The following is a 63,759-nucleotide window of genomic DNA, read 5'->3' as shown; positions in this document are numbered from 1 at the left end:
CCCGTCATGAGAGTGCAATCCTGTCACGTGCCTAGAGAGCAAAGAGCTATAAACACGTGTTGGCAGCACAAAATGACGACCCTGACATAAATAGACTCTTTCCAAAACCACGCACCTTAATCCTGTCATCATTAATGATACTAACATGAAAAGACATATTCACTTTAAGAAATGTCGGACAGAAAACTCAGATGCTTTTCCTTTCTCATCCACTTGCCTACTTTCAGTCTCCTTTAAAGGGAGCAGAACTAATCTGTTAAAGGCTAGTAAATCCCAAACTTCCTGCTTTTTTTTTTTTCAGCTAGTCAGCCAGCCAGCTAGCTCTTTCTAGAATCTCATTGCTTTTTTATTGAGTCAGCTCATTTTCACCAAGTTAGTCAGAATACATGGAAGTCATCCAGGGAACTTCAGAAAATCAGGAGTTAGATGGGAGCTGGTGACAGTTTTCAGAAATGGGGTCATCAAATAAAGCATTTGAATAAAGATGATTTCAGAAAAATTCTGGACTCAACATTTTAAAGGAGTCAGGAAAGACTTCATTGCTGAGATGACATTTAAGTTGGCACTCGAAGGCATCTGCTAGGTAGAAAATGGAGCAGGGCATTCCAAGCAGAGGGTACAGGCTGTGTGGTGCCAAGGAAACTGAACCAGCTCTGACTATCTGAAGGAGAATCAGAGATCCACATGGCCAGAGGCTGGAGTGCCTGTCAGGATTACTGTTCTAGAACGAGACTGGGGCCAAAAATATTGTCATATTTTTCACTTGTCAGTAAATAAAATACCATGCTTTTATTTGGTATTAATACCAAATAAATACCATACTTGCTAAGAAATATTTGAACTGTGGTGTTGGAGAGACTCTTGAGAGTCCTTGGACTGCAAGGAGATCCAACCAGTCCATTCTGAAGGAGATCAGCCCTGGATTTCTTTGGAAGGAATGATGCTAAAGCTGAAACTCCAGTACTTTGGCCACCTGATGCGAAGAGTTGACTCATTGGAAAAGACTCTGATGCTGGGAGGGAATTGGGGGCAAGAGGAGAAGGGGACGATAGAGGGTGAGATGGCTGGATGGCATCACTGACTCGATGGATGTGAGTCTGGGTGAATTCTGGGAGTTGGTGATGGACAGGGAGGCCTGGCTTGCTGCGATTCATGGGGTCGCAAAGAGTCGGACACGACTGAGCGACTGAACTGAACTGAACTGAACTGAATGCTCTAACAGTAGTTCCTATGACTTTTAAGAGTAAAGTTTCTCTCCAAGTAATCTGTTTCTAGAGAACTGTAGGTTTTCTAACTAAATACAGAGTTTCTAGGAATGGAATACTTCTATTTATTGACAATAATTTAGAGTCATCTATATCAGATCAGATCAGATCAGATCAGCCGCTCAGTCATGTCCGACTCTTTGTGACCCCATGAATCCCAGCACGCCAGGCCTCCCTGTCCATCACCAACTCCCAGAGTTCACTGAGACTCACGTCCATAGAGTCAGTGATGCCATCCAGCCATCTCATCCTCTGTCGTCCCCTTCTCCTCCTGCCCCCCAATCCCTCCCAGCATCAGAGTCTTTTCCAATGAGTCAACTCTTCACATCAGGTGGCCAAATACTAGAGTTTCAGCTTTAGCATCATTCTTCCAAAGAAATCCCAGGGCTGATCTCCTTCAGAATGGACTGGTTGGATCTCCTTGCAGTCCAAGGGGCTCTCAAGAGTCTGCTCCAACACCACAGTTCAAAAGAGTCAATTCTTCGGCGCTCAGCTTTCTTCACAGTCCAACTCTCACATCCATACATGACCACAGGAAAAACCATAGCCTTGACTAGATTGAACCTTTGTTGGCAAAAGTAATGTCTCTTGCTTTTGAATATGCTATCTAGATTTCATCAATCCACATAATTTTTTGAGGGAAAAGCATGACCTAGTAGACTGCAAATAAAGGAAGGCAAAACCACCAGTTAAAAAAGTAAACACTGCAGGAATGTGGGCACATGATGAAGTCATTTTAAATACAATGTGTCAGGAGGAAGGTTTTGCATGGGACATATTATTTAATCCTAACACACTTTGGAAAGTGGATAGTAATTATCACCATTTTGCAAATGAGAAAACTGAGGAACAAATAGTTTCTTATAAAATCATCTGTTTAAGCTTGAGCGTTATTTTTCAACATCTGAGACATTGTTTTTTCCCTATAAAACAGAGATTTGACATGTGCTGCCTACCTCACAGAGCTGTTGGGAGGATTAAAAGAAATAACAAACAGAACTTTTGACATCAATCTCAACCTTTCTCTGGTTTTAAGTTTTCTGATTCGGTCCTGATGTTTACATATTATTAAGAACTGGCTCTTTGTAAAAGAGATTCTATGAAGCCTGTTGGTGGAGAAAGTCTTTCCCTAATATATCTGAAAATATACTGATTCAAACTATTTGTTTTTAAGTAATTAAAAATATTGTCTTACATGCATTCTTCTCCTTTTCCTTCTTCTACTTCTCCTTTCTCCTCTCCTCCTTTCCCTCATCTTCCTCTCTCCTTCTTCTTCTTCCTCCTCTTCTTCCTCTTCCCCTTCTCTTTCTTCCTCTTCTTCTCCTTCTTCTCTCCTTCTCCTTCTTCATGTTTTATATAAAATCAAAGCACAAACTTTGACCATTACCCATCTATGGAGCATTTTTTTAAACACCTTCAGTTTTTCTCTTTGCATTTTAATGGTTTTAAGTGGAAAATGTATTTTTTCCCCCTGTCTTTTAAAATAACATCTCATGGACAGAGGAGTCTCGCAGGCTACAGTCCATGGGTTGCAAAGAGTTGAACATGACTGGGCCCAAACACACCAAGTCATGTTATGTGTCCGTCACAGTTAATTTATATGCATTAACTTACTTAATCTTCACAACAACTCTTTTCTTAAGGTTAATACTGTTATTATCTCCATTTTCCAACTGAGAAAATGGAAGCAAAGAGATAGTAAGTGACTTGCCTAAGATCACACAGTTAATAAGAGGCTGAGTCAGGTTATGAATCAAGGCATCTTGGCTCCAGACTGAACTCTTAAAAACACTGGTCACGATGTAACATTTCTGAAGATAATGGATCACCGTCCTAAATAAATCAGTTCATGATTATGTATATCAATTTTTATTGATATCCACAGAAACTATTGTTTAATTCAGAACTATGTCCCTATCTATTATGCTTTTTGACTTACCTTCTTTCAATATTTTTTCTCTTTGTCCTCTCTCTGTGAAAAAATTATTTTCAGTATATAAACCTACAAATTGCCGTCTTTCCTTTAGTTATTCTGCTCCCAATTTTCTAAGAGCCAGAGACCAGGTCACCCTTTAAGCTAGAACTGTCTTTAAAATATGAGTCATGAGGTCTTGAGAGAAGACCTAAGCCTTTAGTGATTGGACTTTGTGACACCTGTGATGGAGATCTTCACTTTTGGGCATGTTTTTCTGTCCTCAACTGGGATTCTGGATGGTTTAGATGGCTGGATAAGTGACTTCTCAATAAGCAAGGTGTCACAAAAGAGAAATTCAAGGCGTTTCTACTCTTCCACCTGTTCCAAAGTGTCTCCGTCATCATGGTGATTGGAAGGGTGGCCTAGTTCCTCAAGCTTCTGGGTAGCCATCCGATGCTTGGAAGTAGAGAGACGTGGCTACAACTTGTATAAAAATAGCCCTTCCAGATGGTCGAGGGGCAAAGTTACAACTCAGCAGCTTGATATAGCTGAGCACTTGAATTTAGGAGTAGGAGGCGAGCTATGCCGAGAAGTAGCCAGAGAGACTGGGCTTGAGTCCAATCATAAGTAGAACAGGAGATGCCAGGAGAGATCACTTAACGTGGCAGATTAGCTGTTAAGATTTCCTGTTTACTTCATCTTCATCCTCTCCTCACCTCCCTTGATTCAACCTTACCTCCTAGCCTCAAGGGAAACACACACACACACACACACACACACACACACACACTTAAACGAAATAAGGGGTACAAAGTAGTGGTATAAACCATGAATCTTAATGTGTGTTAGAATTCCACTAGCCAGCTCATTTTAGTCACAAGCAGAATAATGGTGAACACTGAAACCCACCCAGCATGTCTCTAGGACTCGGACCCCCCAGCTTCTGGGTCGGAGTTCATCTTCTCTCTCTTTGGTGGGAGGGTGTGTCCAGTGATATGGGCCATATTTCCCCCAGCCCTACCTTAAGTCATTCCAAACTCAAAACTGGAAGCCTCTAGTTAGAAAAAAAAACAAAAACATGGAAAAATGACCAAAGTCACGATACTGCTTCTACCTCTCAAAACAAATACTAAGGCTCTGATGAATGAGTCACTAGCTTGTTTCCCAAATGAGAATACTGACTCAGCAAATGTTTCAACAGGCTAAGATATGTGGTTTTCACATTTACTCCACCTTCTAATAACTCTGCATTTCCCCTGAATATTCTGGAAGAAAACTTAAGCCTCTGCCTGTAGTAAATCTATTACTTTAAATACCTCAATGTTTGAAGTCAAGTGTTAACTTTTAAAACACAGTAATTAGGAATGGATTAATGCTAACATGCAGCAGCAGTTGTAATAGACACTGCCATTTTTGAAAAACAAGAGAATTGAGAAGCATACTCTTCTCTTTTAATACCACTCACGATCAGCCCAAATCCAAGGCATTGCTGGGCTCTGCTGGCAGTCCAGCCTCATTGCAGGTAAGTAACATACAGGTGCAGAAGTTCCGCGGCCAGTCTTCCAAATTCATTTCTACAACAGTCCCAGGCTTCCCTGATAGCTCAGTTGGTAAAGAATCTACCTGCAATGCAGGAGACCCCGGTTCAATTCCTGGGTTGGGAAGATCTCCTGGAGAAGGCATAGGCTACCCATTCCAGTATTCTTGGGCTTCCTTTGTGGCTCAGCTGGTAAAGAATCCGCCTGCAATGTAAGAGACCTGGGTTCAGTCACTGGGTTGGGAAGATCCCCTGGAGATGGGAAAGGCTCCCCACTCCAGTATTCTGGCCTGGAGGATTCCATGGACTGCATAGAGTCGGACACGACTGAGTGAATTTCACTTTCACTTTTCATTCTTACATGGAAGGTTCACAGGCAGCAAGAAACAAATCCCCAACTAACTTTTTCCAACCCAGTAGGATTTGTGCTTCCCAAGTGAACATTACATATTGTTACCAAGTGGTAAGTTACTTTTCTTTTCTCCCTCATCTATGTGCAAATATATTTATATATATTAAAAAAATTTTTTGGCCACACTGCATGGCATGTGGGATCCTAGTTCCCTGACCAGGGATCAAACCCAAGCCCTCCTGCATTAGAAGCACAGAGTCTTAACCACTGGACAGTCAGGGAATTTCCATTAAGTCACTTTTCAAGAGAATGGTTCTTTGCCTTTTAGAGATTTATCCTCAACCTGCATGGAATATTGGCTTTGTGCCAGGTGTCTTGCAGTGTCTGGGAGCAGGCAAGGAGGCCTCTACCTTGATGGACACGCACAGTTACAGAGCCACATCCTCAAACAGCTCAGCTACATGGCTGGCTGATGGGGGACTGGTCACCCTGGAAGAAGGAATGGAGGCAAGGAGAGGGACATTTTTTGATTGTTCACCAAGAACTCAAGCCTGCGTTTGCTTTGTTGGAGCCAGGTGGAGTATTCCCTGTGTAAGGGTCAGAATTGATCAATGAGTAAGTGTGCTAATTCTACTCCAGGTATATCCCCCTGGCCTTGCAACATAGGTGGAGATCTTGTAACAGAGAAAAATAAACTTGGCTTCATATTGGATCTATTCCTTTAGCTCCAATCTTTGTGTTCTGTTGCCTGTGCTTTGTCATGCTGGCTCTGTACCTTTTATAAAAGAATGTGGCCTACAGTCTGAAATACACAGGAAAGCCCATTCTCAAGGCTCTGACCTTTAAAAGTGTACCAGTTTCTAATCATAGAGAGATTAAAAGGTTGCAGAACATAGAGAATAACATTTGTTTTGTTGGAGGTTTGCAGAACACCATGACCTGACCTATGCAGACAGCTGCAAGTAAAATGACTCTGACATTAAGAAGTTTGCAACAATCAGCCACGTTTCCTCCCTTTTTAGTATTCTGAAGGATGCCTGAATTCAACTCAGGTAAGATGGTTCTTTGGGACACTAGTCCACCATCTTCTTGGGTTGCTGGCTTTCCAAATGAAGTTCTATTCTTCGACCCGACACGTCATCTCTTGATTTATTGACCTGTCACGCAGTTAGCAGTACCAGTTTGGACTCGGGAACAGTCTTAGTAGAGCTGACCTGAAGCAGAGGTCTACCTGCTGAACATCGCCCAAACTAAGAAGGTAAGTCAAGGATGATTTTCAATATCTTTATTAAGAAATATCAAAAGTTGATTACATTTCCATACACAGTTTTACAAAGTTCAAGTGGAGGGGAATGTAGGGAGGCCATCAGTATGCCTGTTTGGACACCACAATCACTTACCAAAAAGGTGACCTTGTCACTTTTGGTCATCTTAACAGTGGTCCACGCAAGCTCTCTCCCACTTTCACTAGGCCACAGCACAATACATTACTTGGGTTTTACTAAGTTATAAATCCTTAAACATTTGTCCTTTTCTTCTGTCATTATCCTTCCCTGAAAAAGCCAAGCTGTTTGTAGAAAGCACAACTCTTGAGTCCCATTGACTGCTGTTTGCATCACATTTTCACAAAGCCTGCTTTGAGAGTTGGAAAACATTGCAAGTTACATGTTACCACAGCATACTTGGATGGAACCCACACACATTGTTATTTTTTATTTAACATTTAACAAAAAAGAGGGAAGCACTCAACTTGGAAACAAAACAGCACAGTCTTCAGTGGAGAAGTTAAGTGCAGGACAGGGCCTGAAGATTCCAGGAAGCTCCTCCAGGAGGTCACCAGGGTGACCAGGAACAATTGGAGGCAGGGATATCAATACAGAATACAGAAAGAGAGCCCCTTAGGGAGGGAACATCACAATCTTTTGTGTCAGGGATACTGAATCAAAGGGAATTACACTTTCAAAAATAATCGGGGCTAATGGGTCCTTGGCACCCGACAGGACACAGCAGTGGTGTGGTGTGCCTCGGTGAAGGCTTGTGCTGGGTTGTCTAAAACTGGATCTCTGAAGAGACTGTCCAGCAGCATCAGAAAGTGCTGTCTTCAGAGGAAGGACTCCTTATTCACCCACATGAGACTGCGGGTCTCGTTGGGCTTGCACTCATACTCAATGACAGAGAAGGGACTTCCCCACTGGCAGTGATCTCGCTTGTGGTAATTGTAGAACTTGACCTGCCACATCGTCTCGAAGGTCCCAATGTCAGTGAACTGAGGGAAGAGAAGCACACCCCATCAAAAACTCATTCTGCCACTAGCAGTAGACAGCTGATGTTCGTGGAAGAGGTGTTAATAGGGAAGAACAAATCTGACTCCATTTTAGAGCTGTTTCTTTTACTTTAACCTTCACATTCTATTGTTTTGCTTCGAGGTAAGAATGTTACCTGAAATACACAGGATAGCCCATTTTCAAGGTTCTGACTTTTAAGAGTACACTTTTCTACTCATATGGAGGTAAAATGTTGCAGAACAGAGAGTAACATTCATCTTGTTGGAGGTTTCCGGTAACGTTGTGACCTGACCGATGTGGACTGCTGCAAGAACAAAGGAAGCCTGCGCCAAGAGGTTTGCAACGACTAACTCTCCTCCCTACACTCTGCCCCCTTGCGTTTTAGTAACCAGTATAATTACTCCAGGCTCCTGTGATAAAAGCTTAGGCCTTTTACTCTAACGAAGGATCTTCCTCTGTTACAAGAGAGATTTTCCTGAAAAGCTATCTGTAAGTCATTTATTTCTCTATAAAATCATATTCCCATTGCACTTATTGCATTTGCTATGATATTGCCTTTAATAAAAATAACTCCCCAAATGTATATGTTTCCCAAATTTAAGTTCTGGAAATGACTCTTAGAATCTCAGAATTTCAGAGCTTGCCACAGAAGGGAGATTGGGAAGAGAAGAGAGGGAATGGTGTTTACTGATTGTTTTTGGTTTCTATTTCAAAAAACAGTTGTACAAAATAACGTGTGTACAACATGACTAAACATAACATACAACTGCCCTCCCATCATTAATTTCAACTCCAGGAAAACCTATTTTATTGAAAGCATTTCCTTGTTAAAGACGCTAACTTTCAAGTACTATTGTTTATAAGCCATGCCCATGCCTCAGGTTTTGATTATACATTATCCAAAGCCACAGTTGAGTACCTACTGTGTGCCTTGCACATAGAAAAATTTGTATAAGGGATGCTCCTTGTTCCCAAGAAATTTGCCTTCTTCTTCCAGAAGACAGGCCCTGAAAACACTGCACAGAATCCTCCAGAGTCATGAGCACACAATTCTCATGTAGCTGAGAAGAGGGTACAGAATACCCTAGAGGCCACTGGGCAGGGGCTCAAGTGGCCTGCAGGGTAGCCTGACCCTGCCACCATCTCCTGGAGCTATTTAGGGGACCTGGCATTAAATAGCATGATGCCTGTTGTTATTTTCTCCTCTGACCCTCCCTTGTCATGGGAGGAGACAGGCACTGACTTAGTAGGGTTCTTAGACTTGTCAGGAGCCAGAAGACGTGGAGGGGGGAGGGCAGGGAGCAATAGGAGCCTTCTGCTTGCGGCTGCCACAGGGGGAGGGTGATCAGGTGCTTCCCAGATAGCTTTCCAAGATGCTTTCAAAATTATATCCTGCACCATTGCCTCATCTTGTTAATCTGATCCCAAAACAAGGTTTGGCTTGCCTTTGGAAAATTTGCTTGACTTGTAACAGTGGATGATGTACCTCGAGTCCACAAATCTTCTCTCAGCTAAGAAAATGAAGTCTCTCTTTTTAGAAAGGAATGACTTAAAGACCTGTGCACAAATATGCAGCTTTATTCACAAAAGCCCTAGACTGGAATCAACCCAAATGTTCCATCATTTACCTGCTGATAGACACATTTTGGTATATCTATTAATATAAAAAGGCTTTTTACTTAACAATAAAATAGAACATACTGATTCAGGCAGCAATAAGGTTGGATTTCAAAGTCATGCTGAGCAAAAGAATCCAGACCCCAAAGAATATATGTACTATATGATTCCATATATGTTTGTACATACATATGTGTATCTATATAGTTTATAGTGATAGAATGCCAGGCTCCTCTGTCATGGAGTTTTCCAGGCCAGAATACTGGAGTGGGTTGCCAGTTCCTACTCCAGGGGATCTCCCTGACTCAGGGATTGAAACTGCATCTCTTGTGTGTCCTGCACTGCAGGTGGATTCTTTACCTGCTGAGCCATCAGGGAAGCCCCAGAATATAATCTATGCTGAGAGGAAATATCTGTGGTTACATAGGCTACCTGAGGTAGGAGGAGGGGATAGATGATTGATGAAAATGTGCCACAGGCAACTTTTTGCAGGTGACGGACACATTTTACATCTTGATTGGGGTGGTGGTTACAAGAGCACATGTATGTGTTTGTTAAAACTCATTGATCAGTATACTTAAAATGGGTATATTTATTAAATGTAAACTATACAACAAAGTTGATTAAAAATTAAAAATATTGATTTTTAATGAGCAACAAGGAGACAGGTATTCTTAACCCTGCCAGTGGGAACTGAATTACACAGCCTTTTGGAAGGGTAATTTGTATCAAGTAAAGCTGTGAACATAACTTGGGTATAGCAATTTCACTTATAATTTATCTTGACATCACAGGGTTCAGAATAGTGAAAAACTAAATACTAAATTTCCATCCTTAATTAATTATGGCATATCTATATAGTGGGATACTATGTAACAATTCTAAATGTAAATATTTAAATAAAAAATTTCTATTATTCTGTATTGTCACCTGAACTAAGCAGAGTACCAACAAGACTGTCTAGCATTAATTTCATTAAAATTATACATGTTACAGACTTTCCTGGTGGTCCAGTGGTTAAGAATCTGCCTGCCAGTGTAGGGACATGAGATCAGTCCCTGGTCCAGGAAGATCCCACATGCCGTGCAGCAACTAAGCCCACATGCCACAACTAATGAGCCTGTGCTCTAGAGACTATGAGAAGCGACTACTGAGCCAGGGGCTACAACTACTGAACCCCATGCCCTAGAACCTAGGCTCTGCAACAAGAGAAGTCACAGCAACGAGAAGCCCGTGCACCACAACTAGAGAGGAGCCCCCACTCTCCGCAACTAGAGAAAGCCTGCATGCAATGCAGACCCAGTGCAGCCAATAAATAAATTACATTTAAAAAATTATACATGTTACTGCTGATGGAATAAGTTTAATTTTCTTCTATGTACTTATTGGTACTTTAAAGATTTAATGATCAAATTTTACTTTTATAATCAGAAAAAATGTTAAGCCAAATTGTATTTACAAGTTTTACCAAATAGCTAATATCCTTAACATAAAATATGTGAAGAACTACTAAGAACATTTGGATAAAACTGAACAGTTCATTAAAACAATTGGCTAACTCTGAAAAATATTCAAATGTAGTATTATTAGTAATTAAAGAGATACAAACTTTCAGAGTTTTGTAACTTGCTCACCTATCAACTTAGCAAATATTTTCAAATACCAGAAGCAATTTAAGCCTAAAACCTTAGGAAAGTTATTATGAGAAATGGTGGTATATCTGTACCCTGAATATGTATAACCTCCACACAGAAATTTAGGTGTTTTTTTTTAATGTATTATTTATTTAGTTTTGCCTCTGCTGGGTCTTCGCTGTTGTGCAGGCTTTTCTCTAGTTGTGGCGAGTGGGGGCTATGCTTTGGTTGTGGTGCCCGAACTTCTTACTGCGGTGGCTCCTTGTTGGGCGCATGGGCTCTGAGGCATGTGCGCTTCAGTAGTTGCAGCACATGGGCTCAGTAGCTGTGGTCGGTGGACTCTAGAGAGCAGGCGCAGTAGCTGTGGCACACAGGCTTAGTTGCCCAGGGGCATGTCGAATCCTTCCTCATCAGGGATTGAAACTGTGTCTTCTGCATTGGCAGATGGGTTCTTTACCACTGAGCCCCCAGGGAAGCCCAGGAATTTAGTTTTAATGATGACAGAAGATGATTAAAACAATGTTAACAGAAAAGAGATGGCTGAAAATGAGCTCAAATACACTAGGATGTATAGAGAAAAGAAAAAGGAAAAATATTAACAATAGTTCCCAAAGTAAACTTTCTCTATCTTCCTACTTAGATTTTCTGCAATAAATGTTACTCTTATAAGCAGAAAGAATATTTTAAATGGTGAAATGGATCTATCACCCCTGAAAAATTAACATAAATATCCCTCAAACCCTAGGGATTTAATAAAACCTATTAAGGATACATATATCCTAATGAAAACATTACAACTTTGTTTATAATACCACCCTTAAGTGGTAATAATAAACTGATATCTCATTTTACAAATCACCGAGATAACTTACTATTACTTTTGACCAACGTAGGATACTGTACATTTTAAGTGCAACTGAATTAAGTTATAAAAATATTTTATAAACACCAACTAAACTTTCTCAGGAGCAGCTTGAAACAAGGTTAGGTAAGTGGGAGAAACAATACTGCAGCCTTTTTGGAACTAGATATAAATAAAAGTTAGTCACAAAAACAAATAAAGATGATTATGACCACAGGCAATAAACAAAAATGAAAGCCCTTAAGGCACTACACTTACATCTGAGTAACCTTACAACTAAGAAAGTCTCCATCCAAGAATTCTCAGTAACACAGTACACCAAAACAGAAATATGTTGACAGCAAGTCACAGCTAAAAATTCTACTCTGTGGAGAAGGAAATGGCAACCCACTCCAGTATTCTTGCCTGGAAAATCCCATGGACAAAGGAGCCTGGTGGGCTGCAGTCCATGGAGTCACAAAGAATCAGGACTGAGTGACTGAGTGCGCGTGCACACACACGCACGCACGCACACACACACACACACACACAACTTCTGGACATTAGCTGATCTGACCTGCAGGAGACTAAGAGCCTGAGGTTGAAACTTGTAAGGCAACCCCCAGGTGAACTCTGAACTTCACTAGCTAGCTCCTCTCTGTAGGCAGAGTGCGGTGAAATAGAGACTGTAAGAGAGAACTGTGCTGTTATTCCTGTCTGAGGTCGTACTCCAAATCCTCTTTCATAAGAAAGACCTGATTTTGATGAACTTCTTTAACGTGATCGTGTCGAGTTCATTGGTGTTAGCGTCCTCTTTGCTGTGATCAGCAGACTGATTTGAGAGTCGTATCATCACTGTGTAATGAGACTGGACACCACTGTTTGCCTTCTTTTCCTGTCATCATGTGTGTGCGGGTTGGGGGAGAGGGAATCCATTCCAGATTCATGAATAAATGATTTTTAAAATTTTGCCCTGAAAAAAAAAAATTCTACTCTGTTTCTCTTTTATTAATGTTGGATTCAAGGTCATGTTATAGTAAACTTAACTGCTGGTGACTAGGCATTATTTTCCTCTCTCCCACATCTTAATTGTTTTAACTTCTCATAAGCGCTCTTTGTAGTCTTCCTTCTGAAGCTCTATTTCCTGGCCATCTCTACCTAACTCAGGATTTCTTCTGTTCTGGCTAAGAACAGATGGGGTCTTCAAAGCTGACATTGTTTTTGAAGAACAGAAACAACTACACAGCTCTCTACCCGCTCCCAACCCATCTGTGCCTTCCAAGGAAAATCTACCCAGGCAAGCTCCCCAGTGATGCAATTAGACACAGTATAATTCTGTGCATTTAATAGCTCTCTTTTTTAAAATACACAATTACTATCATTTAATCTCATTCAGTCTTGTGACTGGTTTTAACATCTCCATTTTGTGGATGAAAGAACTAATTCAGAGAGGTTACGTGAGTTGCTCTAGTACTGTGCAGCCAGCTAGTGGTAGGAGCAAGTCAAGAAGCTAGGTTTCCTCATTTTCATCTAGAAACTGATAACCAGTGTACAAGCAAATGAGCTATAAGCTACTGAACAGTGTTTCTTTTTCCTCCCTGAATGAGAAGAACATCTATGAATCGTCATGTGTAGAATGTTTTAGGACGCCACTACAGACTGACTGTATCTCCCCAAAACTCATATGGTGAAGCCTAAATCCCCAGTGACGGTATTGGAAGTGGGATCCTCCAGAAGTAATTACAGCGGGAAGATGGAGCCCTCATGAATAGAATTAGTGCCCTTATAAAAGTAGACATGAGAGGGATGATCTGTTTCTCTGTTCCTTATCTGTTTCTCCCATGCTAAGAAAGAAGCTGTCTATGAATCAGAACAGTGTTCTCATTAGACACCAGGTCTGCTGGCACCTTGATCTTGGATTTCCGGCCTCCAGAACTGTGAGAAATAAATATCTGGTGTTTAAACCACCCAGTTTATCGTATTCTGAAACTGACACTCTACTATACATCTGGACATTTTGTTTACTTTAGTGTTCTTACAAGTTACAAGCCTTGGTACACTTTAATTTCACAACCAATGTGAAGGGGAACCCATCAGATTCTAAGGAGAGGAGAATCATTTGTTGTCCTCAGTACTAAGTGAGGAATCTTGACTTGTTAATAAACAGTAAATATTTTATTAATTTTTTTTTTCTGTTGTGCTGGGTCTTTGTTACTCTGTGCAGGCTTTCCCTAAGGAGAGCAGGGGCTACTCTCTAGTTGCGGTACATGGGCTTCTCACTGTGGTGGCTTTTCCTGTTGAAGAGAAAAGGCTCTCGGCACAAAGGCTCTGGGTTGCAGCACTTGGGCTCGGTAGTTGTTGTATGGGTTCAGTAGTTGTGGCTCATGGGCTCTAGAGTGTGGGTTTAGTAATTGTAGCACATGGGCTTAGTTGCCCCATGGCATATGGAATCTTCCCGATTTGTGGATTGAACTCATGTCTCCTAAATTGGAAGGCAGATATTTAATCACTGTACCACCAAGGAAGTCCTGAAGAATTTGTTTTAAACAATTTCTGTGGTGGTCTTACAACCATATGACCTAGAATCCCCAGAGTACTTCTCTCTATTCACCATTCTACTCAATTTCACCAGTGACTTGTGAAATTCATCAAGAATAAAGCGACTCAGAAATTCATTGACTTAGGAGCACAGAATGAACTTACTGTATTGATAGATGTTACTTCATTAGTAAACTAATTCAGTGTAAATAAGCATCTATAACTTTTACTGTGGTATGACCTACCAATTCCTACTGGATTCTGAACATCTCTATTCCTGTATCGTTTGAAGTTTTATTAGTAAATCCTTATTTTCCATTTCTCTTAGCTGAATAGATAGGGTTAAAAGTTCTAAGTCTTATAAGTATACCTAACTTCATAAGAAATTGCTAAACTTTCCCAAAGTGATTGTGCCATTTTACTTTCCCACCAGCAATATGAATTTCAGTTGTTCTATTGATACATTCTCTCCAAAAGCTGACATTGCCAGTTCTTTTAATTTTAACTGTATAGTAGTAAGAAGAAGAAAAGCAATAAAGAGCAGAAACGAATGAAACAGAAAAAGGAAAACAGTAAAGAAAAACTGATGAAACTAAAATCTTCTTTAAAAACTCTTTAAAATTGATAAAACTGAGCAGGAAAAAGAAGGCAAATTACCAATATTAGGAATGAAAGATGCTATCACTATTGATCCTATATTGGTAACAACATGGGATCCTTAGATTAGGAACAATGGTATACCAATAATGGGCTTCCCTGGTGGCTCAGTGGTAAAAACATCTGCCTGCCGATGCAGGAGACATGGGTTCAATCCCTGCATTGGGAAGATCCCTGGGAGAAGCAATGGTAACCCACTCCAGTATCCTTGTTTAGGAAATCTCCAGGACCGAGGAATCTGGCAGGGTGCAGTCCATTGGGTTGCAAAAGTGTTGGCCACAACCTAGAGACTAAACAACAACATATACCAATACATTTGGTGTACAAATGTACAAATTCTTTGAAAGACACAAACTATCACTAAATCTCTAACTACTAAAGAAATTGAATTTGTAATTAAAATTCTTCCCAGGAAGACAATTTCAGGCTCAGTGCCTTCATTGATAAATTCATACACTTAAGGGGAAAATACTGATTCTACGTAACAAAGGAAGGAATACGTCTCAATTCATTTTGTGAAGCCACTGTTACCCTGATACCAAAACCTGACCAGGATATTACGGGTAAAGGAAAGTTGCAGACAAAAATTCCTCATGGATTTATGCATAAAATTTACATATAATTTTATTTGCTTGAAATATTAGTAAATCAAGTCCACCAATACATAATAAAGGATATTACACTGGGAGGTTTATCTTCAGAACTTAAGGATGGTTCAATATTTGAAAATCCATGTAATTTGCCATATTAACAAAATAAAGGAGAAACACTATGTAATCATATCAATAAATGCAGAAAGAACATGTGGTAATTCAACTGCCTTATACCTTATTTATACTTATACCATCCTTATTTATACCTTTTACCATCCTTATACTTTATTATCATATATATAATAAAAACTCTCACCAAACTAGGAATAGAAGAAAAGTTCTTCAGTCTGATTAAGGGCCATCAATAAAAAAAAATAGCTAACATCACCTTCAACGTTAAGTGAACTGAGTCCTTTCCCTATAAGATGGAAATAAGGCAAGGAGAGCAGTTGCTTCTATTCCTGTTCAGCATTGTATTAGTGGCCCTAAGTCAGTATCTTAAGGCAAGAGGGGGAAAAAGGGAAACAAAACTTTCAATTCACAATAAAAATATGTGTGCAAAAACTATGAAGCAATTAACAAGCAAATTCAGCAAGTTTGCAGGACCCAAAATCAATTTAGAGTAAATCATATTTCATAAAGAAATACACTAGCACTGAATTAGTAGTATTATTTTTACTATTTGCAAATTTTGTGGGTGAACATTGGCCTTGTGTTATTTATATATATATATTTATCAATAGTGAAATTATCATTCTTTAATATTTATTGATGATTTGCATTCCTTTAGCCTCTTTACTTTTTGCTTATTTTTCAATTTCCCATGTCCTTCTCTTTCAATTTCCTATGTCCAGTAAGGTTCTCTTTCTTACTGGTTTCTAAGAATTCTTTATATATGAAGTAACAGATTGTGCCAAAATATTAGAAAGAGTTGACATGAGGAACACATTTTACGTTTGGGAACGTATGTGTAAGCGGCACAACACAGGTTCACAACAGGCTCATGTACTGCTTGCCTCATTCCTCCAAACTCCCCCCAGTCTCCTGTCTGAGAGGGCCAGACAAAAGGGGAATAATGTGATGACTATCATAACGCAGACAGAATCTCCCTTTGAGCTCTCTCCTTGAAGGGACTAAGTGGAGAATTAGTCCCATTAAAGTACAAGTCAGCAATACTCTTTGAAATGGGGGTGGAGAGCTTTTAGAGTTGGGTGTTGTTGTTTAGTCACTAAGCCGTGCCCAACTCTTTTGTGACTCCATGGACTGTAGCCCTCCACCAGGCTCCTCTGTCTGTGGGATTTCCCAGGCAATAATACTGGAGTGGGTTGCCATTTCCTTCTCTAGGGGATCTTCCCCACCCAGGGATGGAACCCACATCCCCTCTGTCTCCTGTACTGGCAGGCAGGTTCTTTACCACTGAGCTGTCAGCGAAGGACTTAGAGTTGGGTATCATTCATTAATTCCTTGTACCAGGGCCTCTGGAATTATGTGAATAAAGAGATCACTGCCACTAATCTAAGTCAGATGGCATTTGATAACATCCTGAGTTCAGCTTCAGGGCTGCAGCATTGTCTGCACAGGCAGTGGTAAATCGAGGCAACACTGCTTAACCATCCATGTTATAAATAAGCTTTTCACGTGTCACCAAGTATCATTTGCCTTTTGGTTTAAATTGCCTTTTAAGGAAAATTTAATTTAACTTTGCTTACAATGTTTAATAGGAAACCTACATTTATGTAATCAGAGTTTTCCATTTTTAATCTTTGGATTTCTTCCATTTTTACCTTTGAATTTCTTCCATTTCTTTTAGGTTTAGATAGATTCTTTTCATTTTGATTTTTTTTTACAAAGTTGATGCTTTAGAGATAATCTCATAATCCATCTGAAATATTTTTTGATCACGAAAGAAGGAAAGGCATCAGGAAAGAAGAACAGAGCCTCCCAAATAGCCAATTTATCCTAGCATCATTTATCCAACGTTTAAAAATCTGAGAAACTATTTTGAGGTAACCTTAGACTTATAAGAAGTTGTTTTGGTGTCCCTTTAATTCAGCTTTCCTTGGTAGCTTCACCTACTTGATTAATTGACTTTACCTGGACATCTCAAGACTTCATTATTACTTGTGTAATTGGTTGTGTCAGCAATGTGTAATACTTAAGCTTGACAAAAGTTTTGTCATAGGATAGTGTTAAAGCATATGCAAGGCTTTCATCACTAAAATGAAATTTTCACTTAACATTTCAGCTGCTTACTTAATCAAGAAAACTTCTAATTTCAGTTAATAATTCTAATTTCAACTGTAATTGAATCAGCCTATCACTGATAAAATACAGATGCATGGCTAATGCACAAACCAAAAGCTGTATGATCATTGTTGGAACAATCAATCACCTGCTTCTTCTAGAGTAGAAATTATATTTAAGGACCTAGGCTTTACTGCTTGGACCCATAAAATGTGAAATACCATTTTAAATCTTTTGGAAATGATGTACAATATAAACATAAATCAAGTTTGAATTAGAGGAAAGTTAAATCACATAAAATCTAAAATTATGGGAAAGCCAAAATAGACTGTTGACTATGAAAAAATAACCATCTTCATTTTAAAAGAAGAAATCATAATAAAAAATGAAAAATTTTAGTGTAATTGTATTCCTATACAATGGAAAATAAAACAGAGCAAAAGTAAGAGAAATAGGATAGGTATGACAGATTTTTTTCTTTATTAGGAGTCTGTGATTTAAAAAAATAATTTTCAACAGAAGCATTGACAAAACATGAAAGAACAATCTACAGAAGAAACAAAATTAAATTGACATGTAGAAATGTTCATTCTTGTGATAGTGAAAAGTAAACTGGAAAATCTATTACATTTGAAGTGATTCTTGGTGATGTCATAATTATAACAAAGTCAGTAGGCTTCTTCATTGCTAGCAACATTGTAAAATAGTATGTACAACTTAAAAAAAACCAAACACCAAAATGCCATATTGGAGAACAACCTTAAAGATTCAGTTCTTTTGACCAAATATTTTTACTCAGATTGAGGTAGATATATATGTATATACATATATAAAATTTTACACTATAGCACTTTTTATGATGGGACAATCAATATATCTAATATCTGGGTAAATCTAATCGTGATACATTGTGATAGAGTCTTATATTACCATTAAAATTTTAAAAATATGTAGAAAGTTGGACAATATATATTAAAAATGATTGCAACTATAGAATGTATTTATGTGGAAGTTAATCTGAAAATGAACCAAATAAAAATGTAGGGATTACCTGGTGCTTTAAAAGTTTGCTCACATTTCTGAATCTTGTCTTGATATTTCACAGTTTTTTAAAGAAACATGCAAATCCCCTGAGACGCTGGGATGCATTGCCACACTTCTCGGCATGCCTGTACCCAACCAGGAAGGAATCCTATATGGATTTGTTGGGTTTCAGTCCTAGTTGGTGTCATCCTAAATGACAGTATTTGAGAATCTGACTTCTTCAGCAAATAACTAGTATCATACCCTATGGGTAAGTTTATAATTTTTATACCCTGTTAGGGCTGACAGTGGTCTTAGTGATCAAAGAGTAGAATCCACCTATTTGTATTAAAGAAACAGGCCCACTGAGTTAAGCCTGGGATCCCACTGCCTGGAATCACAGTTAATTATGGGGCTTCCCTCATGGCTCAGATGACAGAGAATCATCTGTAATGCGGAAGACCTGGGTCAAGAATATCTCCTGGAGAAGGGAATGGCAACCCACTCCAGTATTCTTGCCTGGAGAATCCCATGGACAGAGGAACCTGGCAGACTACAGTCCATGGGGTTTCAAAGAGTCGGACACAACTGAGGGACTAACACACAGTTAATTATAGAAGAAGATGGCCTCCTAATACCTTCATAACTTCCAGTTTTAATTCTCACATTCTAGAGGTTTCCTCAGGCACCCACACCACTGATGTTTCCCTTGATAAAGTATGTAATTTTAATAATCCAGGAACTTGCTGCTTAACTGACTGTATTTACCTGGATAGTTCACGGTTTTGGTGTTGCCTGTGAGAATATGGTATGTCTACACTTTTTAAAATTTGAGTCATAATAATGGTAACTTAAAAATGTCACAGGATAATGATGAAACTAGCTGAAAGCTTCACCACTAGAATGAACATTTGAATTCAATACCAGAGCTGCTAACATACAGAAAACCTCTAATTTCCATTGTTTTCCTGAGAATCAGCCTACTACAAATAAAACACAAATGCATGGCCAATGCTCAAACCTAACGCTATGTGATCACTGCTGGAACATTCAACTATCAATCACCTGCTTCTTCTAGAGTGGAAATTATATGGAAGAATCTAGGCTTTACAGATGGAACTCAGGATTCTTGAGTTAGAGCGTAGAGATTCTTTTCCCCAAAACACACCCCAAAGGCACTGCATAACTTAAAAGCTCTCCAGCCTTTTAGCAGGTACCTGGACAGGCAATCCAGACTTACTGTGAATAATAAAATCTTTCTTTTTATGGATGTGTTTAAATTATACTCACATTAAAAAAAATACTGTGTTTCAGTCTCATTCAAAATAATGTAGATGTTCTTAGTTTACAAATCCAATTAAGTTTTTAACCAAGTTCTAAATTGTTTATTAATTGTTCTCCCTAGTGTTGTTTTTACACTTGCAGCAAAAGAAGTGTGACTCCACACCCTTTTAAAACCCCAGGAAGTTATAGCTCTGCCCATACTGGCTCCAGGGAGAAGGTGGGGAGGGGAGGTCTCCTCTCCTGTCCGGTGACCACCTGGAACGGGATACAGTCTCATCTACTGTGACTGCCTCTGTACCTAATCCAGGGCTCAGTACCAGTTCAGTGAAAGAATGAACAACTTAAAGTCAGCTCTATGGCCTTTTGAGCTCTCATTAGAATTCTGATAGATGGCCAATAGGCACATGAAAAGATGTTCAACATCACTATTAGAGAAATGCAAATCAAAACTGCAATGAGGTACCACCTCACACCAGTCAGAATGGCTATCATTAAAAGGTCTACAAATAACAAATTCTGGACAGGGGGCGGAGATCTCTACACCATTGGTGGGAATGTAAATTGGTGCAGACACTATGGAAAACAGTATGGAGTTTCCCCAAAAAAACTGAAAAGAGAGTTGCCATATGATTCAGCAATCCCACTCCTGGGCATATGCCCAGACAAAAATAAAAGTTTTAAAAGATACATGCATCACTATGTTCAAGCAGCACCATTTAGCCAAGACATGGAAACAACCTAAATGTCCTTTGACAGATGAATGGATAAATAAGATGTGGTGCACACATACAATGAATATTACTCAGCTATCAAAAAGAATGAAATAATGCCATTTGCAGCAACTTGGATAGACCTAGAGATTATCATACTAAGCAAAGTAAGTCAGAAAGAAAAAGACAAATACCATATGATAGCACTTACATGTGGAATCTAAAATACTATACAAATCAACATATCTATGAAAGAAAAACAGAGTCACAGAGATAGACAACACACTTGTGGTTGCCAAGGGGGAGAGAGGGTAGGGGAGGGAAGGAAAGGAAGTTTGGGATTAGCAGAGGCAAACTATTATATATAAGATAGAAAACCAACAAGGTCATACTGTATAGCACAGGGAACTATGTTCAATATTTTATGACAAACCATAATGGAAAAGACTATGAAAAACACTATATATATATATATATATATATAGTCTTCCAGGATTTTCTGGAAAATATAAACATATATGACCGAGTAACTTAGCTATACAGAAGAAATTAACACAACACTGTAAATATACTAAACTTCAATAAAATTAAAAAAAATTAACAAAAATAAAATTCTGATAAGCATTTGCAATTCTGCTTCCAGTTAATCATTCCTTTAACTCTAATTATTGATACATATGCTATTCTTGATACACTAGAATAGAAGCATACTTGTTTGATACAAAAGAAATCTATTTTGATCCACCAGCCCTTTACTGGATATGTGATCTTCAAATATTTTTTTAGAAGTCTAAAAATACCTTTTAAAATGTGTTTCTGTAGAAATGGATAGTTTTCTCAGAAAACCAACTAAAATGGACTCAATAAAATCTTCAAAGCCTCTCCAAAGGCAAACTTAATGGACTAAGTTTAAAGTTATGGATATTCTTTCCAAATATCTTTACTTTGGATCCTGACTTTCATGGGGAAATTCTGTCAGACTTTCAAATAACAGCTAAATCATACACCATGTAAACAGTTTCAGAGCACAAACTATGAAAATGTGCCCAATTCATTTTATAAAGCGATTAACTCTAACAACCCATCTGAAACTGTGAAGACCTTCTGTCCTTTGCCCATTTCCCTTTCTAATCTACACATTGCTACTAGACTGATTTTTAACAACTGGCAAATCTTATCACCGTTACCAGGAAATGGAAGTCCTACATTGAAATGTTTTTTTAAAATGATGATAATAGTGGAGTGGAACTGTTAGATGAAACTTACAAAGATGTAAGTTTGTAAGAAACTGACAAAACGCAAACAAAAGCTATTTGATGCCTTTAAAAAGCAACTGAAAGCAAGACAGAAATCAGTTCCTCTTGAAGGATCTCAATTCTAACAATTAAGAACTGTCCCTGTGGTTTTTTGCCTGAGGGTGCTCCCCAATCCCAGGCAGTTCTCGAAGAAGGAAACAGCAGTTTTACCTACTGGAAAAGGGAGAAGAGTGTCCTGGGCTGGAAGAGCAGCTGGAAATTTAGGGAGAAAATCCTGGAAGCAAGAGAGCTACAGAAGAGGTGAGACCCAAAATCTTGACTATGACTACGCCATAATTCTACAGGCTAATCGCACGTATAGGCTGCTGGGAGGGGGTTTTTCCTGCTTGAAAAAGCAGACAAACCAGTAAAGAGTCTATTTCCCCCCACCAAACAACATAAGTTTATTGTTTCATAGTTCAAGAGATTGGTGGTGGTTTAGTCGCTAAGTCGTTTCTGACTCTTCTGCGACCCCATGGACTATAGGACGTCAGGCTCCTCAGATGTCCCCAGATCAGGGTGTTAGCATGGTTGATTTCATCTAAGTGAAGCGTCTCTTTTTGAAAGAGAAAGTTATGCTGAATAAGATTTGGAAGTTTGCTGCCTTTTTTTTTTTTTTTTTTTTAATTGAATGCATTCCCAAACCTGAGAAGTTGAAGCCTTAATGGCTTGAAAGTACCAAAGCAAAGGGCTCAGGACTGGCAGAGAAACTGGAAATTTAGAGGAACCTGAGGGTGGATGATACCAAAATCTTAGTATAAACTGTCCAATTCCTTAGCTGACTGCTAAACTCCACTGGGACAAAGGGGACTAGGCTAGAGCAGCAACTGGAAGTTGAAAAAAAGTAAGCAGAGACTTCAGCTGCTATCCTACTGGAAAGACAGAATTTGCTGCTTCAGTCCAGGAATGTAACTCAAAAAGAGAATAATCCTCAGAAGAATAAAATAAACTAAAATCAATAATATACCATCTATAATGTTTAGTTTCTAATCAAATATTATCAAACAAGTAACAAAAGAGGAAAGCATGACCCATATTCAGGAAAAAAGTCATTCCTGCTCTAAATGGGATTAGATACCAGATTTACCAAATAAATATTTCAGACCAGCAATTATAAATATGCTCAAAGAGGTAAAGGGGTATATGGTCAAAATGGGCAAACAGATCAGGAACCTTGAGAAATGGAAACTATAGAAAATACAGATAAAAATTCTAGAGCTGAAAAATATAATGATAGAAAAAAAATCAGAAAACAAGCATGAGTAAATTGGGGCAGATGAAAAAAACAGTGAACTTGCGTATATATCAATACTGCTACTGCTAAGTCGCTTCAGTCGTGTCCAACTCTGTACGACCCCATAGACGGCAGCCCACCAGGCTCCCCCGTCCCTGGGATTCTCCAGGCAAGAACACTGGAGTGGGTTGCCATTTCCTTCTCCAGTGCATGAGAGTGAAAAGTGAAAGTGAAGGCGCTTAGTCGTCCGACTCTTCGGGACCCCATAGACGGCAGTCCACCAGGCTCCTCTGTCCATGGGATCTTCCACGCAAGAGTACTGAAGTGGGGTGCCATTACCTTCTCCATAGAAAGTATATAATTTGGAGATCCATAAAAGCAATTGGACAAGATCTTAAAGACCTATAGGATAATACCAAACTGTCCAATGTGTAATTGAAGCACTACAAGAAAAGGAGAGAGTAAAGTTGGAAAGAATTTGAGGCAAAATAAAAATTAAAAATAACTCAAATTTGGTAAGAACATTATAGACTCAAATTCTATCTCTGTGTGTATAACCTAAATTAAAATATTTTAATGCACGCAAAAGAAAGAGATAATTCAGATAGGATTGAAAATCAATGAAACAGAAAAATGGGTCAGTGAAGCATATGAAAACAAAACTGGGTTTTTGAAAAAGCCAATAAAATTGGTAAATCTCTAGCTAGACTGGTTGGGGATAAGGGAGGAATGGCAATTCGTAAACATAAAGAATGAGTGGACATTATTAGAGATCCTAACACATCAAAGGATGGTGGAGGATTATTACCAACACCTTTGTGCCAACAAATTTGACAATTTAGTTGAAATAAATCAATGATATCAATGACAAATTATACAAATTAACTCAAGAAATAAAACCTGAATAGCCCGTTATCAAAGAAGGAAGTTGAATTTGTAACTAAAAGCCTTTAAACAAAATGAAATGCGTGCCTTCATTGGTGAATTCTATCCAACATTAAATAAAAATAATATTTTAATAATAATAATATAAACTCTTCCAGAAAACAGAAGAGTGAACAACTTTCAAATAATTTTATTATTATTCTGATACCAAAACTAGACAATGACAATACAAAAAAAGAAAACCACAGACCAATATTTCTCAGGAACACAGATGTAAAATCCTCAATAAAATGTTAATGAATCAAATCCAGTCAAATATACACGGAACATACCATTGACCAATTGGTATTTATCCTAGTATTCAATAACTCAAAGTTGTTTCAACATTGAATAAACAATAAAATCTACTAGAGAATAAAGAAGACATTATATGATCATCCCAGTAGGTAAAGAAAGAATATTTGAAAACATTACACATTCATATTTTTTAAACCTCTCAGTAAAATTTCAATAAATTAGTGATAGAAGGGAACTTCATTAACCTGATAACAGGCATTTAATAAAAAACCCTACAGCTAACATTGTACTTAGTGTTGAAAAACTGAATGCTTTCTTTCTGAGATTAAGGAACAAAGATGTCCACTCTCATCAGTTCTGCTTAGCATCAAACTGGAGGTCCTAGGCATTGCCATCAAGACAGAAATAAAAGGAATATGAATTGAAAAAGAAGAAGAAAAACTTTTTCTTTGCAGAAGACATTATATCAAACATGGAAAAGCTTAAGTGTTCTATAAAAAAAAAATCCCAAACAACTATTAGGATTAACAAGTGAGATTAGCAAGGCCTCAGAATTCAAGATGAATATAGAAAAAAATCAATTTTATTTCTATAAATAGTAAATCACCATATATAATAGTATTTAAATATGAAATACTTAATGAAAAATTTAACAACATATATATAAAATCTGTACAGGAAACACTGTAATGCATTATATAGAGAAATTAAAGCTTTAAGACCTAAATAAACAGATGTATTTATGTATCCGAAGACTCAATATTTAAGTGTCAAATCTTCCCAAACTGCCCAATTTGCAAACCCAATTAATATTCCAGTTCTTGGAGAATTGGAGAATGAACTGACAAGTTCATGCTAAAATCTATATAATAATGCCAAGGGCCTAGAATAGTCAAAATGACTTTGAATAAACAAAGCTGAAAGATTTAGGCTATCCAATTTAAAGACTAAAATATAGATCATGAAATAAAATGTTTTAGCTCTTGTAGGTCTTTTGCATTTCGAAACTTAAAAGACTGATATAATTAACTATGTAAAGTAACTAGAATTCTTATACATTGCTGGTAAAAATATGAAATGGTACAACAATCAGGATATTTCTTATATGGTTAAATGTATACTTACCATGTGATTTGTTAAATCTCCTCTTAGGTGTTTACTCAAGAGAAATGAAAACATGTTCACTTTAAGACTCATACTCAAATATTCATAGCAATTTTATTTATAACTCCAAAGGCTGCAAACAACCCAGCTGTTCATTTATTGGTAAAGGGATAAATAAACTCTTATATATCCTTACCATGAAATACTACTCATAACAAAAGGAACCAACTATTTAAACAAAAACATTATACTACAACATAATGCTAAGTGAAAGAAATCAGCCACAATGCCATGATTCTATTTACATGAAATTCTAGAACCATTAGAACTGTTATTGAGACAAAAAGCTCAGAGTGGCTAAGACTGGGGGCACTGACTACAGATAGGCATGGAGGAAATTTTCAGGATGACCAGAAATGTTCTATATTTTTATTGGGGTGGTGATTATACACTAGTCAAAATCTATGTTACTGTACAGTTTAAATTGGTGTATTAATATATTTACGCTTCCCTTGTGGCTCAGCTGGTAAAGAATCTGCCTGCAATGTGGGAGACCTGGGTTTGATCCCTGGGTTGGGAAGATCCCCTGGACAAGGCAAAGGCTACCCACTCCAGTAATCTAGCCTGGTGAATATATTTACATAAAATTTTTATGTAAATTGTATACCAAAGTTGACTAACAAACTTTCAATGGATTCCCAGAGGCATGAAGGTAAATTCAATAAGCAGGCCCTATAACATCTAAGCTCTATTTACCTCTCCAGTTTAATCTTTTTTTAAAAAAAATTTTTATTGGAATATAGTTGATTTACAATCTTGGGTTGCTGCTGCTGCTGCTGCTGCTAAGTCGCTTCAGTCATGTCTGACTCTGTGCGACCCCAGAGACTGCAGCCCACCAAGCTCCCCCATCCCTGGGATTCTCCAGGCAAGAACACTGGAGTGGGTTGCCATTTCCTTCTCCAGTGCATGAAAGGGAAAAGTGAAAGTGAAGTCGCTAAGTCGTATCCAACTCCTAGCGACCCCATGGACTGCAGCCTACCAGGCTCCTCCGTCCAAGGGATTTGCCAGACAGGAGTACTGGAGTGGGTTGTCATCGCCTTCTCCGACAATGTTGTGTTAAATCCATCTTAATCTTAAGTCAGTCTGTACCTCACTGTCTGCTCAAGCTATGCTGGGCTACTCATTCCTTGAAACACATTTTGCTGTCCTCCAGCTGTTGATCGTTGTAGCTCCTTTTTCCTCAAGTGTTCCCTCTTCTGTCAGCTCTTAAGAAAGCCATCCCTTAAATCTTGGGCTAGACTAAGACCCCTGGTATATGTCCCAAGGGTACCACTACTTTTTTAGTACATTTTGTACAATAATAATTATTTACTTTATTATTGATAATCTTGTATAAAGTATGTTTTCCTCCTCTAGATTAGAAGCCCTATGAAGCCAGGGAAATCTATTCTGTTCACCACTCTTCCCCCAATGCCTGATATATAGAGGAAGTCTTTACATATTTGCTGATAAATCAGCCAAACAAAAAAAATATAAAATTAAAAACTAAAACCCTTAAATATTAGCATTTTCAATGTAACAACATATTAAAAATGATAAGTGACATTAAGTAGGGTTTCTTTGAAGAAATGAGAAGTTTAGTATTCTATATTATTTCCATAGATGGGTAAAGGAATGAAATGAAATTCAACACATCTCCCAATTATCTCTTAATGAACCAGAAAAAGGATGTTTTAACAAGACAAATATTTGAAACCAACAGTATATCTAATAGTGAAATGTTGGAGATAAGGATTACCACTATTAGTAGAAAACATTATTCTAGAAACATTAGCCAGTGCAATAAGGGCAGGAAAAAAAACCCAGAAAATGACACTATGATATGAATTAATAGATTGTGACTATCTACCTGAAAAATCCAAGATAAATGAATGAAGAATTTTAGTAAGCAAGTTCAGTAAGGTGGCCAATTATAAAATACACAAACATGTACTGTAAAAACAGTGCAGCAGTGGCATTAAGTATAGGCAGATCAATGGAACAGATAACAAAAATGTAGCGAGAGAATTCATTTTTTGCCACAAAGAAATTACTATAAAACTGATCACTGGAGAAGCATGGATTATTTAATTAACTGTACTGAGACACTGGGCTTCCCAGGTGGCTCAGTGGTAAAGAATCTGCCTGCCAATGCAGGAGATGTGGGTTCGATCCTTGGGTTGGGAAGTATTCTTGTCTGGGAAATCCCATAGACAGAGGAACCTGGCAGGCTAGAGTCCATGGGGTCACAAAAAATTGGACATGACTTAGAGACTAGAACAACAACTGGGACATTATGAACAAATATATGAAACTATGAGCTGATATAACATTTCATAATATTTGATTTTATATCCTTTCTTAAGGGAAAATAGTGATTATTTTCCTTTACATGGTTTCCATTTGCTTTGGCATCATACCCCAACACTCCCAAGTAGACCTTACCGGCATGGTGATCTGGATGGGCTGCCGTTCTCCACTCTTGGTTGGGGCCACACCTTCTGTGTCATATGTTCCTGTATATACGATTCTGTCCCCATCGGGCTCTTTAGACTTCAGTTCCAGTGGGACAACCACACCACCAATGGAAATGTTCCTGCAACGGACTTGAGTTGATCATATATGGTAGATATTAGCTTAGGCACCCTGTCCTGGTCTGGACCATAACCCTGGGCAGAAACCATACAGGGTTGGCTAACAGAGACACTGTGGTGTGATAGAAAGTTCTGAAACTTTAGGGAGCTTGTCTTTCCCAACTAACCAGTCATGTGAACCTAGATCAATGCTTAATCTCTCTGGATTGACATGAGTATTCTCATCCAGAATACTTGTACAAGGCTAAGTCAGATTCTGTCAATGGTCTTCCTCTTTAGTTTCTCATCCATGGAACTTTTAAAAATCTAGCTATACCCAGCCTATTTCAAACACTTGGCTTGGGGTGTGGTTTGGGCATTTGTAAATTTATTTTAACATTGCAGAGGTGATTCTAATGCACAGGTAGAATTCAGAACCACTGAACAAGTTCTCTAATAATTTTTTTTTTCTGTTGCAACAATAGAACATTAGGGGTCCATGATTTGGGGGGTACACTTCCTCAAGCCAGGCATATACCAAAAATTCTCACTGCATCATTCCTCATGTTAGGGTAATGGTTCTTGAAGTCTCATCCCTGGACCAGCAATGTCAGTATCACCTGCCAACCTATCAGAAAGCAAATTCTTAAGCTCCACTCTAGTGCTAGAGTTTACTACATCTACTTAAGGTGAGGTTCAGTCATCTGTGTTTTTTTTTTTTTTTTTAGTCATCTGTGTTTTAAAGAGCCCTCTAGGTGATTCTCATGTACACTCAGGTTTGAGAACCTCTAGTTAGGGCATTGAAGCGCTTTGAAAAAATTAAAGTATAACAGGAAAAAAAAAAGTTTTATCATTAACACAAATTTGTTTTTAGATTAACTTGAAAAATAGAGAACTATCCTGAGGGAACTAGACCAGGTAACTTGGTAGAAGAGTTTGCCAGGAAAAAAGGGAAAGGAAAAGTCTAGATCATATCTAGATGCATAGAACACTGGGAAATGTGAGGATAATGGATGCTTGGAGCTGCTGGGGATGCTGACAAGTAAATAGACCAAGAGCATCAGAATCAACCCAGGTTTGATTCTAGGTCTTTCAACTGGAGCCTGGCACCTAGAAGGTGGATACAACTTTGTTGAATTAAAGTCTATTGGCCGATACAACTTTGTTGAATTAAGGTGTATTGGGGGAGACTTAACCTATCAGCCCTTTCTCTGCACCCCACCTTTTGAGCTCAGCAAATGGTAGTAGATACAATACGGGGTGGTTTCTTTCCTCTTTCCACCATGCTTAGGCAGAAGCTGAGAGGTAAAGGACTCCACCTCTTATGGTAAAGGATACTTCCCCGTTCCTGCACTCTTCTACACTGACTTTCTAGCCCGAGGTTTACTGGATACATCAACCTCTGATAGCAGAGACGAGATAGTTTCTGCCACACACACACACACACACACACACACACACACACACCACCATCCTTTTGTTGTAAGGATGCTGCTAATCCCATCATCAGGCTGAAACAGACAATTCAGGAGAAAAAGAAACACACCAGGCAAAGAAAACTAGGCCTAAGTGGGGAAGGCTGCCCTCAGGCTTGCTCTTCCAGCCCCGGGATTCCAGGCTCATAATGGCTGATGGATGAGTGGCGAGCATCCTTAAGAAGCCCCAGTAATCAGCCACCCCCAATTTTATACCTCATAACTCAGCCTCTTTCCCTCCTTCAGTCTCGCAGAACTCGGCGGAGATGAACCGGAATTGCGGTAGGTGAAGCCCAGGGCGAGCTTCTCCCCTCCGCCCCACCCCGGCCGCCTGAGGGTCCACATCAATGGCTGGACAGAAGGGATGAGAAATTTACAAGAAAAAACCCCCAATCCCCTGGCTTCCAGTTGCAGTTTTAAACACCTCACCCTTAAGGCGTGGAGGGAAGCGAGAATAGCGAAGGAGATGACCTAGGGAGCAGACAGCTGACCTCATACCTCCCCCCAACAAAACCTCCTGGGCCCTCCGGGCGAGGTGAGAGGCAAGAGGTGCCCGGGAGAGGCTCTGGCTGTCCCGGGGACCTCGTTCCACCCAGCGTATCCCGAGACGGGCCGGTTAGCCGCGGCGCGCGCCCGCACTCACTCGACCTGCAGCGTGGTGGGCTTAATCTTCACCTCCACCTTGTAGGAGGAACCCGTGAGCAGCTTGATGGTGCGGTTCTGGCCGAAGCGCTGCCCGTCCACCTTGTAGAAAACCGGGCCGTCGTTCGGCTGGATGCGCAGGGCGATGGAGAGGCGCACGAGGCCCGGCAGGTCTCCCATGGCTGGGGCGGGCGGGCGGGCGCGGCGGCTCCAGGGGGGCGGAGGACTGAGCCAGCGGCGACCGGGAGGCTGGAGCGCGGTGGGCGGAGAGGAAGCGCGGGGAGGGAGAGGGAGGTGGCGGAGCGGAGGCTGCCGCTAGGAGCCCGAGCCGTCGCGGCCGTCAGCCCCGGCTTCCCAGGAGCAGCTCCGCAGGCTGTAGTCCCCAGCCCCTCTCGGCGAAGAAGCGGGCCCCAGGGACAGCTCCGAGGTCCGATGCTCCCACATCCCCCACTCCTCGAGCCGCGCGCTCCGCGGACCCATGGGGCTCACTCCGGCCCGCAGGCCGCGGGCAGATCTGCGCAACTGGAGGAGAGAGAGTTAATCCTGTTTACGCATTACAATCCCCTTCAGCGGGGGAAGCGGACATTTAGGCTCCTCCTAGGGCAGCGCGGGGCGGGCGGAGGGGAGGATGGGGAGGGACAGGGTAGATCCTGGGTTTAAGAGGCAGCCGCAAGACTCCGGGATCTGGATATCCCCTCGCACAGCGAAGAGCTGTGGACACCGTTGCTCGCGGATCTGGCCCCAGCCAGGCAGGAGGAAGCTGAGGGGCCAAAGCGGGGCAGGAAACCGTTAGCTAGTGATTTTAATCTCAGGAGACATGTTTTTCCAAAGCTTAGGGGACAAGGCTGAGGATACTCGCAATTCCATGTAATGTGGATTGCAAACCATCCTGGATTAGTAATGCGCGCAAAAAAAAAAAAAAAAAAGAAAAGAAAAAGAAAAAAAAAATAACCAATACATATTCAAGGAGCTACATCTTCTCTTGGGTGTGTATTTCCATTATGCATATCCTTGTCTCAAGAATGAAAGCGTATAATGAATCACATACATTTTCACTGATCTTGTAGGATGAGCTATTATAACCCTGTCAAAGGAATTGGCATGGGTCTAAGGCATGGTGACAGTGGCCAAGAGGAGGGATCAGTAAAAAAATTGTTGGCAGGGCATCTGGTGCGACACCCGCAGAGTTCAGATTTGCATATTAAGCATGCATAAGTCGGTTGACAGCTCGAGATTTTGGAGGCAAGGGGAGACCAAGGGTGTTATGGTCCACTGGGAATGGCTTCAGATAGCCAGGAATGATCACCTGCTTCAGCACCGCTTCGTGGATAGTACCAGGGCCGCAGAGCACACCTGGGTAATGGAGAAGCAGGTTAGTGAGGACGAAGGGGCGGGATGAGTCCGTTCGGTGGTTTTTGCTCACTCACGGTAGTAATATTTTCTTTAGAAATAGCTCCATCTCGAAGGTGATTTGTTTCCTACATTCTACAAATATAAATCAGCTTTTTTGTTTTGTTTTGTTTTTTAAAAGGAACAAAACCTGGTCATCTAAAAAAAAATAAATCAGCTTTAATTCTCATTTCAGGATGGTCTGCAATATTCCCCACACTACTCTTTAAAGGGTATTAAATTCTGTAGAGCTGCAGAATTGGGTATGGCCATTTGTTTCCCTGACATTGGATAGATTTGCCCACCACACCACAGTTACTAACATTACTGTTAGTTTCCTTCTAAAAATACTGATATATATCCATATATATATATTAATTTGTTTTAAAAAGTGAAAATGAAAGTGTTAGTCCCTCTCTGACTGTGACCCCATGCCCAGAGGAGCCTGGAAGGCAAGAATACTGGAGTGAGTAGCCATTCCCTTCTCTAGGGGATCTTCCCCTCCCAGCGATTGAACCAGGATCTGCTGCATTGCAGGCAGATTCTTTACCGTCTGAGGAACCGGGGAACCCATATGCTTCTTATATGTAGTGTATTTTGGTTCCCTAAGAAGATTTTGGCACAGGATCTTTGCCTCTTCAGATTTCCCAATAGCGTCTACCATAGTGTCTTCGGCAAAAGGACTCTTCAAGTTTTTGCTAATTTAACCAACTTGTTCAGACTTCACTAGAAGGGAGTGAGTAATGCTGGAGGAAATGGCTTGAAAATGTTCCTGGCAGCAGAAGCAGGTGGTGCAGTGATTAAGCCCAGAATCACTACAATCAGACTTCATAAAATCCATGCTCGACCACTTGGCTAGTTGTGTAACCTTGTGTAAGTTTCACTGCCTCTTGGAAATGGTTTTCTCATCTGTAAAATAAGGGAGGGGGAAGTAGATGCTATCTCTTTGATATGGGTGTTGTGAGGATCAAATGAGATAATGCACATTCCAGTGCTGAATCTAATATTAACAACTATTATTAGGTGGAAATGCAAATAGGCACTATTTGGGCTTCCTGGGTAGCTCAAACAGTAAAGAATCTGTCTGCAGTGCTGGAGATCCTGGTTCAATCCCTGGTTCGGGAAGATCCCCTGAAGAAGGGTATGGCAAACCACTCCAGTATTCTTGCTTGGAGAATTCCATGGACAGATGAGCCTGGTGGGCTACAGTCCTTGGGGTCGCAAAGAGTCAGACACGACTGAGGAACTAACACACACACAAGGATGCTCACCATCTCTAGTAGAAGAGTCAGAAAAATGCAGATTGAATCAGTAATATCAAACTATTTGGCCTATCAGTAGGAAAAATTTTAAAAGGCTTTTAAATTCAGTGTTGGTAAAGATGTGGGGAAATCAGGCCTCCTAGTAGTAATCTGATGAATTTATTCCAACTTTATTAAACCATATATATGTATATATAGAGTTAGAAATCCTACTTTAAAAAACCTATCCTTCAGAAGAAATAAAGGCATCATTGTATATAATTGGATATATGTAGTTGTTGTTGTTGTTGTGTTATGGGTGTTTATTGCAGTTCTGATTGTGAAAATCAAAACCAAGCATAAATTGAATGTTAACCAATGAGTAAATGACTGAAAAAGCTTCTCATATATCCATACTATAGAATTTATACCACTGTTAAAATAATAAATTGCTTGTTGTATTGGCAAACATGTGTTTTAAACTATTAATGATAAAGATGGGACAGCTACACAGTGGCAAACTGTGGAAGCCTGCCGGCATGCATTTTTATCTAGGGCTTCCCAGGTGGCACTAGTGGTAAAGAATCCTCCTGCAGAAGACACAGGAGACAGAGGAGATGTAGGTTCGATCCCTGGGTCAGGAAGATCCCCTGGAGAAGGAAATGGCTACCCATTCCAGTATTCTTGCCTGGAAAATTCCATGGACAGAGGAGCCTGGTGGGCTACAGTCCATGGGCTTGCAAAGAGTTGGACACAACTGAGTGACTAAGCTAAGTTCTTTGTTGTATCCCCAGAATGCACAGAACAGTGCCTGGCTCATTGTAGGTACTCTGTAAGTATTTGTTGAATTGAATTTCTGTCTTATTTTAAACATGTCCTTATATGTTTTTTCCATATCTTGAAAAGTAGTTATATCCATATGATTTATGTAGAATAATAAAGAGAAAAAATATATAATTTCAAATAACATCTATAGTATGATAGTATTTAAAAACACTAATAAAACCACAAATAAATTTATATATGCTTTTATTAGCATATTAAAGAATTAGAGGGTGTACAGCAAACTTAATGTTAGTTACTTTGGTGGATGGGGCTGGGAAGAAGAAGATAACTTTTTGGAATTGTTTGAAAGTCTTTTTAAAATTTCACTTTTTTTCTTAACTTTTTGTTCAATAGCTCCACAGTCTCTAGCCAGTTTCCACCTAGATATTGAAGATGGTGTTGAACATGGAGTAAGAGTATTTCAGTTTGAATCCTGGCTCAGTCACTATTGGTTTCTTTTACACAAGCACTTCAATCTTTGCATTTCATTTTTCATTTTTTGCAAGATGGGAATTAAAACACTTCCTTCCCAATGTCATGAAAATTAAATGAGAAAAGGGAAAGCATTTGAAAAAATAAATTACTTTCCAAATATGAAGTTTTACAAATGCTGGGCAGCTTGCATTAGGAATAACATTTGTGGAACAATAAAATGCAACTTCTTAAGATAGAATTAATAAATGTCAAAGTAATAGGAAAATTTCTTGTCATTGATATAAATTTGCAAAGAAAGTGGGAATGGAGTTTAATGGATGTGTTTGTATCTCAGTTCTGCTGATTACAAGCTGGCTGACCTTGAACAAACTAAGGTATTTAGCCTATCAGAACCCCCTTATTTTTTAAAATCATTTGTTCAATGATAGAATCAAGTGAGAATATATAAAACCCACAAGAGTATCCGTCATGTATAGAAACTCAATACATTGTAGCTATTTTTTTTTTGTCTGAAACAAAACTATAGTTTTAAGTTGTCTGGTATTATTACCTCGAACTGATGACCTTAAATGTTGTTAATCAACAAGGCAACCATTATTACCGTTTTTTTTGGAAACTGATAAACAGGAGCCTGTTGGGCTATGGTCCATGGGGTCGCAAAGAGTCGAACACTACTTAGCAACTAAACAACAACAATAACTAAACTAACAATAACAAATATAGTTCTGTGGCATTAAACACATTCATTGTTCGTGCAACCATCACCCACATCCATCTCCAGAATGTTTTCATCATCCCCAGTTCAAACTTTCTTACTCTGTGAATGCACAGAACAATGGAAAATGTCTGGCTGTAACACAGTATTATAGGTTGTATCTGATTGGTAAGAGGTTTAATTCTGGGCATATTTTACTTACTAATAGATGTCTTTTAGCATGCAGGTGTTATGGCAATTTTAATAATTTTTGTCATAAATATAATACTGTTTTTTCAAATTCACTTTAGCTGAAAACCACATGATGCACCAGCAGGTAATTATATTTATACACTCTCTTACACAATTCGCTACTTTTTTCTTTTTAATATGCCTTGTGTTTCTTATTCTTTTATTTATATCACAACACAACACCTGAATTAGTTGGGATTCATTAGCAAAGTAACTCTGTTCTAACCAGTTTAGGGAAAGCTGGATATATTATGTAACAAAATGAAGAGTGAATGAAGCCATATGTAGCAAAGGGAGAGGCTCAGCTGAACCTCAGGAATCATTGGAACTAGAATTTTTAAAATTGAATGCTTGGAGAGAGAACCATTTCCCCCAATAAAGGGTGCTGTTTCCCAAAGAAGGACCAGTGAAGGTACTGCACAGACTTATCACTGTAGTGCCTTCTGTTGCGGAGCACAGGCTCTAGGGTGTGAGGGCTCAGTAGTTGCCGTGCATGGGCTTAGTTGCCTCAGCCATCCCCCACCCCCTGCGATGCGAGATCTTCCCAGACCAGGGATCGAACCATGTCCCCTGCATTGGCAGGTGGATTCTTAACCATTGAACCTCCAGGGAAGCCCTCTTAAAGACCTCTTGATGTTTGTTCTGAATTTAGAGTTCTCTGATTAATTAAGAAACACGTTGAACAAGGGAAGTTAGAACAACTGGGTATTTCCCACTTCCCACTCCTTGTCTCTTGTTGCCTCCTGCATACACGTGCCCACATGCTCAGGACTAACAAACCCCTTCACAATGAAACAGAATGCACAATCCCAGTCACGTTCTGAATGTATAGAAGGGGTTTATGAACATTCCACTGCGCTGAAACCACAAAATACAATAAGATGATTTCCTGCTAATGACGACAGGCCTGGCTCCAAGCTTCTGTCAGGATCATGTGATTGACTTGGCAGAGTATTATTTTCTTGCTTTTCCTGCCTTATGTTTTACAAAATGTCATCTTGAACAATCACAGGACCTTTAATACTGACAAGTAAGAAGCAATAAACAGTGGAATCGATTGTGCGTTTTAAAGGAAAATCAGGTGACTGATCAAAAAATAAAGCACAATTCTCAAAGACAAAATGTATTGTGTGGAAAGATACTGAAAAGGGTGATTGAGGAGAGCTGGAGATTTATATAGCAGGTTAAGAAGCAGTGACTAAATTTCTTGTTTTTTCTTGAGAGGGAAGGATACTTTAAACCACAAGATTCAGAAAATCTGACCAGTGTTTTATGGAAAATAATGTGTAGGAACATTCCCCTCCTCTTCTTTTACTACTTCCACATGTAACACACAGACATTCCAAAGACTGGAGTTAAGGCTTGGTTTCAGCGAGTGTCTTAGTACAGCAAGGTTCGTAGACTGGGCACCCGCACAAGCTGTTGGGTTTGAGTCAGAGCAGAGTGTTCTTGAGAGCAGCGATATGTGAAGGGTTAGTGTTAGGAGCCCAACAGACCTTGGTCGAATATACGTACTGTACTAATTTATGAATCATAAAAAATTACCCCCAAGCTTAGCAGCTACAAAGAATACACACTTTTTGTTTGTTTGTTTTTTCGGCTGTGCGGGATCTTCATTGCTGTGCGGGCTTTTCTCTAGTTGCGGCAAGCGGGGGCTACTTATGTTGTGGCACAGGGGCTTCTCATTACAGTGGCTCCTCTTGTTGCAGACCACAGGCTCTAGAGTGCATGGGCTCTAGTGGTCAGGGCTTCCGGGCTCTGGAACACAGGCTTAGTAGTTGTAGTGCACTGGCTTAGTTGCTCTGTGACAGATGGGGTCTTCCCAGACCAGAGATCAAACCCGTGTCTCCTGCTTTGGCAGGTGGATTCTTTACCACTGAGCCACCAGGGAAGCCCAATACACAGTTTTACAGTTTCTGTGATGTTAGAATTCTAGGAGAGTTAGTGGGGTGACTTTATTGCAGAATCTCCCATGAGGTTGTGTGCAAGCTGTTAGCCAAGGCTGCAGTCATCTAAAGGCTCGACTGGAAGAGGAAGATCTGCCTCCAAACTTACCCTCATGTGTGTTTTCAGGAGGCCTCGGTTCATCTGTGAACATTGGGTAGTGGCTTTGGCTCCTTGCCTTGTGGGCCTCACCACACAACATGGCAGAGACCTGAGAGAGAGCATGCATCCAAGACAGAAACGTATGGTCCTTAAAACTGCATCTTAGACATTATGTAGCATCACTTCTCCCATGTGCTACTGTGATATGGGCGGGGACTACACATGGCCCGTGAAGTAAGAATGGTTTTACATTTTCAAATGATTGGAAAAAAATTAAAATGTCATTATACTTAATAACATACAAGAAGAAAATGATTCAGATTTTAGTGTCCATCAATATGCTTTCCTGGAACACACCTGTACACACTTGTTTAGGTATTGTCTGTGACTGCACTTAACTGAGACAGCAGAGTTGGGTAATTGCAACTGAGATTGTGGTAGTGCATGCATGCTCAGTCGTGTCCGACTCTCTGTGACCCCATGGACTGTAGCTCACCAGGCTCCTCTGTCCATGGGATTTCCCAGGCAAGAATACTGGAGTGGGTTGCCATTTCCTGCTCCAGGGGATCTTCCTGACCCAGGAATGGGAACTCACATCTCCTGTGTCTCCTACTTTAGCAGACAGATTCTTAACCACTGAACCACCTGGGAAGCTCTGCAACTGAGACTATCAGTTCAGATCAGATCAGATCAGTTGCTCAGTCATGTCTGACTCTTTGTGACACCATGAATCACAGCACGCAAGGCCTCCCTGTCCAGCACCAACTCCTGGAGTTCACTGAGACTCACATCCATCGAGTCAGCGATGCCATCCAGCCATCTCATCCTCTGTTGTCCCCTTCTTCTCCTGCCCCCAATCCCTCCCAGCATCAGAGTCTTTTCCAATGAGTCAACTCTTCACATGAGGTGGCCAAAGTACTGGAGTTTCAGCTTTATCATCATTCCTTCCAAAGAAATCTCAGGGCTGATCTCCTTCAGAATGGACTGGTTGGATCTCCTTACAGTCCAAGGGACTCTCAAGAGTCTTCTCCAACACCACAGTTCAAAAGTATCAATTCTTTGGCGCTCAGCCTTCTTTACAGTCCAACTCTCTAGCCTGCAAATTCTAAAAGATTTACCATATGACTCTTTATATAAAAAACTTGCCAATCGCTGGTTTCAAAGGATATTTAAAATAATGTCCTTGTTACTCATAATGGTAAAAGAATATGAAGACCTTTTAAATTGATAATGCAGTATATCTTATGGATGAGTATTTGTGTAACGATATAGGGATACTACATTAATCTTATAGACATTATGATATTGCTATGCTCATTCAGCACATATCCAATTCAGATATTTAATGGACAGTGTGCTATATTTTAATAGATAATGGGAGACATTATCAAACACTTTTGGTGTTTGATGAGAATAAATTCTCCTTATTTGTTGTATTTAACAGCTATTTAATCTTTAGTTTTAAAATAATCTTTAAATTGTCATATATTTTGTATAAATTGTTAACTTTTAAAATGTATGTGTTACATAAAAATCAGAATGTAATATCAAAATTGGAATATAATATCAAAATCAGAATAAAAGGAAAAGCAAAACAAAGAAAAATGTCTGCAGTTTTACTTACCCTGTGGAATATAATCACTGTATAATTTTAGTGTATATATTTATATATTAGAGAGACAGCAAAGAAATTCTAGAATTTCCTAGAGCTTTTAGTTTGATACAGGGCACTTTGCATATCCAAAAATATAACATAGTATACAATGTTTCCCAAATGTAGTTGACTGCCAAAACTCCTTCCTCAAAATTAATATTAATATCACCAAGTGCACTAGCATTCTATAAATGAATGTGCCCATAAGTATTGCAAAGTACTGCTTTAGATGCACATCTGAGGATATTGCCTTTCATTTCTCATTTGTTGAGAGTGTAGAATAGACTCCGATCACCTAATAATTTTTAAAATAAATAGAATCAACTTTTATTTTGCTTTAATTATGTGTAATATGGGCTTCCCAGGTGGTGCTAGTGGTAAAGAACCTGCCTGCCAATGCAGGAGACATAACAGATGTGGGTTCGATCCCGGGGTCGGAAAGATCCCCTGGAGGAGGGCATGGCAACCCACTCCAGAATTCTTGCCTGGAGAATCCCACAGACAGAGGACCAGTCCATGAGGTCATAAAGAGTTGGACACAACTGAAGCGACTTAGCATGCATATGTGTAATGTACTTACGGGGACTACACCCTCCAGTCCAGTGTGGACTTTCTCTTCTCACTCCTCTCATCACCCAGTTGTCTTTGGCAGGATAAAGGGTAGGAGGAGCCTGGAGGGAGCAGAAAACCACAGTCCTCAGTCACTGATATCTGTTCAGAAACCCACCAGAATGAGAGAGAGCCCAGGGTTTCTTTCTCACAAGCAGTGGTGGTAGGTGTGGGGCAACATAAATTCATGAACACTTGGCTGTGACCCCACAGAAAGGAGGAAAAACAGGTGGTTCGAAAGCACTCCTTTTTATCCAGTTCACTTTGGTGGTAACAGAAGCATCCCACACTCACTTGCACCGGCTCTTAGTCCCTGCCTGATTCCCTGCAGTCTTGGTGGGATTGCAAACACAGTGCTCCGTGCTGGCTGACAGGCAGTCTGGAGATGAGTCCCAGGGAGATTGTCTGTGATTTCCATTTTCTGAAGACTACCATGGTTCCTGTACATTCTGAGGCCTGAGTGTTCCAGTTGAACTCTGGGTGCTTACCAGATCTTTCTAATAAATACCTTTTATTGTTTAAATAACTGAATGGTAGCAGGATTTGCCACCCTCAAATATGCCACTTTGGCATTGAGCTGAAGGCATCTGAAAAGAGCAGATACAAGAAAAGCTCTCTGTCCTCCCCTATTTGCCTAAATGCAGGATGTAAATTCATAAATATGTACCCCCACTCCTCTCTATCAGAAAGGTCAGAAGTTAATCACTGAGGCCATTGTAGACCCTTATCAGCCCAGAGAAGGCACTAGAGTTACCTCTATACCGAACCTGGCTGAAATGAACTCTTATCCACCATTCATTTCCCCATCTGTTTGCCTTCCTGTAATCTGTTTCCACCAGAAACTAAAAGTCGTTTTATCTTGTCACTTCTCTACAAAATTATTGTTCTTTGCTAAGATATTTTATAATCTCACCGGGTTCTCCCAATTCTGTGATGTACTTGTTAATATGCCGTTGTTTGTTTTCCCTTGTTAACTTATCTTTTGTCAGTCTAATTTGCAGGGTCCCAGTCAGTGAACCTAAGTGGGTAGAAGAAAAAGAAAAATTCCTTCCCCCGCATAGTGCAAGTCAGTTTTTCCTTCTGGACATCAAATAATAATAATAAAGTTGGAGTGGGGGCAGGGATGGTGGGGGCGGGGATGGTATAACCAGAGAATCTACAGTAAGGTCTCAAAAGTAGCAATTGTTTTTTGTTTTTCATTTTCTGTGTCTATATTCTCTACAGTGAATAATGAATATGTGTTACTCTTATGATTTAATATGAATCAAGCTACTTTTAACACAAGCAGGATCAGAGACAGAGATGGGCCAGGCACCCAAGTGAGCTTAGCTTAGATCTGACTTTTTTGGGAGTTAAGGAAAATGAATTGAGACAGGAAACATATGGGTTATTTAGTCTGATAAAAAGAAGCAAACATATTTTTCTAACAAGGCAAAATTTTTCCTGGCACTGAATTTGAGGGGAAATTTTGTATGTGTGGGTTCCTGTTTAAGGTACACTGAGTAATTTAATAGATATCTTAAAATGTGTTTTTGTAAAAGACAGAATATTCTTCAAATGAACTTTTATATTAGTATTCTGTAAAAACTATGAGACTTATATTACATCTTAATATAGTGAAGACATTTCTGCAAGAGACCAAAATAAGAAGATTAAGGTAAGTTTCATTCTCCAGATATGATCAACGGTAGGTAGTGGACCGTGACTCTCACTCTCACCTACCTCAGAGCCAAATTCAGAATTTCATTGCTTTTTCCAAAGTTGATACGAATTCACATTATTGTAAAACATAGACGTATTTGCAGTTGGTTTATGAGTCACATCTCTCACCAAACAGCAAAAGCTTAAATCAGACTCATCCCATAGAGTTTGTTTCTCTTTCCAGTTACCGCTTTTTCTTCTTCTCTTCCCCAAATTACTATAAATCCTCTCTGTTTTCCAGGTTTAGCTTTTTTCCTCAGCTGAGAACAAGCCAGCTCTTGTCTATTTTATTAAAAAAAAAATTAGCCTTGTTTGGTTAGTCTAATGATTTCCATTTACTGTTCTCAAGCACAACCCTAGTGCCTTACCAACCTATCAAGAAATGAGACCTGGAAGCCTTCTGCTTTTGACGTGGCAATGGACCAGATAATCTCTTACAAAACACCTAGAATGTACAGAAAACACAGTTTTGTTATATTGCTTGTGTCACAGCAAATAGAGAACTTTCCAAAGGAAAAAACAACAGCTCAATGAATCTCATGCCTCTGAGAAGGCAAATGAAAGGACAGGATCTGTCCTACAATCCAGAAACCAAGCTGTTGGGTCAGCGACACAATGGAGGAGGGATGGAAAGGCAGGGATGTCTACGACTCCTGATGCTCCAAATACGGGTTAGAAATGCTTGCAGGTTTGCAGCAGTCCCAGCCTCCTGAAAGAATGAATAAAAACCATATCTGGAGGAAGCATCCTCAATTTGAGCCACAGATTTCAAGCAGATAAGTATCAACCAAATGTCAGCTTACAATCAAACATCACCAAAGCCACATAGATAAATGAAAAAATAACGAGATTCCACATAAACAATAAACAAGTTTAGACCACCAAGAACTGCAGATTTTAGAATACCAGACAGGAACTATAAAATAGCTATGGATGAAATGCTTAAAGAAACAAAAAGATAAAATCACATTGATGTGGTAGGTCAAAAGAGACTGCTACAAAATAGACTCAGGTGGCAATGAAAAAGAATTTAAAACTCACTGAGACCAAGCAGCAGCAATCCATTGCCTAAATAAATAAATAAATAAATAAAAATTGGGGGGAAAGAATCAAATATTCACCAGCAATAGAATGGATACATTTCAGAGAATAGAATACCATACTTCAATAAAAACTAGAACTGTAGCAGTAATACAAATCCATCTCTCAATGCCAAATCAAAGAAACAAGCTCCTCAAGAATACAAATAATAAGATTCCATATAGTTCCAAAACAAGCAAAATTAAACTACAGTAATCAAAACCATGTGGTACTGGCATAAAGACAAACATACAGACAGATGGAATAGAATAGTGAGCCCAGAAATAAACCTTTGCATACACGCTCAAATGATTTTCAGTGGGGCAAAGAATAGTCTTTTCAACAAATGGTGTTGGGAAAACTGGCTTTCTACATCCAAAAGAAAGAAGCTGGGCTCTTAACTAAAGCCATAAAAAATTAACCAAAAATGGGTCAAAGATTTAAGTGTAAGGCTTAAAACTATAGAACTGGTAGAACAAAGCATAAGGGAAAATTTCTATGACACTGGATTTGACAATGATTTCTTGACTATAATACCAAAAGCATGGACAGTTAAAGAAAAATAGATTAATTTGACTACATCAAAATTAAAAACTTCCCTGTGTCAAAGGACAATAAAGTGAAAGGGCAACCCATAGAATGGGAGAAAATATTTGTAAATCATATATCTTACATGGTGTTTCTCAAAAAATTGGAATTACCAGGTAGCCCCACAATACGGGTATGTATCCAAAGGAACTAAAAGCAGGGTATTGAAGGGATAATTGTACAACCATGTTCATAGTAACATTATTCATGATAACCATAAGGTGAAAGCAACTCAAATGCCCTGTTGACAGATGATCAGATAAACAAAATGTGGTGTAGACATACAATGGAATATTGTTTAGCCTTATAAAGGTAGAAAATTCTGACATATTGAACATGGATGAAACTTGAGGGTGTTACGATTTGTGAAATAAGCTAGCCACAAAAAAACAAATACTGTGTCATTTCACTTATATGAAGTATTTAAAGTGGTCAAAATCACAGAAACAAAGTACAGTGGTTTACCAAGACTAAGGGAAAGGGAGAATGAGAGTCCTTGTTTAACAGGTATAAAGTTTCCATTTAGCAAGATGAAACATTCAGGAGCTCTGTTGTACAGTGATGTACACTTAGAAATGGTTAAGATGGAACATTTTATGTTACATGTATTTTACAATGTAACAGTGTATTTTACCTATATTTTAAAAAATTTTAGAAGACAAGCAAAATTACTGTACTAGTTAGAGATGCACTTCTATGTGAATTTCTATGTACGTATAAGGAAATACAAAGGAAAACACAATTATTATCAAGCAGTCAAGATAATGATAATCTCTGGGAGGAGGAGAAGAGCACCATAGGGAGGAGTGTATGCAATTTCTAGGCTGCTGGTGATCTTCTATTTCTAGACGTGAGTGATGATTACATACATATTCACTTTGTAACTTTTCTCTAAACTGTTTATATATTTTACTCATACATATACAAACGTTTTAATGTTTTTCTTTAAAATGTGTGTATACATATATACATATATATGTGTATATTACCACAAAGAATGGTGAATAATACATATAAACAGTTTAAAGAAAAATTATGAAATGAATGTGTGTATACATGTATATGCGTGTACGTATATATATGTATACATATGTGTTTACTGCCTTTTCCTGCTGTAGCCAATTACAGCAAAGTTAGTGGCTTTAAACAATATAAATTTATGGCCTTTCACTTTAGAGGTCAAAAGTCTGAAATAAGGTGTTGGCAGGATTGTGTTTCTTCTGATGGCTCTGAGTGATCCATTTCCCTGCCTTTTCCACCTTCTAGAGGCTGCCTGCACTCTTGGCTTGTGGACACAATATCTATCTTCCCAACCAGCAGCCTAGCATCTTCCAATGTCTCTGCTTTTGTTGTCACATCGCTTTTTCTTGCCTCCCTTTTACAAGGACTCCTGTAGTTACACTGGGCCCAGCTGAATAATCCAGGATAATCTCCCATCTCAAGATCCTTAATTTAAATATTCTTGCAGGGTGTCTTTTGCCATGCAAGATAACAGTATCATATTCACAAACTCTAGGGATTAGAATGTGGGCATCTTTGGGAAGCCATTGTTTAGCCTACTGCAAAGTGATTAAATTTTTTGGGACAATTTTTGCATTTGTTATTAAGTTTTGAGAGTTCTTCGTATGTTTTAGACTTAATACAGAAATGTGCTCTGCAAATATTTTCTTCTGTTATGAGCTTTGTCTTTTCATTTTCTTAACGGTGTTTTTTGAGAAGGAGAGTTGCTAATTTAGAAGAATTCCAATCTGTTTTTCTTACAGATCATGATTTGCTGCCATATTTAAGAAATCTTTGCCTAATCTAAGGTCTCAAAATGTTTTTTCCTATTTTTCTTCTGCAAGTTTTTTAGTTTTCAGTTCAGTTCAGTCGCTCAGTCGTGTCTGACTGTGACTCCATGGACTGCAGCATGCCAGGCTTCCCTGTCCATAGGCTTCACGTTTAGAGCTGTTATCTATTTTCAGTTACTTTTTATGAAAAGTGTGAGGGATAGGTCTTAATTTTTTTCAAGATTTAACCATATGGTATCACTTATATGTGGAATCTAAAATATGACACAGATGAACTTATCTAGGAAACAAACAGAGTCACAGACACAGAGACCACAGACTTGTGGTTACGAAGGGAGCAGGGATGCGGAAGGGATGGAGTGGGAGTTTGGGGTTATCAGATGCACACTATTACATACAGGATGGAAGGACAAGGCCGTACTGTATAGTACAGGGAACTATATTCAATATCCTGTGAGAAGCCATAATGGAAAAGAATATGAAAAAGAATATATATATATGTATAACTGAATCATTTTGCTGTACAGAAATTAACACAACATTGTGAAGCAACTACACTTCAGTAAAATAAACTTAAAAAAATAAAACTTTTCTAGATTTAAATCTAGAATGGATGATGCAAAGACTAAAACATGATGAGAATTCATCAGCTGTACGAGTGGTTGGTGTTGGATGTTCTATATTAGCAGCCTCTTGGCCATGGAATTCCTGCTGGAACACCTAGATTTCTCTCTTCATGTATGACAAGGCAACTATACTGAAGATAAAAATTGTATTTGTGCTCAACAAAACATAAAAAATCCACAAGCAAACAATTCCCCAAAATAACATCAACAACAAATACAAATACCTTCTGTAGAAACCAGTTTGTGATGATAAATATTCTTTTCTCTACCACTTTTTCAAATGTTTAAATAAAGGATTTATTATAGACCCTGAACAAGAATAAGACTAACTTACATTGTACTCTTTGAGGAGTTATATGAGAAGACCTGAACCTGAATTTTTATTTATCCCAATGATTTTTAAATACAGTTCAATGTCTTAGAATATTGCTTGTTTGGCCAACCCTTAATTCAGCTCTTTGTTTCTGTGTCTCTTTTCAGGTTTCTATGATGGAAAGAGACTTTCCTCTTATTATTATACTCTAATATTTCATTCTTATATGGTTGAAATTTGGGAGAGCAAGGAAATGAAATATGAGTTCTGAAAACACTCTGGACCTTTAAATGCTTAAGAATTATTTTTATGTCTACTTTTTGCCTTTTTTTGTTTTCCATTGTGTATTTTTTAAATAAGGGATGACTTATAGGTTTATATGGATAATTTCAAAATGGACAGTCTCAAGTGCTAAATGCTACAGGGTCAGGATGGGATAACATAAGTCCTGGCACTAGATAGATCTGGGCTTCAGTCCTAGCTTTGGCACCTAATAGCCTTTAGAGAATTTCTTGGCCTTACTGAGCCTCAGTTTTCCCTTCTGCAAAATGGAGATAATGATAGCTTCCCGGTGCACGGACTAGGCTCTTTATAAACCTAGTTATATAAGGGAGGCCATGGAGGGTTGAAAGAGGGGCAGAATTCTGGGATGGATCCTCAGGATGCTTTCTCTGACTTTTGCTTTTCACCAGCCTTTTTGTCTCTGTAATGAAGTAGTATCCCTTCTCCACCCCCTCGCCTGCTTTTGCTGTTACCATGGTGATCCAGGTTCTATTTAGCCAGAGTTTGTAACAGGACAGATTGGTTTTGTGATTTGTGAAATCTCACTCTCTAAATTAAGGAACAGGCAGTGGTGGCAGCAGTAACAACAAGGTGTTGGGTAGAGCTTCTGCGACCTCCCAGTCACACATAAAGTGGGGAAGCTATTGTCAGCCTGGCTTAGTGCCAGGTCCTGGACGTGTGGGTTGATCAGGAGGGGCTGTCTTCTGTTTGTTTTTTAAGTTTTTATTGGAGTACAGTTGATTTACAATGTTGTGGTAGTTTCTGCTACAAAGCAAAGTGATTTAGTTATGCAAATGTCCACTCTTTTTTTAGATATTTTTTTCCCTTACAGGCCATTACAGAGTATTAGTAGGTTCTTACTAATTATCTTTTATATATATATATATAATTTATATATAGATATGTATAGATATATGGAGAAGGAAATGGCAACCCACTCCCTAGCTTAGAGAATCCCGTGGACAGAGGAGCCTGGTGGGCTGCCTATGGGGTCACACAGAGTCAGACACGACTGAAGTGACTTAGCAGCAGCAGCAGCATATATAGATATATACATATATAGATATGTGTAGATATATGTAGCCTGCCAAGCTCCTTTCCAGGCAAGAATACTGGAGTGGGTAGCTGTCCCCTCCTCCAGGGGATCTTCCCAACCCAGGGGTCGAGCCCAGATCTTCTGCATTACAGGCAGATTCTTTGCCAGCTAAGTCACCAGGGAAGCCCTAGAATACTGGAGTGGGCAGCCTATCTCTTCTCCAGGAGATCTTCCTGACCCAGGAATTGAACCAAGATCTCCTACATTGCAGGCGGATTCTTTACCAGCTGAGCTCCCAGGGAAGCCCATTGTTTATATGAAGTGAAGTGAAGTCGCTCAGTTGTGTCCGACTCTTTACGACCTCATGGACTGTAGCCTACCGGACTCCTCTGTCCATGGGATTTTCCAGGCAAGAATACTGGAGTGGGTAGCCATTTCCTTCTCCAGGGGAACTTCCCGACCCAGGGATCGAACCTGGGTCTCCCACATTGTAGGCAGGCGCTTTATTGTCTGAGCCAAAAGGGAAGCCCACATTTTATGTATAGTAGGGTGTATATGCCAGTTCTCAATTTATCCCTCCCTACTCCGTTATCCCCTGGTTATCATAAATTTCTTCTCTACATCTGTAACTCCACTTCTTTTCTGTAGATAAGTTCATTTATACCCTTTCAGGAGGGGTTTCTTCTGAACTGATAAGATACAGCAGTTGAAGATTGCCATTAGCTTGTTTCTTTTTCCTTCAGTTTCTTTTTTATTCACCCCATGTTCCTTTGTGTTCTGCCCATTTTGACCATAAAGGCTTGCTCTCAGCTCCTTTGTTCTTACTCAGCTGACATAGTAGAAGTTGTGTAGTGGGCCTTAAACATAGAGGTTCTTATAATTGATCTCAGAAAACTTTTTATTATGGAAAATTTTAAACATTAAAAAGTAGACACTACATACTTATCACCCAACTTCAATAATTATCCATTCATAGTCAGTGTTCACCCCATTGCAACTTCACGTTCACCCATATTTTTGAAACGAATCCCAGAAATTATATCACTTAGTCAGAAGCCCTAAAAGATAAGAATTGGTGTGTCTATGTGTATAAAACATGACCACAATATCATTATATCATTTAAGTTGATCTAGTAGATACTCTTGGAGAAATTATGAAGCATAAAATTGACATGTACTTCCTCTCAAGGAGATTTAACTGCAACAAGAATTTTCCTCCTGTAATGAAAAAAAGGTAGAAAATTAAACAAAATATATGACACTGTTTCCAGACAGTGGATTGGCAGGGAGCATAGGACTGTGAAATACACACAAGGTAAGCTCAACGGCTGTCCCAGCTTGCTGTCTACAGCCACTTCCAGGCCATGGAGCTGGAAGGAGAATGGAAAGAGTGCTTAGTGGCCTCCAGTGGGACTGAGGAGCAGAGATCAGAATTAGTGGAAACTGGCTAGAATTTACAGTACAGAATATCAGTGAGGAAAGGTTTGGGGAGAGAGTGAGAGAGAATACTCTGGATATCTGCAGGGCAGTCCTCAAGAATCTTTGGCTGATGGATTGAATCTGTGTGGAGTGAAATCCCATGAGACTAGGACAGAACCACCAGAAAGCAGAAGGCTGAATAATTCCTGGAGCTCAAGGGCGGTGGTTGGGGTGGGGGTGCGGGGGTGCAGGAGTGGTTTGCACTGCTACCAGCCAGATTGGAAGAACCTTGTAATATTTGCTGCTTTTTTTTGGTTGGACTTTACCTTTGACTTTGTGGAAGCAAGCAGTTAATGGGCCAAAGTCTATAGAAAACTTGTATAGACAAGCATTGTCTGATTTCAGATCAGATCAGATCAGTCACTCAATCGTGTCCAACTCTTTGCGACCCCATGAATCACAGCACACCAGGCCTCCCTGTCCATCACCAACTCCCAGAGTTCACTCAGACTCACGTCCATTGAGTCAGTGATGCCATCCAGCCATCTCATCCTCTGTTGTCCCCTTCTCCTCTTGCCCCCAATCCCTCCCAGCATCAGAGTCTTTTCCAATGAGTCAACTCTTCACATGAGGTGGCCAAAGTATTGGAGTTTCAGCTTTAGCATCATTCCTTCCAAAGAAATCCCAGGGCTGATCTCCTTCAGAATGGACTGGTTGGATCTCCTTGCAGTCCAAGGGACTCGCAAGAGTCTTCTCCAACACTACAGTTCAAAAGCATCAATTCTTTGGTGCTCAGCTTTCTTCACAGTCTAACTCTCACATCCATACATGACCACAGGAAAAACCATAGCCTTGACTAGATGAACTTTTGTTGGCAAAGTAATGTCTCTGCTTTTCAATATGCTGTCTAGGTTGGTCATAACTTTCCTTCCAAGGAGTAAGCGTCTTTTAATTTCATGGCTGCAGTCACCATCTGTAGTGATTTTGGAGCCCATAAAAATAAAGTCTGACACTGTTTCCACTCTTTCCCCATCTATTTCCCATGAAGTGATGGGACCGGATGCCATGATCTTCGTTTTCTGAATGTTGAGCTTTAAGCCAACTTTTTCACTCTCCTCTTTCACTTTCATCAAGAGGCTTTTGAGTTCCTCTTCACTTTCTGCCATAAGGGTGATGTCATCTGCATATCTGAGGTTATTGATATTTCTCCCGGCAATCTTGATTCCAGCTTGTGTTTCTTCCAGTCCAGCGTTTCTCATGATGTACTCTGCATATAAGTTAAATAAGCAGGGTGACAATATACAGCCTTGACATACTCCTTTTCCTATTTGGAACCAGTCTGTTGTTCCATGTCCAGTTCTAACTGTTGCTTCCTGACCTGCATACAAATTTCTTAAGAGGCAGATCAGGTGTTCTGGTATTCCCATCTCTTTCAGAATTTTCCACAGTTTATTGTGATCCACACAGTCAAAGGCTTTGGCATAGTCAATAAAGCAGAAATAGATGTTTTTCTGGAACTCTCTTGCTTTTTCCATGATCCAGCAGATGTTGGCAATTTGATCTCTGGTTCCTCTGCCTTTTCTAAAACCAGCTTGAACATCAGGAAGTTCACGGTTCACATATTGCTGAAGCCTGGCTTGGAGAATTTTGAGCATTACTTTACTAGCATGTGAGATGAGTGCAATTGTGCGGTAGTTTGAGCATTCTTTGGCATTGCCTTTCTTTGGGATTGGAATGAAAACTGACCTTTTCCAGTCCTGTGGCCACTGCTGAGTTTTCCAAATTTGCTGGCATATTGAGTGCAGCACTTTCACAGCATCGTCTTTCAGGATTTGGAATAGCTTAACTGGAATTCCATCACCTCCACTAGCTTTGTTTGTAGTGATGCTTTTTAAGGCCCACTTGACTTCACATTCCAGGATGTCTGGCTCTAGGTCAGTGATCACACCATCGTGATTATCTGGGCCGTGAAGATCTTTTTCGTACAGTTCTTTGGTGTATTCTTGCCATCTCTTCTTAGTATCTTCTGCTTCTGTTAGGTCCATACCATTTCTGTCCTTTATCGAGCTCATCTTTGCATGAAATGTTCCTTTGGCATCGCTGATTTTCTTGAAGAGATCCCTAGTCTTTCCCATTCTGTTGTTTTCCTCTATTTCTTTGCATTGATCACTGAAGAAGGCTTTCTTATCTCTTCTTGCTATTCTTTGGAACTCTGCATTCAGATGTTTATATCTTTCCTTTTCTCCTTTGTTTTTTGCTTCTCTTCTTTTCACAGCTATTTGTAAGGCTTTCCCAAACAGCCATTTTGCTTTTTTGCATTTCTTTTCTATGGAAATGGTCTTGATCCCTGTCTCCTGTACAGTGTCACGAACCTCATTCCATAGTTCATCAGGCACTCTATCTATCAGATCTAGGCCCTTAAATCTGTTTCTCACTTCCACTGTATAATCATAAGGGATTTGATTTAGGTCATACCTGAATGGTCTAGTGGTTTTCCCTACTTTCTTCAATTTGAGTTTGAATTTGGCAATAAGGAGTTCATGGTCTGAGCCACAGTCAGCCCCTGGTCTTGTTTTTGCTGACTGTATAGAGCTTCTCCATCTTTGGCTGCAAAGAATATAATCAATCTGATTTCAGTGTTGACCATCTGGTGATGTCCATGTATAGAGTTTTCTCTTGTGTTGTTGGAAGAGGGTGTTTGTTATGACCAGTGCATTTTCTTGGCAAAACTCTATTAGTCTTTGCCCTGCTTCATTCTGTATTCCAAGGCCAAATTTGCCTGTTACTCCAGGTGTTTCTTGACTTCCTACTTTTGCATTCCAGTCCCCTATAATGAAAAGGACATCTTTTTTGGGTGTTAGTTCTAAAAGGTCTTGTAGGTCTTCATAGAACTGTTCAACTTCAGCTTCTTCAGCATTACTGGTTGGGGCATAGACTTGGATTACTGTGATATTGAATGGTTTGCCTTGGAAATGAATAGAGATCATTCTGTTGTTTTTGAGATTGCATCCAAGTACTGCATTTTGGACTCTTTTGTTGACCATGATGGCCACTCCATTTCCTCTGAGGAATTCCTGCCCGCAGTAGTAGATATAATGGTCATCTGAGTTAAATTCACCCATTCCAGTCCATTTCAGCTCGCTGATTCCTAGAGCCTGATTAAAGAGCTCATCCTATGATAACCAGTTAGTAGGAACCTATCAAATCACATGATCTTTCTGAGTGATATAAAGATAGGCAATGCTCTAACCCTATCTTTTAAGTTTATTTCTGAATGATTTTCTCACAACTCTTGGATCATCTGTAAGTTTCTCCTCATCTGTCCCATTTGTTATGTAGGAAATAGAAAAAAAATCTTTCTCTGCTTCAATAGATATACTTTTAGTTGTTAGAAATAGCAGTGATTTTTGTTCTCTATGATCAGAAAGCTTAATACAAGCTCCTTAAAGCAATTACTTTTTGTCAGCGTCCCTTCCCTCAAAACTTATTGACTGACATTCAACAATTTCTTAGAGAATACCAATATGATTAGTCACTTTTGGTATATTACTTTCCAACCTGCTGTCTTGGTGGGATCACTTTGACTTTATGTTGTTACATATCTGCCTATCTACTGCATCCCACTCCCAGCTTTGTTCAGAGCCTTTTAAAATCTTTCTTTCTGTGGCATGTTCATGCCCTCAGAGAACTAGAACACTATACTCCTGAAAGCAAATCACAGAGCTATCCTAGTAATATCCGCTTTGAGACTTTTCTAGTTCAAAATCATTATTGCTTCTGATACACAACCTCGATTAGTCATTTACATATTTGTATATTTGGAAGAATAATAGACCAACAACTGTTTTCCAAGAAGAATCTCTGTCCTGACATTAAAACATTCTGCAACCACCAAATGCAGAAGCTACCTTGTGCAGATGGGACCAATATAATTTTTTTTGCACAAAGGACAGCATGCAGTGTCCCCATTGTGTACCCTGCACTTTTTCACTTACCAGTATATTCATTCATCTATTCATTTATTCTTTACGTACTATTTATAAAACTTTAATATGTGCCAGGTGCTGTTCTAGATGCTGGGCACACAGCCTGCTTTTTGGTGCTTTGTCCTTCTACCAGGAGAAGTTCCAGGTTCAGACTGGCAATCCAACTGGCTGGACTCAATGGGACTGAGTCTAGTGTTAAGCTTACTCTGTCCATAGAGACAGGTCATGGAAAGCAACACGCAAAGCATCTTTGGGTTGATCAGTGATCCAGCAGGGAGTGCAAACAGTTTCCATGAACAAGGTCAGGAGATGTGTGATTCATCCTGAAACAGAAACTTTTCTGCTCTAGTTCCCTTCTTGTCTCTCTATATGATTCTGGATATGTCAGTCCAAGGCTTGAGTGCCTGCTTCTCTCTCAGTAAACAAGACAGAAAACAAAAACATAGTATGTAATAGTCCATGTTTATGAAAGGAAGTAGCCCTGTGAGAAAGCAAACCCAGAATCAGTTCTGCAAGCAAGCCTGCTGGTCACATTTTCTTCACATGCACACACTTAAGGGGGAGACACACAAAACAGATTAGAGTATTGTAAGAACAGTGTTACTAAGTGTTATGATGACCAAGAAGGAGAAAGAGAGAATGATGCAAGGTGCTACTTTATACTTCAATGAGCAGAGGCCTTGCACACTTCTTATTTGCATACAGGCAAGATAGTTCTGGAAAAACATCTATTTCTGCTTTATTGACTATGCCAAAGCCTTTGACTGTGTGGATCACAATAAACTGTGGAAAATTCTGAAAGAAATGGGAATACCAGACCACCTGACCTGCCTCTTGAGAAATCTGTACGCAGGTCAGGAAGCAACAATTACAACTGGACATGGAACAACAGACTGGTTCCAAATAGGAAAAGGAGTACGTCAAGGCTGTATATTGTCACCCTGCTTATTTAACTTATATGCAGAGTACATCATGAGAAATGCTGGGCTGGAAGAAACACAAGCTGGAATCAAGATTGCTGGGAGAAATATCAATAATCTCAGATATGCAGATGACACCACCCTTATGGCAGAAAGCGAAAAGAACTAAAGAGCCTCTTGATGAAAGTGAAAGAGGAGAGTGAAAAAGTTGGCTTAAAGCTCAACATTCAGAAAATGAAGATCATGGCATCTGGTCCCATCACTTCATGGGAAATAGATGGGGAAAGAGTGGAAACAGTGTCAGACTTCTATTTTTTGGGACTCCAGAATCACTGCAGATGGTAATTGCAACCATGAAATTAAAAGACACTTACTCCTTGGAAGGAAAGTTATGACCAACCTAGATAGCATATTGAAAAGCAGAGAGATTACTTTGCCAACAAAGGTCTGTCTAGTCAAGGCTATGTTTTTTCTGGTGGTCATGTATGGATGTGAGAGTTGGACTGTGAAGAAAGCTGAGCACCGAAGAATTGATGCTTTTGAACTGTGGTGTTGGAGAAGACTCTTGCGAGTCCCTTGGACTTCAAGGAGATCCAACCAGTCCATCCTAAAGGAGACCAGTCCTGGGTGTTCATTGGAAGGACTGATGCTGAGGCTGAAACTCCAATACTTTGGCCACCTCATGTGAAGAGTTGACTCATTGGAAAAGACCCTGATGCTGGGAGGGATTGGGGGCAGGAAGAGAAGGGGACGACAGAGGATGAGATGGCTGGATGGCATCACCAACTCAATGTACATGGATTTGGGTGTACTCCGGGAGCTGGTGATGGACAGGGAGGCCTGGTGTGCTACGGTTCATGGGGTCGCAAAGAGTCGGACACGACTGAGTGACTGAACTGAACTGAAATATATCCATAGGATTTTTGCTCAGAAACAGATTTGCTGGGTCAAAGAGTATATGCTTTGGGGAATTTTCATAAATATAGCTGAATTTCCTTCTGTGGAGCTCGCTCTCCTTTACACTCCTACCAGCCACGTGCCTATTTCCCCACACCTCTATCAACACAAGCTGCTATCTAAGTTTCGACTCTGAGCCATCTGATAGGTAAAGAATAGCATCTCATCTCTTTTTGGTGATTCCTTTTATGGCTTCACATATTTTTCATAAGTTTAGGAAATCATTTGAACTCCCTTTCCTCTTTATGTTCTCTGCCCATTTTCTGTGGTCTCTATATTTTATTTCTTTGTGTGAAGGAAATGTCTTTTGTCTGGGATGTGTAGCACAATGTTTTTTGACTTGACACATCTTTTTGCTTTGTATGTGATGCTTTTCTCACACATAATTTTTAAAAACTTTTATGTAATTAAATCCATCAATCTCTTATGGCATCACCACTCTAGGATGATAAAAATAAATTTATCTTGTGTTTTCTGATCAGACTTTATTGATATCATTTTTAATATTTATATTTTTGATCCATCTGGAAGTCATTGGGATATAAGGTGTGAAATGTAGAATCTAAATGTATCTGTTTTTTTCTATATGGCTATCACCACTTTGATTTATTGAATAATGACTTATTTCTGCTTATACATCTGCTCCTAATTGACCAACTAGAATATATACACTAAGTCCTTTGCCAAAGACTAAAATCTCAAATTTTTATCTTAAGCACTTTAATGAAAGATGATTTACATGCACAATTGCTTAAAAGATATTCCTTTCAGATTATATATGTGTGTGTGTGCATGTGTGTGTTTTCAAGTGTTATTTCTCGATTATGGCAGAGAGCTTTATATATAACTCCTACTGTTTTAACACCTTTTTGAAGGTGAGTATTTCTGTACCTCAGATTTGTTGAGAAATTTTAAGAAATTGCTATCCAGAACATAAGATTGCATTTATTGTAGGGATATTTTATTCAGGGACTTCTATATAAAGAAAGGTGAGTGCCAAAGAATTGATGCTTTTGAACTGTGGTACTGGTTCTCCAATTCTCTTGAGAGTCCCTTGGACAGCAAGGAGATCCAACCAGTCCATCCTAAAGGAAAACAGTCCTGAATATTCATCGGAAGGACTGATGCTGAAGCTGAAACTCCAATACTTTGGCCACCTGATGCGAAGAACAGACTCATTGGAAAAGACCCTGATGCTGGGAAAGATGGAAGGCAGAAGGAGAAGGGGATGACAGAGGATGAGATGGTTGGATGGCGTCAGCGACTTTATGGACATGGGTTTGGGTGGACTCCGGGAGTTGGTGATGGACAGGGAGGCCTGGCGTGCTGCAGTCCACGGGGTCACGAAGAGTTGGATTCATGTGAGTGACTGAACTGAACTGATAGAAAAATACACAGTAAGCATTTTTTAAAAATAAAGAATCAGTGAAGTTTTTTTCCTTCTGTGGAAATGGTGGCTCTTTTTGGAGGCTGATGTGAATTTAATGCTTGATTTCTCTTGGCTGCCAAGCACCAGAGCTTAAGGTGACTGTATGCCAGGTGTTGTATGGAGCTTTAGGCTCTAGAAAGAGGTAGACCTGGATCAAATCTCAGCCCATCATTCTCATGAGCTGAGCTGCCTTGGGCAAGCCATGTATTTGTGTATGTATGTATGTATGTATTTTCTCATTTATTTTTATGAATAATGTTTGTCCTTTAAGTATTTTTATTGAAGTATATTTGACTTACAATGCTTCAGGTGTACAGCAAAGTGATTCAGTTATATATGCATTTTTTTCCATTATAAGCTAATACTAGATATTGAATATAGTTCCCTATAGTCTACAGTCAGACCTTGTTGCTTACGTATTTTACATATAATTGTATGTATCTGTTAATCCTGAATTTCTAATTTATCCCTCTCCCTTCTTTCCCCTTTGGTAACTGTACGTTGTTTTCTGTGTCTGTATGTCTATTCCTGTTTTGTAAATAGTCATTTGTATCTTTTTTTATATTCTATATATATGTTAGTGTGTGTGTTAGTCACTCAGTTGTGTCTGACTCTTTGTGACCCCATGGACTGTAGCCCATTCAGTTCATTTCAGTTCAGTTGCTCAGTCGTGTCTGACTCTTTGCGACCCCATGAATGGCAGCATGCCAGGCCTCCCTGTCCATCACCAACTCCCGGAGTCTACCCAAACCCATGTCCATTGAGTTGGTGATGCCATCTAACCATCTCATCCTCTGTCATCCCCTTCTCCCACCCTCAATCTTTCCCAGCATCAGGGTCTTTTCCAATGAGTCCGCTCTTCGCATCAGGTGGCCAAAGTATTGGAGTTTTAGCTTCAACATTAGTCCTTCCAATGAACACCCAGGACTGATCTCCTTTAGGATGGACTGGTTGGATCTCCTTGCAGTCCAAGGGACTCTCAAGAGTCTCCTCCAACACCACAGTTCAAAAGCATCAATTCTTTGGCGCTCAGCTTTCTTTATAGTCCAACTCTCACATCCATATATGACCACTGGAGAAACCATAGCCTTGACTAAACGGACCTTTGTTGGCAAAATAATGTCTCTGCTTTTTAATATGCCACCTAGGTTGGTCATAACTTTTCTTCCAAGGAGTAAGCGTCTTTTAATTTCATGGCTGTAATCACCATCTGCAGTGATTTTGGAGCCCCCCAAAATAAAGTCTGACACTATTTCCACTGTTTCCCTGTCTATTTGCCATGAAGTGATAGGGCTCCTCTGTCCATGGCAAGAATACTGGAGTAGATTGCCATTTCCTACTCCAGATAAGATTCTACATATAAGTAATATCATATTATATTTGTCTTTGTCTGATTTACTTCACTTAATATGACAATCTGTAGGTCCTTGGGCAAGTCATTTAACATCTCTGTGCTGGCTGCCTCATCTGTAAGTGGGGTATAATAATCACATTTGCCTTTGTTAGATTGGGAGGATTAGACGAGATTAAAATAAATGAAGGCTTTAGCACAATGCCAAAACATAGTAAGCATTCTATAAAACTTAGCTTATTATTATTGTTATTGATTCAAGTTGATCAAATGTTTAGAAGTTTGCCATTTAAAAAATGGTTTATAGCATTTGGAAGGTTAATACAAGTCTTAGATGTGTTGACCTCTGTCCTTCCCAGGAAGAGATGAATTATTTCTCTTTTGCTATCATCCTTAACATCAGAAAATGGGGACTTGAAAAAGTTAAACAAAGCAAATGTGAGTGAATCCTATCCATTTCATAGAATTACAGAATCTAGGTGTCAAAAAATAATTTGGATGTTACCTGATCCAGTTTTCCTTCCCAGAGTTATTCACTAAATATTTAAATAAACCTCAATTTTAACTTTTTTCCCTGTGAGACTAAGGCATCTTTTAAAGAAATGAGAAGTCAGTTTGAATCAGAATGAAATATATACTTACTATTTCTAAAGTGTCAAATATTTTCAGGACCAAGCCATAATCTGATATAACACTTGGTTTAAATTTTGTTGGGAAATAGTTTCCTCTGTCTTTTATGGAAGGTTAACTTCTAGAAGGCCTGTGATCCCCCTGTGTTCTTGGCACCCACTGAGATCAGGTACCTACTGTGGTCCTGTGCAGTCAGGCAGTGATCAGCATTGCTGCAGTGAAGACATTTTGCTGACCCAGGAATAACAGCTCTGAGCTGATGATGTCAGTAACTTTTAAAATAGCTTATTTAAAAGTCTTTTCAGTGACCTCAGCTACACTTAGCGCCTCTTAGCTCATCTGGACACAGGCAAGAAATGTAAGAAGGATGGGCGACAACTGCAATTCCAAGCAGCTGTGTCTTCAGAAGCCCGTTTTAGGAAAGAACTTGCCTGAACAAGTTGAAGATGGAAGATACCCTTGGTGTCCAGTGGCTGTGATGCAGATACAGAACTTGTACAGCTCCAGCCCTGCAAGCCTGGGGAAAATGAAGCTACCCAACAACAGTTGTACATAGTATTTCTCGAGCTCTGCACATACTTTCAGTGATGTGAGCTCTGGCTCCCTTCCCTGGGTCCCTTGTGTATTTTGGAAATTGTGCAGTTGACTCACATGGACTCATGGACAGCCCTATCAGTTACCATGGGTTTCCCCTGTTGGCCCTTCTTACCATTGTCTCCTGCAGTTCATGCTGCCACTGCAGCAGGTGATGCCTGCCTAGGTCTGCCGCATCCATCCAGGCCAGGGATGTGTAATGCCAAGGATGCTGACATCTGCACTGAGAGCACGTTCCCCACTTGCAGAGGCTGCTGCTGCCAGTCCCTTAAAAGCTGTGCTTGGTCTTCTGGAGCCTTTGGTGTAGCTGAAGCAACCCCAAAGCAGAGGGCATTTTGACATTTGTTAATCCTATTCATCTGTTAATTGGACACCAAAGCTATACCCCCAGATCTCCAGCACTCTGTACCTGTTACTAATGAAATTCTTATGGACCGTTATTAAATGTGCTTTTATTAAAAATGAAACAGTTGATTCCATAGCACCCAGATCATCACAGAACTCAACACTTTTCAGCCTAATTAAAGTTCCAAGTTTGTTGTGCAAAAATTATCACATAAAGTTTTGAACTGGTTTATATCCTGTTTTTTCCACTTATTTCTGTTGAATACCTTTATTCAGTCTGTCTGGGCTTCATAATTCATTCAACCAACCTTTTATTCTTGCAAATTTAGATTTTGCCCTAATTTTCATTCCAGTCGTCCCCTGGTATCCATGGGGATTGCTTCCAGGACCACACTTCAGATACTCAAACTGGCAGAAGCTCAAGTTCCTTATATAAAATGGCATAGTATTTGCATCGGAGAAGGCAATGGCACCCCACTCCAGTACTCTTGCCTGGAAAATCCCGTGGATGGAGGAGCCTGGAGGGCTGCAGTCCATGGGGTCGCTGAGGGTCGGACACGACTGAATGACTCCACTTTCACTTTTCACTTTCATGCATTGGAGAAGGAAATGGCAACCCAGTCCAATGTTCTTGCCTGGAGGACCCCAGGGAGGGGGGAGCCTGGTGGGCTGCCGTCTATGGGGTCGCACAGAGTCGGACACGACTGAAGCGACTTAGCAGCAGCAGTATTTGCATACAGCCTATGCATATCTTCCTGAATACTTTAATCATCTCTGCTGCTGCTGCTGCTAAGTCGCTTCAGTTGTGTCCGACTCTGTGCGACCCAATGGACGGCATCCCACCAGGCTCCCCCGTCCCTGGGATCTTCCAGGCAAGAACACTGGAGTGGGTTGCCATTTCCTTCTCCAATGCAGGAAAGTGAAAAGTAAAAGTGAAGTCGCTCAGTTGTGTCCGACTCTTCGCGACCCCATGGACTGAAGCCTACCAGGCTCCTCCGTCCATGGGATTTTCCAGGCAAGAGTACTGGAGTGGGGTGCCATTGCTTTAATCATCTGTGAACTGTGGTGTTGGAGAAGACTCCTGAGAGTCCCTTGGACTGCAAGGAGATCCAACCAGTCCATTCTGAAGGAGATCAGCCCTGGGATTTCTTTGGAAGGAATGATGCTAAAGCTGAAACTCCAGTACTTTGGCCACCTCATGTGAAGAGTTGACTCATTGGAAAAGACTCTGATGCTGGAGGGATTGGGGGCAGGAGGAGAAGGGGATGACAGAGGATGAGATGACTGGATGGCATCACTGACTCGATGGACGTGAGTCTGAGTGAACTCCGGGAGTTGGTGATGGACAGGGAGGCCTGGTGTGCTGCGATTCATGGGGTCTCAAAGAGTCGGACACAACTGAGCGACTGAACTGAACTGAACTGAACTGAAGATTACTTATAATGCCTAATACATTGTAAATGCTATGTAAATAGTTGCCAGTGCTTAGCAAATTCAAGTTTTACTTTTTAGAACTTCCTGGAATTTTTTTTTCTGAGTATGTTTTTTTTATCTGCAGTTGATTGAATCCTTAAATTTGGAACCTGTGGATACAGAGGGCCATATTATAAACCATGCTGCAAAGAACATCCTCATGGTTATATTTCCCCCCACATGCTAATGCATGCTAAGTTGCTTCAGTCATGTCTGATTCTTTGTGACCCTATGGATTGTAGCCTGCCAGGCTCTTCTGTGCATGGGTTGCCATACCTTCTTCCAGGGCATCTTCCTGACCAAGGGATCAAACCTGAATCTCTTACATCTCATGCATTTGCAGGCAGATTCTTTACCACTAGTGCCACCTGGGAAGCCCTGAGTCAAAGGAGTTTGTTTTTTTCAGGCTTCTGCAACATGTGATCTAGTTTCCCTCTCCAATGGTGGGACTGATTTACACTCCTACCATGCTCTTGACAACACCTTAAAGATCATTAAAATAAATGTTTATTGGATTAATGCATAAGCAGGAATACATGCACTTCATAACAAGTTCAAATGATAAAGCAGTGATTAAAGTGTAAAGTGAAAGGTTTCCAATTTCCCTGATTTCCTGAAATACTTGGGATTATGTTAACCAGGCTCTTTGCTGTGAAAGTGAGAGGTACTAACCACTGGACCACCAAACAATTCCCAATGTTTTAACAGTTTTGTGTGTTTCCTTCTGCTTTCCTGACCAGTGCACCTGCAAGAAGACAGTTCTGAGATTTTAGCATCTACCTTCTCTGATGTGATGAAAACAACTCTGTTGAAATATTAATATAAAATCCCTGCTTTTAATGGAAAACACTTAAAACATTAATTCACCCTCTTTCATTCTATATTTATCTCATTCCTTTACGTACTGTCTGATATGTCTACTGGTTTGTATAATTTTTTAAAAATTATTTATTTAGGGCTTCCCTTGTAGCTCAGTTGATAGTCTGACTGCAATGCAGGAGACCTGGGTTCAATCCATGGTCAGGAAGATCCCCTGGAGAAGGAAATGGCAACCCACTCTAGTATTTTTGCCTGGAGATTCCCAAGGACAGAGGAGCCTGGCAGGCTACAGTCTATGGCTCGCAAAAAGTTGGACACGACTGAGCAACTAAGCATACAGCAGATCAGGTCTTAGTAGCAGCATGCAGTGTCTTCCATGCAGTGCTCAGGTTCTCTAGTTGTGGCTCATGGGCTTGTTTTCTCTAAGGCATGTGGGATCTTAGTTCCCCCACCAAGGACTGAACCCATGTCCCAAGCGCTGCAAAGTGGATTCTTAACCACTGGACCACCAGTGAAGTCCCTGGTTTGTACTATTTGATAATCCAATCAATCCCTGAGTTTATTCACACATATGTTAGAAACAGCATGACTGTTAAGGATGCCACCCAAAACTATAAAAAAGAAATTTATTATATTTCTGTAATGTATGCATATTACAGAGTGCTGAGAAAACTGTTAGAAATTTAGTTGAGAATTTTTCTGTTACTATCTAGAGTTAAGACAAAAGACCATATTGTAGCTTGTTTCTCTCATCTGCAAAAAGAGTTCCATCTCTAAGATTAGGGGTGGACAAATGGCACATGGTCTAAATTGTCATCTGGTTTTAAATGGACTGTGAGCTAATAATGTCTTTTACATTTTTTATAGTAAAATAAAAAAGATTAATGGCTTCTCTGGTGGCGCTGGTGGTGGTAAAACAACCTGCCTGTCAATGCAGGAGATACCTGAGACACGGGTTGGATCCCTGGGTAAGGACAATCCCCTGGAGGAGGGCATGTCAACCCACTCCAGTATTCTTGCTTGGAGAATCCTATGGTCAGAGGAGCCTGGCAGGCTACAGTACATGGGGTTGCAAAGAGTCAGACATGACGGAAGCAACTTAGCACGCTGGTAATATTTAGTGAGACAAGAACAAGATGTGAAATACAATTTCAGAGTTCACATAGAAATTGTATTGGCACAGGACTTTCCTGGTGACTCAGCTGGTAAAGAATCCACCTGCCAATGCAGGAAACATGGGTTTGATCCCTGATCTGGAAGATCCTACATGCTGCAGATCAAACTAAGCCCCTGAGCCACCATTAATGAGCCTGTGCCCTAGATCCAGGGAGTTGCAGTGTGATGCGAGGGCTTCTCATTGTGGTGGCTTCTCTTGTGGAGCACAGGCTCTGGGGCACATGGGCTTCAGTAGTTATGGCATGGGCTCAGTAGTTGTAGCCTTTGCACTGTGACTAGAGAGTGACCCCACTCACTGCAACTAGAGAAAGCCCTCACAGCAAGGAAGACCCAGAACAGCCAAAAATAAATAAACAAATAAAATTTTTTTAAAGAAAAATTTTATTGGCACACAGCTACACACATTCATTCATGTATTGTCAGTGGTGGCTTTGTACTATGAAGGAGAGTTGAGTAGTGTGACAGAGACGGTATGGCTCTTATCACCTGAAATACTGGGCTGTCCAAAAAGTTCATTCTGTTTTTTTTTTTTTTTAATAAAATCTTACGGAAAAATTTGAATGAAATTTTTGGTGAATCCAATATTTACTATCTGGCCTTCTACAGAAAAAGTGTATCAAGCCCTGATTTACATTTCAAATGTGAAAATCAATGATATTTCACTACTAAGAGAATGTCAAGGCTGTATATTGTCACCCTGCTTATTTAACTTATGTGCAGAGTACATCATGACAAACGCTGGGCTGAATGAAACACAAGCTGAAATCAAGATTGCCGGGAGAGATATGCAGATGACACAACCCTTATGGCAGAAAGCGAAGAAGAACTAAAGAGCCTCTTGATGAAAGTGAAAGAGGAGAGTGAAAGAGTTGGCTTAAAGCTCAACATTCAGAAAACTAAGATCATGGCATCTGGTCCCCTCACTTCATGGCAAATAGATGGGGAAACAGTGGAAAGTGTGGCTGACTTTATTTTTCTGGGCTCAAAAATCACTGCAGATGGTGATTGCAGCCATGAAATTAGAAGATGCTTACTCCTTGGAAGGAAAGTTATGAGCAACCTAGAGAGCATATTAAAAAGCAGAGACATTACTTTGCCAACAAAGGTCTGTCTAGTCAAGGGCTATGGTTTTTCTAGTAGTCATGTATGGATGTGAGAGTTGAACTATAAAGAAAGCTGAGCGCCAAAGAAATTGATGCGTTTGAACTGTGGTGTGGAGAAGACTCTTGCGAGTCCCTTGGACTGCAAGGAGATCCAACCAGCTGTCCTAAAGGAGATCAGTCCTGGGTGTTCATTGGAAGGACTGATGTTTGAAGCTGAAACTCCAATACTTGGCCACCTGATGCGAAGAGGGACTCATTGGAAAAGACCCTGATTGCTGGAAAGATTGAGGGTGGGAGGGAGAAAGGGAGGACAGAAGATGAGATGGTTGGGATGGCATCACCAACTCAATAGACATGGGTTTGGGTAGACTCCGGGAGTTGGTGATGGACAGGGAGGCCTGACGTGCTGCCATTCATGGGTTGCAAGAGTCGGACACGACTGAGTGACTGAACTGAACTGAACTGAAGAGAACAAAGCTGTTATTAATTTAGAGATGAATGATAAACAGTAGTTCAATTTAAAAAGGAAGGATTCAAAGAATAAAATGTATAAATATTTAAAAAAATTAAATACAAGTGATTTTAGAAAGAAATCAGAGAATCTTCAGTGCAGACCACAAATGAAATCTTGGCAAGTAGAGGACACTTTTCTTAGAAGGAGCAGAGGTCCTTTATGGGATACACAAGTTGGGGTAAACAGTTAGTTACCCTCACAGCATGTGTTTAAATTTTGAGAGATACCAACCACATTGTTCTTCAAGGAAATTCTACTAATTTATATTTTCACTTAACAGTATATAAAGTGCACTCATGATTTCACCAATATGAAAAAAAATTTAAGTCTTGTGGGCAAAAAATGGCACATTCTAATGTTTTAAGTTGCATTTTGTATTTATTGAAGTATAGTTGATTGGGGGGGCTCCCAGATGGTGCTAGTGGTAAAGAACCCCGCCTGTT

The 63,759-nt window shown here is 39.8% G+C and overlaps 1 protein-coding gene and 1 long non-coding RNA gene across 3 annotated transcripts; one reads left to right on the top strand and one right to left on the bottom strand.

The window, feature by feature from the left end:
* Positions 1-4,609: 4,609 nt before the first annotated feature.
* LOC113888669 (CB1 cannabinoid receptor-interacting protein 1) lies at positions 4,610-30,605 on the bottom strand. Of its 2 annotated transcripts, none has more exons than XM_027535705.1 (3): positions 30,041-30,605; positions 27,795-27,945; positions 4,610-4,922 (listed from the first exon to the last, which is right to left on the bottom strand). In XM_027535705.1, the coding sequence occupies exons 1-3, from the start codon at positions 30,217-30,219 to the stop codon at positions 4,800-4,802; spliced, it is 453 nt and encodes a 150-aa protein (XP_027391506.1). In that variant the 5' UTR covers positions 30,220-30,605; the 3' UTR covers positions 4,610-4,799. The 2 variants fall into 2 exon arrangements, with proteins under 2 accessions (XP_027391506.1, XP_027391505.1); XM_027535704.1 differs by lacking the exon at positions 4,610-4,922 and adding an exon at positions 6,340-7,335 and having other exon boundaries at positions 30,041-30,588.
* LOC113888670 lies at positions 5,300-6,475 on the top strand. Its single transcript, XR_003510032.1, has 2 exons — positions 5,300-6,121; positions 6,238-6,475. It is a non-coding gene; the product is annotated as an uncharacterized LOC113888670 (long non-coding RNA).
* Positions 30,606-63,759: the final 33,154 nt, after the last annotated feature.

This window comes from Bos indicus x Bos taurus, unplaced genomic scaffold (assembly GCF_003369695.1).
Source record: "Bos indicus x Bos taurus breed Angus x Brahman F1 hybrid unplaced genomic scaffold, Bos_hybrid_MaternalHap_v2.0 tig00000856_arrow_arrow_obj, whole genome shotgun sequence".
NCBI lineage: Eukaryota > Metazoa > Chordata > Mammalia > Artiodactyla > Bovidae > Bos > Bos indicus x Bos taurus.
Note: the sequence above shows the minus strand (reverse complement) of the source record. Positions and strands in the feature narration are given on the sequence as shown.

Excerpts from the sequence above, each read along its gene's own strand:
- LOC113888669 (XM_027535704.1), bottom strand. The coding sequence starts at position 30,219 with ATGGGAGACCTGCCGGGCCTCGTGCGCCTCTCCATCGCCCTGCGCATC. Across the intron at positions 27,946-30,040 it reads CCCACCACGCTGCAGGTCGA|GAACATTTCCATTGGTGGTG; the intron begins GTGAGTGCGGGC and ends AGTCCGTTGCAG. Across the intron at positions 7,336-27,794 it reads CCATCCAGATCACCATGCCG|TTCACTGACATTGGGACCTT; the intron begins GTAAGGTCTACT and ends CTCTTCCCTCAG.